The sequence below is a fragment of the Nansenia antarctica genome (assembly GCF_963989245.1).
Source record: "Nansenia antarctica genome assembly, chromosome: 12".
In the NCBI taxonomy this organism is placed as follows: Eukaryota; Metazoa; Chordata; class Actinopteri; order Argentiniformes; family Microstomatidae; genus Nansenia; species Nansenia antarctica.
Window position 1 is genome coordinate 4,800,306 of NC_137682.1, and position 62,830 is coordinate 4,863,135.

Genomic DNA, 62,830 nt, shown 5'->3' on the forward strand with positions numbered 1-62,830 from the left:
CTTAAAATATGTAACGTTAGATAGATAACGGTTGTTTTGGTTTAATAAGTGCCGCTATACAGCTCAACGGAGGGAAATGCGACATGAATTATGTCAAAATGCAGCACTATGGACTTCCGGTGGGCGGGCAATGGAGTAGAACGTGTTTCGCTTGAGCTCCCGTCGGACTTTTGTTTTATTTAATTTAATAAGCTTTCTACATTACAAAATACTGGGAAACCTGTCTCTAACATATTCCTAAAATCAAAAGTCTGTGTATTTAGGGGTCAATGGCTGCAAATCTGCGCAAATATAAGTACACTCCGTCCACTACTAGGCCAAAAGCCACCGCGACGCCGAGTCCCACAGCTACCCCGGCTCAGACGGTTCCGCCCCGGACAGACAGCCCAGTGATGGACGCTGTTGCGCTGAAAACAGAGATCCTCCTCTCGCTGAAATCCGACATTGCCGAGGTGATAAAGACAGAGATTAAAAATGCACTAGCCGAAGATTTCAACTATATTAAAAGTGAACTTCAAGCAGTAAAATTGGAAATCATTAACAATACTGCGGCGGTTAAGTCTGAGATTGACCAAATAAAGGCTACAATCACGGAGGTGGAGGGCGGCCTGTCAACGTGGTCGGACGAGGTGGTGGACCTGCGGACTACGGTGACGGGCTTGAAAGCAGAGGTAACCGGGCTCAGAGAGAGATGCGACGACATGGAGGGAAGAATGAGGAGATGCAACATCAGAATACTAGGGGTGGCCGAGACGAATGGATCATGCTCTACTGCATCGGTCTCGAAACTACTGAAGGAAGTGCTACAACTGGATAGAGATGTGCTTGTAGATCGTTCACACAGAACCCTGGCTCCGAGGAGACCGGAGGGGAAACCACGCGCCATCATTGCTAAACTCCATTACTACCAGGACTGCGTCGAGGTGCTGAGCTGTGCGCGCACTCGAGCTCCTCTCCGGGTCAACGGGCAGACCATCGCCATCTTTCCGGATTATGCTGCCAACGTCGCCAGGGCCAGGGCTGCGTTCACGGAGGTCAGGAAGCTGCTGCGCAACCGTCAGGGCATTCGGTATGGTATACTGTTTCCAGCCCGACTCCGCATCACACACAACGGAGAAGAAAAGGAATTCACAGATGCAGACAAAGCGATGGACTACGTTAAGAAGAACGTCATGCCGGCAACAGGTTCAGGGTAGGTCTCCCCCAGCCACAGACCAGTGGGTCTCAGTGGCATTACAAGACCAACTTTGACGGGACGATATCTGCTTAAATATATTACCATCGTCAATGCCACCCCTTTGTTGTTATTGTAGTTCTTCACAGCAGTTTATATGCAAGTGTTGAAGGAGACTGGACATATGTTAGTTCAATTTAAAACTTACCCCAAGGGGGAAATAATCTATCTGTTTATTCATAAGGGGCAGGGAAGTTAAAATTACCTGACCAGGAGACTGTTTCTATTTGTTTCTTAATTTCCACTGCGTTAATGCTTCTCTCCGATCCTTTTATTTATTTCTGCCTCTAGACATCATTATTATTACTCTTATTTCTTTATATACACATATACAATGTAAAATATATTCGACAATGTCGAAATTAAGGTTAATTTGTTTTACCTCAAGGTTCGACGGGAGCCTGAAATGTTAACAAGCTACTCCTAGCTATTCTGTTTGGTACTATAACCAAGCAAAGGCGAACCCTCTTAAAGGTCGTTCGCACAGCTGCCTGTTCAGACTCGCAGCCTGGGACCATGTCCCAAAAGTCTGTCCAGACACTCATGTCGGTTGAGTGTCCGGATTTTTCATTTTTATTTCTATGTTCAGATCCCACTGTTCCACAGGGATCATACCGGAAGAATAAGAGCAACGTGTATGTTTATGTATTTTGTTTTCTCTTGCATTATTTTGTTTTTTTCCCTTATATGTACTCCCCAACTCCCCCACACCTCCTACCCATACCCACCCCTCATATATCCACACACCCACACTCACACAATCACACACATAGACACTGTACTACATGCAGTTCACAATCTTCTCCTATTCATGTGCCTATCCTTGCCATCACCATGCCTACAGGTAAAATTAAGATCCTCCCTAATTCTTACTCTGAACCATGGGATCACTTAAGGTCATAAGCTATAACGTTAAAGGCCTTCACAATCCTATAAAACGAAAGAAAATCCTTAATCAGCTAAAAAGAGCCAACTGTCAGATAGCATTCCTACAGGAGACCCACCTGTCGGATATGGAACATGAGAAACTAAAGAAATCCTGGGCAGACAGCGTGTTCTACTCATCACATCAGTCAGGTAGAAAGAGAGGAGTGGCTATATTGATACATAGGCAGGTTAACTTTACACCAACAACGGTCCACAAGGACATTGAGGGAAGATTCATTTTAGTGAATGGATCTATAGATGGGATACATGTATCCCTCATGAACATATATGCTCCAAATGAGGATGAGCCTGGCTTCATTAGCACAGTCATTAACACAGCAATACAACACAGCTCCGGTATCCTACTGTTGGGAGGAGACTTCAACTGTGTTATGTCCAGTGTTGCCACAGTTACTTTGAAAAAGTATTCTGATTACTGATTACTGATTACTCCTTTAAAAAGTAATCTAGTTACTTTACTGATTACTTGATTTAAAAAGTAACTAAGTTAGATTACTAGTTACTTTTTTAGTTACTATTGGCAGCTGCCTAGGCACCCGACCCCCCCCCCCCCCCCCCCCCGCAACATAAAAATGAAAACTGGTTTTGCCAAAACTCACTTTATTTTAACAGTAACTTAAATTACATAATTAAACTTTAAACAATAACTTAAAACAACAAAATAAAGAGTCTTTCTTTGCCTCACCCAACATAAATACTTGTTTTTAAACAATAAAATAAATATAATCTTTATTTAACACAGTAACTAGCAAGGAGTGGTTTCACAAAACCTAAAACCTACCCTGACCATTCAGATATGATCCTAATATAATCCTAATCCTAAACTGGGTGAGTCTGAGTTTATCAATGAAGAGTGAACTCAGCTGTCAAGACTGGAAGGAGGCCATGAACACGCTATGGAGGCCATGAACACGCTATGGAGGCCATGAACACGCTATGGAGGCCATGAACACACTATGAGTGAAACAGTGGAAAGGGGCGAGTAAACCAGTGGTTGTATCTCATTAACAGAAGCTTCTCAAACCTCTTGTCAGAAAGTCTGTTCCTTCTAGGCGTGAGCACCAAACCTCCCAGACTAAAGAGCCGCTCTACAGGAGCGCTAGATGGGGTTGGAGTGTTATACTTCAAGAAAATGTTCTTAATGTTTGGATACTGATTCAGAATCTGAAGCTCATGCCCTGACCTCAAGTAGTCCATGACTTCCTTTTCTGCCGAGTAGGTCTCCTCTGGCTCCGCCTCAAAAGCAAAAAAGTCCATCTCGCCTTGGTTGGCAGTCGTGGTGGGTACACTGGCAGGGCTCTGTGCTGCAGGAGCAGTTTTGCGACATTCTGCTGTGAGAAGCTCCTTTACTTGCTCCCTCCTACCTTCATCTCTCAGCCATCGGAGTTTGAATTTTGGACAACTAGCAGCTGCGAGAAGGGCATCTTTGTTGTCCAGCACACTGGCAAAACGAGTCTGGATAGCCTGAAAGATATAATTTGATATGTTTATTATTATCTAGTTGTAGCCTATAAGGTCTATTATTTATACCTTTATTTACTAATTATGTATGCAATTAGTTTGTGCAACTGACAACCTACATACTGCAGTATGGTGTGACTCTGCTCCATGTTCATGAATAGTGCAATGAAAATGTATTTATTTATCTTTAAGATGGAACAACATAGCATACCTGCACTATGGCATCTGGAAGGCCTGCAGTCATCTTGGATAGGGTGTCTTTCACAGCAAGGGTCTTCTGCATCAGGACTTCAAGTGTGGGCAGTAAAGTCCCATACGGACAGTCACCTTGTAGGATATCCAGTGCTATAGTTAGAGGCTTCATGACGGTACAGTACTCATGCAGGTACTGGTACTCCTGGTCTTTGAAGCACTTCACTCCCAGCTTGTTGCACAGAGTAGTCAGCTCATTCATGGGGATTTCTGCGATTCTCTTTATGGCTTCGTAAAAGGAATTCCACCTTGTGGATGTCGGTACCAGGAGCTTTCTTTTGTTAACCTCCTCCACCGTTTCTGACGCAACGGTAGATCGGCTTGCTTTCGTCCAGAGAGCTGTGCATTTTGCTGTGCTGCTCCTATACACAGCCTTGCTCTCTGGTTTGGAAGTGATGTACTTATCCACATCACTTGTAGAAATAAGGTTGAGGGTATGTGAAGCACACCTTTGGTGCGGGGGAAGAATCAGCTGGCCATCACTATCATCCTCAGCTGATAGGATTTCTGACACATCTAAAAAAGTGACATCATCCGTGGCCTCCTCCACCGTCTCATCATCGGACTCTGTGACAGCAGGCTGATAGACTTGAAATGCCTTGACAAAGTTAGATCCATTATCTGTCACTGTTGCTACTACTTTGTTGATTAGTCCATATGAAGAGTGAATGTTTTCGATTTCTGCACCAATAACATCATACGTGTGTCTACCGCGGATTCTCCTACACGCCAATGCAGCCTTGTTGCGGTCTAATGTGGATCTACTAATCCAGTGGAGCGTTACTCCCATATAGCTCCTATTGTTAGCTGTCCAAATGTCCGCTGTAGTTGACACATAGTCGACCTCGTTCAGCGCAGCCTTCAGATGTTTTTCCATCTCTGCATACTCCTTCTCCAAGTACGAAGAAAAAGATGTTCTGTGAGGTAGCTCGGCATTGGTAGTAGTGGGGATCTTGTTAATGATGGCACGGAAAGAGGGCGAGTCAACTGTGTTTATGGGCAGCATTTCCTCTACAACATACCGCCCGACCAATTTATTCAACTCTCCCACACTTACAGGTTGTGATTTTGTAGGCCTACTGAAGTCCAGCTTTTGTTGCTTGAGCGGTGTGGGACCTCCCGCAGAAGTCGAGGCCGCGGTCTCTGGGACTTTCTCCGCGAGCTTGACTGTGCTGTGCAGAGATTCCAAATGTTTCTTTAAATTTGATGTTGTGGTTTTACCACAGGACAATATTTTCTTTCCAGCACAGAGTGTACAACGAACATTTATGTTCTTGTCATCCTTTGCTGACACAAACTCAAAATAATCCCTATATTTCCAGCTATTTAACGCATATCTCTGTTCTCGCTCCATTATACGCTTCTGTTTACACTGTGCAATCAGCGTGGTGATACACGTGAGCGATTCTGCTGCACCTCGTGTTGAAAACGTGATCACTGACGTCACTCCCCAAGACGCGAGAAAAGCAATAAATGTTTGTTTACTATCGAACATTACAAAGAAATACTGCATTTAGCCTAAGTTATGAGGTAGTAACGCAATAGTAACGCACAGTCACTCGAATAAGTAACTTTAATCAGATTACTGATTTGGAAATAGTATCGCGATAGAATACTCGTTACTGGGAAAAGTAATCAGATTAGAGTATCGCGATACTTAGTATCGCGTTACCGGCATCACTGGTTATGTCCCAGCTAATGGATAGACAACCTACCTCCAAAACTCCCACTTCTAGAATGAGTAGAATGCTTAAACACTTGTCGATAGAATCAGGCCTAGTGGACGTTTGGAGAAGCAGATTCCCTAAAGGAAGAGATTTTACTTTCTACTCGCACAGACATTCATCTTATTCGAGAATTGATTATTTCTTTACACCCAAAGCAGAACTACACAGGATAGAAGACATAAAGATCTTACCAATTACTCTATCTGATCATGCACCTCTTGCATTATCATGGAACATAGGTCACAGGCCAAAAACCAAACAATGGAGATTAAATACATCACTTCTAAATGATGAGGAATTTATCACATTTGTAACAACTGAACTAAAGTATTACCTAGAAACTAACGACTCACCTGAAATATCACCTCTCATCCTATGGGACTGTGCTAAGGCATACATTAGAGGTCGCATTATCTCATACGCGAGCGCGAAAAAAAAGAATAGAGAAGCAAAACAAGGAGAATTAGAGGATAAAATAAGGCTGCTTGAACAACAGCATAAAAGAACACCAACCTCCAATCTACTTAATGCTCTCAAACAAGCACGCAGGGATCTAAATAGCCTAATCACTGAAAAGATTGAGGGCAATTTAAGGTTTACCAACCAAAAATATTATGAAAATGGAAACAGAGCAAGTAGATTATTAGCACTAAGACTAAAAAAACAACAATCATCGAATATAGTACAGAAATTAAAAACTCATAACTCGACTCTCACAAAACCTGATGAAATCTCAAGGTCTTTTGCAGAATTTTATAAATCTCTTTACAAAAATACGGACACCTGCACAGATGATAATGAATTGACAGCATTTCTGAAAGACATCAAACTAAAAGAGCTATCTGAACCTATGGCAAAAGAACTAGATGAACCAATTGAAGAATGGGAAATACAAGAAGTGATCTCTACACTAAAAAACAATAAAAGTCCTGGACCGGATGGGTTTAGTAATGAATTCTATAAAACATTTAAAGAGACAGTATGTCCCTTATTGCTAAAAGCATACCACCATACATTGCAATCTGGAACCACGGCCCCCTCATGGAGGGACGCAACAATAGTTGTAATACATAAAGAGGGCAAGGACCCCACCCAATGCCAATCATACAGACCCATCTCACTTTTATGCACCGACCTACGTATATTAACAGCCATCCTAGCAAGACGCGTCAATAAAATTATCACACAAGTTATCCACCCCGATCAGACCGGGTTTATAAAGGGAAGATACTACGGGGACAACATAAGAAGATTACTAAATATTATGACTCACCCTAAAGTTAAGGAGGAAGAAGCAATGATATTATCCCTCGATGCCCAGAAGGCATTCGATCGAGTATCTTGGCAATACCTATTTCAAACTCTAAAACGACTCAAATTTGGCCCCAATTTTATAAAATGGATTCAAACACTATATTCAAATCCACAAGCTGCTGTAAAAGTGAATGGATTTCTGTCGGACCGATTTACTCTAGAACGGGGTTGCAGGCAGGGGTGCTCTTTGTCGCCCCTGCTGTTTGATATCAGTATTGAACCACTGGCACAGCTCATTAGAGACGACGACAACATAAAGGGACTGACAATAAATGAGGAACAACATAAATTATCATTGTATGCAGATGACGTGCTTCTTTATCTAACTGAACCTGCAACAACAATCCCACGCCTAAAAGATCTTATTTCCAACTATGGATACTTCTCGGGTTATAAAGTAAATGTTGATAAAACAATGGCTATGGACATAGGAGGTAGAATTCCACAAACTATCAAAATCCAGAGTGAGTTTAAATGGCCCAAGGATGGTATTAAATATCTTGGCATTCAAATCCCCTCACTGTTAGAAAACCTAAGTGATGCAAATTACAAAAGCATAATCCAAAATATCAGTAAAGATCTAGACCGCTGGTCAACACTTCCCCTGTCTCTATTGGGCCGTATTGAGAGTGTACGCATGAATGTGCTGCCTAGGCTTCTATACCTGTTCCAGATGCTACCCATTGATATCCCCAAATCCACATTTGATAAGTGGGATAGACTCATCTCCAAATTCATATGGCAAGGAAGGCGCCCAAGAATCAGACTTAAAACACTACAACTATCTAAACCATATGGTGGGCTGAAACTCCCAAACCTAAGATACTACTTCTGGGCGGCCCAGCTAAAGCCTCTAACAGCATGGATCCAAGACTCTTCATATACACGATGGCTCAACATTGAAAAAAGTTTATGTTCGATGCCCTTACAGACCTTGCCTTTCATAGATGTCCCTCTAAAGGAAACTCAACTAGGTGAATGGACCAGAGTCACACTAAAGATTTGGAGGAAAATAAAACTGTCATTTGGCTTACCTAAAGCAATCTCAGCATTATCCAATATTGGTCTTATGAAAAATTTCGAACCCTCCAATACAGATATAGGGTTTAGAAATTGGTCGGATCATGGACTTACTAACTTGCACCAACTCCATAAAGACGGTAGCCTTAAATCATTTGAACAGTTAAGAGAGGAATTTAGGCTCCCTAACACAGACTTTTTCAGATATCTACAATTAAGAAGCTTCCTAACAAAACATAGAGAATGGAATAAAGTCTTGGAGCCCACTGAAATCGAAGAGTTCTTGATAAAGCTGCAAAAAGGAAACGAGAATAAGAAAATTATAGGTGACCTTTACCAAAGGTTTCTATCCATGGATTTGAATAATACACTACAGAGGAAAGAGAGATGGGAAACTGAAATGAATACTGACATATCACAGGACATATGGGAGGAAATATGCACTGAAGCACACTTAGTGACCAATTCAAATACATGGAGGGAATTCAAATGGAAAGTGGTTATGAGATTCTTTAGAACCCCAGAAATAATGGCTAAAATGGGCCCAACACACTCAAATAAATGTTGGAGAAATTGCAGTACGCAAATTGGCAACCACACCCACATATTCTGGTCATGCCCCAAATTAAGAACATTTTGGGAAGAGGTGTTTGAGGCCCTTGAAGCAGTATTCCACCAAAAATTTACCAAAGATCCAAAGATGGCACTACTGGGAGTTATACCTGAAGGCATTGATGGAAGGGCAAGAATATATCTCTTACAAATATTACTAACGGCAGCAATTAAATGCATTACAATTAAGTGGTTAAAACCAGACCCCCCTACATACAATATGTGGACAGAGAAAGTATGGGAAATCTACCAGATGGAACAAATAACATACACTCTGAGACTCCAGAAACATCTATTTATTAAAAGATGGAGCCCGGTTATGTCCATATTAATACAGTGAACCCCTCCACACATCTCGACTCGTATATTTCTGTATTCTAGACTCACTTCATATCACTACACATAGATATATGCCTGCATTGCATTCACACACACACATACACACACACACACACACACACACACACACACACACACACATACACAACCCCCACCTGACCCAACCCCCCCCGACCCTACCCTTTTTCTTTCTTTCTTTTCAAAATCTTTAATTTTATTCCGTCATTGACATCTCAATGTTTTTTTGATCGCTCTTTTTTGCTTTGTGTGTCATGCTTTGAACCACATCCATGGACCATATGTGTACAGCTATAAGAATGGAAAGAATTGTAGACAAAACATGACATGATTGTACAAGTTGTTGAAACTGAAATAAAAACTAAGTTCCAAAAAAAAAAAAATGCAGCACTATCATGCACAGATCACCCTTAAAACGTGTAACGTTAGAAATATAACGTTAGACAGGGAGCGCAGATTTATTTTTTATAAATAAATATTATCTCACAGGAAACTCAATTTCACATTTCAACAACAACATATGGTGCCCTGCTTAAATAATGGGACAGTAAAGCATTTTTTTTACACTCGACGCAACCTATTTACGCCGGGTATCTTCTCGGATGATGCACTGCCAGGCCTGTAGTGCAGCGATCTTAAGTCGTTTTTTTTTGGGGGGGGGGGGTTAGGTCTTTTGCCTAAAATGTTATCATCAGGATTTAAATCTGAGGATTGACTTGGGCAGTCAAGACCTTTTCCCTTTTTGGCCCTGAAAAACTTCCTAGTTGCTATAGCAGTATGTTTCTGGTCACTGTTTTAATGCATCATGTAGCCTAGCATTTAGATGAATTTAGAAACATTTGCTTGCACTCGAGCAGACAAGATGTTTCTGTACACTTCAGAATACTTTCTGCTGCTGCCTTCAGCAGTTCCAATCATCAATTAAAACAAGTTAGCCAGTTCTAGTGGCAGCTACCGGTATTCGGTTGTTACATCTGACGTCAAACGTGACGTTTAGCAATTTCCGTGTCCAAACCAGAAATTCCCTGCACCAGAGTACCAGTGTACTACAGCGGTAGAATGACAGTTCAATCATTTTTTAGACTGGGATCTATTCATACAACAAGGGACACAGCACTTTCCTGTTTTCCCATATTTGTCAGCGTCTTTGAGCCTCGGAAAAACGCTATACAAATATAATGAATTATTATTATTACTGAGGCATTTCGAAGACAGCGACTCAGCCAACGTTGGACCCGGAAACACGTCACGACTTAACAACTGAATACATGCCCAAACCGAACACCCCCTGCATCATGTTTCACAGATGCTGTAAAACTTGGTCAAACACTTTTTTGACAACCGCGACACAATTTGACACAATTCACATGGATGTCCTATTTTGAGGTAAAAACTGAGAATTTCAACATGTTTGCACCCCTGAATATATATGTACACGAATACCATCAAATATAAGTTTAAAATCACAAAATCATATTTATTTTTTTCAGATTTTATCCCTTTTTCACCCAATTTGGTATCCAATTGAACCCAACCTAGCATCCAATTATCCCCTGCCTATTGCGTAGGATCCGCCGCACGACCCCGTGGCCGGCAGCCCCAGAGGAGACCGCCAGGCAGACTAGCTGACTGGCTCCTCGAGCCCAGCACCGTTATTCCGGCACCCCGGGGGCACTGTTGCGCGACGGATCCTTGTCCGGAAATAGTCCTATACCGCCCTCTGGAGCGGCCGCTCAATATGCCGCTCCCTGTGTGCCTCGGCCATATCCGGGTCTGGCGAGACCGGGATTCGATCCCAGTCCCCGGTGGGCAGCTTGCACTAGTGGCTAGTGCTTAGACCGCTACGCCACCGCGGGGCACTAAAATCACTACTTTAACCTCATAGTAATTGTTCGATTAAAAAAAAAAATCCACATTTTTAGAGTGGAGAGCCAAAAGAAGAAACAATGCTTCACTATCCCGTTACTTACACTGGGCACTGTATCTCGGCACAGCCACAAGTCCATTTGAAATGCAGGACAAGCAAGTCCATTTAGCAGCATTATGTTCCATAAGAACCTCTCAGAGTTTGGTTACTGTACCTCTTTGTAATGTTTGAGTTAAAACAATTCAACAAGTTATGCAGCATGACCAAAATCAGTGCTGGGATACTTGGGAACAAACTTGTGCAATACAGTTGTAGGCATCTTCCCCCTTTCTTTAGAGTCGAGTTGAAAGGAGGATCAAGGCAAAATATGAGAAACTGGAGTAAACCTGACCAATAGAGTCAGGTCAGTAACTGGATCAGGTTCAAATGAGAATTTTCTTAGTTGTATTTTGAATGAGAGAGGGGCTTATGACAGCTCGTGACGTTAGAATTATAAGGTTCTATCTCCATGAGTTTTTTACATAATCTGATCCATTAGGTGTTTATTAATGCCTGTGTGGTGTTATTTTTTAAATGTTGACATTTCTTTGTCGGTAATTAATAAAATACAAAGGTTCCATCTCACAAAACATAATGGAATGTAAAAACGTTGACGCTCAATATCTCTGAACTACCCTAAACAGAGATAGAACCTTATAATTCTAAACTCACGAGTTGCTGAGGATAGATTAGAGGGGTCACACTATGGACAGAGGAAAACGTGAAAGCCTTATTAAACTCCAAATATGATAAATAAGGAGCACAGTAAAACAGCACTTAATCTCTGACAAACGATGGTCTGGAATACTAACATTTACTCAAAAATAACCTTTCAATGCTTTAGGTGCTGGCCACCTAATTAAATCAGAAAACTGACAAAAACATATGTTACGGTACATGTGGGAAAACTAGGGTTAGGGTTAGGTGCTACGTCGACTTGGTACATGCTGGCATGTCTAACCCTAACCGTAATCCTAACCCTAACCCTAACCCTACCCCTAACCCTAACCTTAACCCTAGCACCGTAGCACCTAACCCTAGTTTTCCCACATGTACCGCATTCCCACATGTACCGTAACATATACACCATAGAGCCACCATCTGATTTTATCCATGGAATTCAGGCGTAACACAGGAACGTCTGATTCCTTATTTCTAATTGGCTAAAAAGGACAAGACGAATAGTGCTGTCTGTGTGGAAAATGAACGGACAAACAGTATGAAAATAAGCACCGACAGACAGAGCCTCGTCATCGCTGTTGTCCTTCAACGGACGACTGCCATAGAGAAACCATTATTAATTTACAGACATGCTCTCGACGTTGCAAACATTGTGCTGTAGTTTGCTATGAAGTATGAAAAACAGAAAGGCTTGTGGTTGATTTCAAGGATAATATGCAACTCTCCTCAAAATTGAAGGCAAACTTTCTGTAAAATTCCCCTTTGATAAGTCAAAATCATGAGAAGGCACCAGAGTATAAACATAAAATAAATAGCTAAACATTGTATTTTCTGCCATGGGAATTTTTTTAGACATACCGTACTTGCATATCTGCACCTGGCATTTCATTGCAAAAAAAAAACATGAGAAAAGTGGAAAATATTGATTATCAGACTCTTACCTTGCTGTGGCTCTGGTCTGGGGGCCACTGGGAGGGGTCTTTGGGAGCGAGGCTGGCTGCTAGGCTGCGACATCTTCACAGGTCCCACATACTGTACGTACGTCCCCGGGAAGTCCCCTCTCTGTTTAGTGCGCTCGTTGAAGCCCAACAGCCAGCCCAAACGCTCGGGGTGCTCCTCGTCCCCCTCCTTGAAGTCCAGGGAGAGCAAGGAGGCCTTGCTGACGGTAAGAATGTCCCCAGACTGCATGTTGATGTCCTCCTCTAAATCCTTGGTGTAGTTGTAGAGAGCACAGTACTGTAAACCTTCTGTCGCCATTTTGAGAAACGGGAGCAGGCTATCTAAGATGCTACGTTAATGTGAGAGACCGGCCCAGCCTGATGCTAGGGTAACCCAGAAATACAGACGGGGCTGTAAGGGTGATTTCAATTTGAGTAGTGGTAAGGCCTAAAGAGCTATCAACCAAAACTTAGAAGCATTGCTAAAATGGCAGAGTTTATGCAGGAGGGGTAGGCAGGGTGCTGCCTCAGAGCTGGCCGGTGTTGGCGGAGTGGAGCACTTTCCTCAGTTTGATACCCCGGTTCAACCAAATGATGGAGCAGAGAGACAGCATCGGCAACATGCTCCTTCAAAGCAGCAACAAACTTGCTGAATGGTTCTCTAAAACTAACCACAGCTCTGCTTTGGTCTCTCTGGTCAACCTGCGTTGTCTGAGGGGGTGAGCGAGGCAGGGTTGGAGGGTCTAATTGTCCTTGGTTCTTTCAGGTTCCCCGCGTTCTGGACAGCGACACAACCTACAGAGCCAAATGGACAAGAAACAGAGGCTTAAGTCGGTCTTTCAAATAAAAATAAAAACGTAATGTATAGGCCTAACACACACAATCATATAGAATACAATTTATTTGAATACATTGTCCTATATGTATTCTAAAGATTCCCTTACAATAAGGGAAGCTTCTCTGTGTCACCGCAAAGCACAAAATGCAAACAGCATTAAAATGACGAGCTGCGACAGCGATATGCGCTTGTGCAATTCTTCGTTGGAATGGATGGATCGAATGATGCTACTGCGTCATAACCTACAACAGACTCCCCAAATTTGGAGTTTGTTTCATTATTTTTCACATGCATCTCCATTTTGACAAAAAATAAACTTCAACATCTTAATAAAATTCACATCATTACTGCAGCATTCTCAACAGTTCCCAGAAGCAAAGATAATGCAGATTAATGTGTGTAATATCACTGAAAGATGACCAGAAGATGACCAGTTCTACAACATCCAAATAAAAAAAGGCAAATCAATAGCAAAGTTTATCTAAAAAGGACACTAGGTATTATTTCACGCATACTGTAACACAGAATTCTTTTCAGCAACATTCTCCAAGAGTAGTCTGATCATGACAAAACTATTCAATGCAACATTACTGAATCAAATAGCCTACCTTTTGATGAAAGACGCAGCCTGCTGATATAAATGATCTAATACTATTAATTGTTGGAAAAATAAATGTTTCTTTCCCATGCATTCTTTCACGTTTACACCAACTTGCTGCGTACATTTCCATCAATAAGGTAAAAGATGTTGTCTCGGGGTATGTACACCCATTCTCTCATTGTTTGTCAATACCACCTCGGCCTAACAAATCATTTGAGATCTAGACTACTCTCATCAACATGTTTGTCTCGTTAATCAATTCCACCCGATACAACAGATGCACTATTAGAAAAGTCCTATCTCAAAGTACAAAAACCTAGACTATACACAAAGTAAAAGACAGATTGTGAGAGAGAGAGAGAGAGAGAGAGAGAGAGAGAGAGAGAGAGAGAGAGAGAGAGAGAGAGAGAGAGAGAGAGAGAGAGAGAGAGAGAGAGAGAGAGAGAGAGAGAGAGAGAGAGAGAGAGAGAGAGAGAGAGAGCGAGCGAGCGAGCGAGAGATTATGATTTCAGATTAAGTCTTTGGTCCTATAAAGTAAGACAGGACGAAGGTTTCTTTTCCCCCCCTCTGTGGACAAAGTGATGACCAAGAGAAAGAGAGAGAGGAGGGGGACATAATGGAGGGGGTGGGCTTTTGAGACAGGGAAAGAAGAGCAGCCCCCAGAGTTTTTTGGGGCATTTCTGGAAACGTCTAAACCCAAATAATTACTCCTTGTGAAGCCCCGTTTCAAGCAATCGTGTACGACGAAGGTCTTCCATTACATGTTTTTAGTGGACATGGAATGTTGCTACAAAAAAATTATGAAAATTGTGCAGCTTTCTGTGGCGCATCTTCGAGTTCTTCGAATCCAGGGGTACGTACGTGCACTCATACCTAATACCCTACATGCGAAAAGCAAGCAAACATTCCCACGAATCTCCGAGTCATAATATCACCACTGTATACGTTAATAGTCATCATGATTACAGGATGTATCGTTGGGCAACACTCACCCCACTTTTTGGGCACAGAGAAACTGGACAGACTCACCAAGGCTCTTAGGTTCGACATCCTCCGCGTTGAGGAAAAGAGGTGCCAGGGCAGACACGTGGCACTGGCATACCCAACCACAGCCCGCAATCCTCACACCACCATAACCCCCCCCCCCCCGCCCGCCCGCCTGCCCTCCTCTCCCTCCCTCTGCACTCTAGCCTACCTCCCCCCTCCCTCACAAAAGCAAAAAAAAAGTCCAGTCTCTTTTCCGCTTGCCATTTTTTGTTTGTTTATATTCACAGAGGAGTTTCAGAGGATAATTGCAATCGTGGTGCCGTACTCTGTGGTAGTAGTAGTAGTCCACTTGGATATTTTGCTGCTCCAGAAAAGCTGAAAAAGTGCTGCAACTACTAGTACGAGCTGAAAGGAGAATCATCCCTGTTAAAGTCCTGCACAGGGAGCACAGCCAACATCTCAAGGCAGCAGCTGGCAAGCTCGTAGTCACTGGAGCCATCCCTTTTTTCCTCCACTTTTGTTCACCCTGAGACGGCGCACTTTGTTATCAGGAGAGCCCCAAACGGCGGAGGAGGAAGAGACCACGGAAAATAATTAATGAATAAGAGCAAGTAACTCACTGTTGCTAGAGAGAGGGAAAGCTCATCCTGGCCTCCCATTGGCTGTTGTTTGGCCATGTGCTCCGGATTCACCAGAGAGGCTCGAGCAAATCAAGGAAACGTTCTAATATTAGAAAATGTATCTAGGCAGTTGATCAAGCTCCTGACTCAAACAACTCCACCTTTTTTCGAACACTTGACTTTTTTGCATATACTCAAAGACTGAATGCTCTTTTGATGAGGACAATAAAAATGAAAGTGCATGCAGTCTATATAAAATCTATATATATAGATTATATACATTAAATGAATGTATGGTGCTTCAATAACTAGGTAAGATAAAAAAATAACTATTTTCAGGAGAAGATGATAACAATTATTAGGAAAATATGTTTTATGGGCAGCAGATTTTTTTTGTAAGAATACGACGGGCTACTTCATGGTACAGTATCAGAGCAGAGATTATATGCTATTCTCAAATAGGTCATTCAAAGTAGGACTCAGAAGGTGATACCAATATTACATTATTTCTCTGATCATGTGCCTATACCAATATGGTACTGTGGAAAAAAAATAAAAAGACAAAAAGCATATTTGATGAAAGAATAGGCAAAATAACAGCAATTGTATATGGTCATTCCATGTCAAATTAACAAGCCATGACACCCTCCGTCTCAGATTGTAGTTAGAAGCAGATATGTATTCCTGCATCATTATTTTGATGAAATATAGTTTCATCCATGAGAAAACATTTTTTTGGATTGTACACAAATTGTTTATTTAACAGTTTATTACAGTATGTTACTCATAAATACAACAGACTTTGGGCCAAATAGAATTTGCGGTTTGAATTTTGTTGAATATTATAGGAATCCCACAAAAATGAAAATGACCAATTTGGGTACAAACTATTATCTTATTTCTCAGGGATATAACTATATTTCTACAAAATAACGACATAGAAATACTTATCTTACACTGTACAGTATAGTGTTCATGTCTTAACTACAAAACATATTTTCAGAACAATCTGAGGCGGAGGGCGTCGAAATCCTCTTTTATCTATTGATTTGACATGGAATGACTCCTATCATTCAAACATAAAATAACTATATTTTATTTTTGCAAGACATTATCAATTATCATCAGCTAATAAACTCCAGAGGGTATAATTCTAGACACCTGGCTTTGCTGCTCACACGGACCAGGCTGACAATAACCAGTACCATCTGGGTGGGCAAATTCTAGTTGTGATTTTTAAATCCCTATACATCCCTAGATTATGTTTTGATATGATAGACCTTTCTGACTGGCAACTTATTACTGGTTATCCCAAAAAAGTATGGACTGCTGTCGTTCAAAACCAGGAATCCCTAGAAATCCCTAGAAATCATCTTTCTTTCATTATAACCTCTACCTGGTGTGTGTCTGAAGTACTGACTTTTTTTTTTACAGTATTATTAGTATTACATGTAGAAATAGAAACGTCTTTTGAACATGTCTAAATATACTATGACATAGTGTCTACTAAATTGAGACGTCTGTCAAAAGGTTTTCTTTGTGTTAATGTGTATATTAACACAAAGCATAGCATAGAGTACAGCTAGCATAGCATAGAGTACAGCACAGTGTTTTATTTGTATAGTATAGTATAGTGGATAGTGTATAATAGCCTTTATTTATGTAAACCAGCTCTTTTCCCTTCTTGTTTTTAGTATTCTTTTCCTAGCACCAGGGGAGCCCCCCCTCCCAAATTTCGTTGTATGGTACCTGTACTGTATTAATGACAATAAAGACCATTCATTCATTCATTCATTCATTCATTCATTCATTCATTCATTCATTCATATATGGACTCTTTCCGGCAACTTAACTGGCTTCCAGTTGAAAAGAGGGTCACTCACATCAGGTTAGGCCTGACACATAAGATAGTACTAAATACTGGCCCAACCTATTTGGCCGACTACTTTAGCCGGTTCAGTGATGGGCACAACTATGCAACCAGAAGAGGGAATACAGACTTTATTTTACTTAAATTCCGAACAGCAATGGGTACTAATACATTTTTATTTACAGCAGCTTCAGAATGGAACAAGCTTCCAGTGGCCCTAAAAAGCTTAGAGGGAGAGGTAAGCTTTAAACGTGCTGTAAAGAACTGGCTAGCCAGTGAAATGACAGAGTAGAAACACGTCATAGGTAGGGAGTGCAGGGAATTTGTGTAACTATCTATAGTTTGTTTTTTATGTTTTTTTATCATGTTCTGTAAATTTGTTTTATGGTAACTGTCTGTCCTGTCCTCAATCAGGGACCATGATGGAAATAAGCGCTTGCTCTTTATCATGTGTTTTTATCCCTTGGAAACTGTCTTTTTAATTCCACAATAAATCAAATCAAAAACCGCTGCATTAAAAATGTATCCAGTGTTTCTGCACAATACTATTAATAGTATTAGGACAATGCAATGAATCTACCCTTCCTGAGACACCATGCCACCCACGACTAGGTCAACATCATCATCCATGTCAGCTGTGCAACAGGCTCTTCCTCACTGCGTTGGCTGGCACAGGTTTGTACTTTGCAGAGGTTTGTGCACTTCAGGCCATTGTTGAGACATGTGCACACTGGTGGTTTGCACGACCTCACACAGTTGCACACAGGAGAGCAACTGTAAGACACATCTGGTGCTGAGGAACCGGCACATCCACTGGGTTTCCAGCTGCCCCTCATCGTCTGTGGTCCGTCCATGGTCCATGGGCTTGGTACAGATGGGTACAGATGGGTACAGATGGGTACAGATGGGTACAGATGGGTACAGATGGGCTGGGTTTGAAAAGACCACCTCCAGATTGCAGCCTGATAGTTGGCAGGAATGGAATGCATGAATAGGCAATCCTCACATGGCGGAAGCTAGCTGAAAAGTTGGTAGCGAAGAAGGTTGACATCTGTAGTGTGCGTAGAGAGGGTGCATACATGTAAGCATGTGATTTCCGGAAGCTTCTTGAAGAGCTCCTCTGAGACGTCCCAAGCACAGCCGAGCTCAAGGAAAGCTTCTTGGTATGTCCTGTCTGTCTTCAATTGTTTTTTGACTTCTTCAACTGTTTGGTGATGTCTTGGAACCTTGGCGTGTGGCGTGTGCCACATTTCTGGTAAATGGTAAATGGACTGCACTTATATAGCGCCTTTTTTGCAGCTCCAAAGCGCTTTACAACGGCCTCTCATTCACCCATTCACACACACATTCACACACCAATGGCGGCAAGCTGCCATGCAAGGCGCCGGCCCGCTCACTGGGAGCAATTTGGGGTTCAGTGTCTTGCCCAAGGACACTTCGGCATGTGGCCAGCCGGGGCTTGAACCGCCGATCTGCCAACCTTGCGATCATTAGACGCCGGCTCTACCTCCTGAGCCAAAGCCTCCCCCATGGTACACTGGGCATGGGCATGAGCATGCCCTTGCTCAAACCCAGAGTCAGCACCAGGAGATCTGCGTCATCAGCTAGCTAACATTATCTCTGAATATGGATCTGGCTGGCTGGGAAGGACAGCGAAATATATCCAAGCCAGCACAGTACGGTTCAGGTCAGACCAAGTGATGTTACTGTCTGATGACAATAAATTATGTAAAGAAACTTGTCTTCAAAGGTAGACAGACATTCTTGGCCATACACTTTGACAGCAGCACCATTGATATTAGGGATGGGACAGAATAATCGATTAATTGTTCCAGAGGGTCAAAGTCGATTTTTAAACATTAGGGCCGTTTTTCTCCATGCAAATGAACGGACATAACTAATGTCGGGTCTGTAGCTCTATTAGTTGTTGTTTTTGCATTAATCAGGCACAGGAAAACAATATACACAATACACAAGCATAATATTAACTCATTATTATTATTACTATATAGTTCAGTAAATGTTACTACTTATTATTATTAATATTGAGTGGGGAACAGGACGAGAGTCTGACATCATTCAACTGCAGTTAGTTTACAGTTGGGCTACTAGGCTACTTGTTTTAGCCTAACCTAGCCTTGCGAGGGCTACATTGCTTGTGTAGGAAAGCGTGTTTTTTGTTTTGTTGGTTTCTTTGTAATAATGGCAGTGTTTACATCTCCTGACTCTATGGTAGATCCCATGCTGAAAGTGCGTTTCATCTCGTCTTCAGCTGGAGGCGCAGGAAAGAGAAACAGAGTGAGAGTTTCAGTTGAAGCTGAAGAGATTGGAGGCAGACATGGCTATTAAGAGGCGTCAGTTACTGCAGAATTTCGTTGTTTGGTACCTGTACTGTAGCAATGACAAATAAAGTCCATTCCATTCCATTCCAGAAAGGTGAAATAGCGATGGGATCTAGGCTAATGCTGGTTGGCAGTGTTCCTCAGGTTTTGATGTGAGTAAAAACATTTCATTGGACCCTGTTTTCCGAGAGTCGCTTACTTCGGTGCGTTTGAGTGCATTGCCACTGCACTGCATTGGCCAAAATATGTATGGGCCATACATACAGTGCCTTTTGCACTATAAGCTGACTGGTAAGGCTCAGGAAATGTGGTCTTCCGCCTCTCCCTATGGAAGACAGCCTCGACACGTTCACTTGCAAGTGTGACCGAAGAACCTGCAGCTAAAAAACGACTGCCCTAATTGCGAACACTAAAGATATTGCCTATTAGTACAGTAGAGGGGAGCTATTACCCAGACAAATTCAATTAAATGTAATCTTTTTTTTTGGGGGGGGGGGTATTTAGCCGTTTTGATTTCGGGCAGGCTATAGCTAAGACTATTGGTAAACATTGTAATTAGAAATGGCTGGACAGCTATACAAAATGCGTGCATCGCTCTAATACTGCACAGGGTATTAGCGGCATGCCTTTTCTTTCTGTTCTGCATTATTGTTATGCTAGCCTAACCCTAATTTAAGTATTCAGAAGGAGAAATTCATGAGGATTAATACCAGAATATATAGGCTAAACATTTTCACTGTGAAAGTTTTTTTTGGGGGGGGGCATTTAAGATATCAGGCCTAGGCTAAGTGATTCTTGACGATTATCCATGGCTGTCTTTGTGAATGTCAGCACACATCGATTAATCGATTAATCGTTCATATACCACCAACTGAGTGGGTCGATTAATCGTTCATACCACCCACTGATTAATCGACCATGACGATTTTGAGTTCTGCACCCTAATTGATATACAACAGAAGCAAGTATGTAAATAAAGAGTTTTCATTGTATGATACTGTAGGTAGATAGACATTATAGCCCATTCACTAAACAGCAGTACTAGGCCTATACGTTGCTCTCACCATTGTATTGCCCATTGGAGTGGACAACAAAATATGTATTATGAACACAAGAACGCACAGTGTTGCTAAATATATCTCCACCCACATAACCCTCGTTCAGTTATGTGTGTCGACTATGTAGCCGGCATAATACTGACTAAAGTAGGAACATATGAACTCTGTTTCACGCCCATCTTACAACCGTCAACTTTTACACACCTGATGTAGCCTAGCCTAGCAGCCCCATTAAGTGATCCTGAACATAGGAAATAGGAAAAGATTCTAAATCACCTTTAAACTTACAATAAAGGTAGCCGAATAAATGGGTTAGAATGTTGATTGCACATACTTAGGCTAGGCTACACGTTTCATAAGATGCAAACACCCATTAGGCCCACTGGTTAAAGCTCTGACTGTATACAGCACATCCTTTCTCCTATGTTTAACCATAAGGTTACCTTGTCTTGTCACTCATCCTGTTGGACTATTCTGGGGGTGAACAATGTGGCTAATTACCCAGGTCCCTCCATTTCAGAAATGACATACAATTGGGTAATAATGTTAAATTTTAAAATGGACACTTCAAATATGGAAAGATAATGTCTGACAGTCAGATTTCTCTTGGTAAAGTATCAAACAAACAAAATAAGGCCTAACGATTTGACACGCAAGGGCATTCGATTTTCTATCTGCAGTGCAGACTCCCCAAGTCATGGATTTTAAATTGTTTAATTCACTTATTATTAGTGGGATAATAACCATTGCTCATACTCCAATTTATAATCACACAAATACTTCTGTCCTCCTCAAAATTGTTGAACTTCAGAACAGTACTGTGCAATCTTGAAGGACAACAATCACCTTCAGGTGGAAAACAATATGTCTTTTCACCTGAGAGATCTGCAGGATATGTATCTATGTATAGAAAGATTGTATGTGCACATCCCAAAAAACGTGGGCCAAGTGCAGCCTTTTTGCATCACAATTCTAATATGCAGAAGTCTCATCCAACTACAGTATGAATGCAAGAAACAAGTTCTGTTTCTCAAACGTGTGGGTATGCATGCTCAACTTTTTGGGCATTAACCAAATTCTTAGTCCTTTTTAGAGACAGCAAACTAATATTAAAGTGAAGGTCTGAACTCGAGGGGCTAGTAGCTAGCCTATGCATTATGCCTCTTCTGTCTACGTGAATCTGTCTACGTGAATCTCAACAGTCCATATCACAGATTTGTACATAATAGGCCTAGGTAGAGCCATGTTCACAGAGTCCAATCCGTGTTCTACTGATGCAAGTCGGCGTGGAAAAGTGTTCCAAATCCAGAATAAGCATTATGGCCAAATGCAAGAAAATAATAGGCTTGGCTCTGCAAATGCCACGATGGGCCTTAACAGAGTATGGAGGTGCTTAGAGACAGTTGCCCTGAGGTGCAAAAGTGATCAGCTTACCCTAACCCAGTTCTGACTGAAGGTAAATGACTAAATAATCTTTATTTATTAATACATAATTAGGGGGAGGACTTTAAGGTAGTTTTAACAAATCTTTCCAGTAAAAAATGAAACAGGAACAAACACCCAACCATTACAGTTCAAAGAAAGTGAATTTCCATAGATTTTTCAATAGCAAAGTCCAGAGAGCTCCATTGAATTGGAAAAAAGATGGGCATACATGCATGTCATCCCTACTACACAAACCTCAAGATATTCAACATGCCCTATCACTTAAAAAACAACTCTGTATGTGTTGTTTTTGCCTCAAATCGCTGTCATTTGTAAAAGTCTCAATTTCCATTTAGTACTTCCAAAACTTCCAGCAGGCATTATTGGCACGGACATGATTGCATGATTTCAAATTTGCAGAATCAGTGAATCACCAATCAAAAATAAATCAGTGTGATATCACTTTGAGTAAAAAAAAAAAAAGAATAAAAAGCCAAAACAGCAATAAAGCTACTACACAGTGGGTTATGTGAGAATGGGAATAGTTCGACATTGGGAGTGCTCAGTGCTGTGCTGTGGATACAGTAGCTTCTTTCGCAAAATGTTGCTAAGACAAATCACACATCATGAAACAGTTCAGCTCCAAAATGTAGCTTTTGGATTTCTCCATGATGAGCTGCTATATACATGCATGAAAACGGACAAATGCTATATCCACGCGCCATATGGCACAACTCTAATATAATAACTCCATATAGCAGAAGTATTGGTTAGTTAGTAGTCTAACTTGATGAGACGTCAACACGCCTGTGTGGCGCACGTTACTGGCTGAGTGAACTGACATTATGCAACTTATGTTATGCTTGTGCAAAATGCAATGTAAGTAAACGTTGGGAAAACTTACTTTTCGTCATGTTTTCAACAACTTTATAAACTGCGCAAGTTTTCTAAGTGCACTGGTTTGCTCTGCTCTTCCACCATTTTCCAGTTCAGGACAGGAGGCTAAGCTGTAAGCTACTGTAAATGTGGAAGAACTTAGAAGAATAACTCACCCGCATTTAGTTTCTTCCAAATAATCTCCCTGTTTGTGCAGTCGCCGTGAATTGTAGGACAGTGAATTCGGTTATCTTTCACCCTGTTCTTCCAATCCTCAATGCTTTCAATTCTTTCTCTCTATCACTGATCATTTCAGAATGCGCCTCTTTCTTTCTCTCTTTCTTTCTTTTGCCGCACATAACTCTTCTCTCAGCTCCCTACACACACAGCCATTTTCCAACACAGCACACGGCGCAGGAAAGGAGAGTGCGTGGGAACTAATATGACCCGAGCGGAAAAGAACGAACGCAGACGGAAAAGAACGAATGGCTGCAGGGCCTCCAGGAGCTTTCCTTTCCAGAGTCTTTGGCTGCAGCTTATGAATATTTCACTTCAATGCTCTCTTACTTCACTTGACTTAATGATCAACTGCAGCTGGCTGACGTTATGTTATCTGATTATTCCATAAACCTTGAACTCTCAGAAGAAACATACTAACTTGAATTTAGTAGCCTACTTTTGCCTACTCTGTCACAATATGATAATATATAGCAGTGCTGTCTGTTTGGCATTGGGTTTAATGCAGCCAGATTCCAATCAGAAGGTTTCTGTAATAAATAAGCTAAAAATGAGCTAAAAAGCAGAAATGTCATTAACAAATCACTCAATAAGTTGAATTGAGTTCACCTTAATACAAGAATAATAGTTTATGTAATTTTGGAATCAATATCTTTGTTTTTATAGGGTCTCTGATTTGCATAGGAATCAATTACACACTTAGGATGTCACTACCAACTCAACTCAACAAATGTAATAATTTTCTCTTGATCCTGACAAACTCCTCAGTCCCTGCCAGTGACGAATATATCCATAACTTGATGCTGCTACCACTATTCTTCATAGGAGAGATGGTGCAGAAACTGCATTGCATGTGCTCGATTATTTTTGGCCACTTGGTTAAAGACCAATTTTGTAGAGTGACTGAGATGATGTTGTCCCATCGACTGTGCTTTTTCCTCTCCACCATTCAACTTTGTAGGTGTGTGTAAGTCTCCCCAGGCCTCAGGGTCGCATTCGTGGGCAGTTTTGTTCCTCTCCATTTGCTCAATTTATAATGACAACCTGGTTCACACAGTGTGTAATTGATTCCTATGCAAATCAGAGACCCAAAGATATTGATTCCAAAATTACATTAACTATTATCCTTGCATTAAGATGGACTCAATTCAACTTTATTGAGTGATTTGTTGATGACATTTGTGCTTTTTAGCTTATTGTAAGAGTGTCATAGCAAAGGGTGTGAAGACTTATGCACATGAGGTATTTCTGTGTTTAAATGTTAATACATTTCTAAAAACTTGTTTTCACTTTGTCATTATGGGGTATTGTGTGTGGATTGATGGCAATTCTATTGAGTCTATAGCACACATCAAAATGTGGAAAAAGTGAAAGGGTGTGTTTCTATAGGCTTTCTATAGCCACTGTAGTTTCAGAAAATAATTGAAGACACTTCACATTAGTCTTCTGCCATTCATTTATTTCAAATACAGTTAGACAATAGAAAAAACAGACAATTTCACACACCATCCTTCACCAGAGACAAGTTAGGGAAATACACAATGACAGACGGTCATTTCAGGGCCATCAAGGTAAAACTGAACACTGTATGAATTAAGCAAAACTGGATGGATTACAATTGGCCACCAAAGCGTCCCCTTGATGATGGTGGTGTCCAAAAAACATATAGTACATATTTAAGCAGTAATTAGTTGGCTGTATGCAAATGTACCTTATGCTCCATGTTGTGGCTTGAAGTCCCCAGAGTGAATTTATTCCAGTGGTTCAAATCTCATTTGGGTGCAACTTAGAGCTGGTGTCCCTTCCCTTCTGTGTTGTGTTACATCAAACAGTGTAACAGTGCAGAATGTGTCAGGTGTTTGCAATCAGGGTCTCCATTAAGCATGCTGTAAGAATCAAGCAAATTCTATAGCAAGCATGACAATGAAAACAACCTTTGACCAATAACAAAGTCTCAGTGAACAATGTTTATGATGATGATAGTGGGAAGATGCAGTGCATCACACAATACAGGGACCACATTCTAACAACAACAAATTATGTGATTTTGAGTGAGTACAAAATCCTATTGTCACTAAAGCACACATACAGTATTTGCTCCAAGTACTCTTATCAAGCAAACAAAGTTGGGTAATAAAACAATTGAGTACAATTAGATAAGAACTTCAGACATCTAACTTCACTGTCCATTCTCATTCCATTTGTCAAGTATTGTATTAGTTGGTCCTAAATTATTAATTAGTATTTTAAAATTCAGTTTAAATTTAGTTCCCATCTTTCCAAAAATGTGTGAGACACCTGTTCCTGTCCCCATCCTCACATTCCACAACTCATCTGAAATAACAGAGGGGAAGCTATTTGTAGTCCCCAATAAAAAGGAAAATTGTTTCAATTATCATAGGCTACTAAGTTGACAGCCAAACCAAGCATCCTAAATTCTCTTACCAAACCTATGCTTTCTTGACCTACGACTATCCTCAAAAGGTCACTTTTCAATCATTTACCAGCAGATGTTTAGTTAGGTTATGATGATGCATATCAACAGCATATCAAAATATACAAAAAGATCAAATTCCTTTGTCCATAAGGGTTTCTGGTGGAATCCTACCAGTCCCAGTCATTCTTTTTCAGAATAATTTAACAGCAAAGATATTCTAAAATGTAAACATTTATTCATATTACATGGTTTAAAAACAGCAAAGGGAGCCAGATCCAACATACACTACATTTGAATAATAATCATTAAAAAAGGCTCCACCTAACCTGTGCAAATATATAGTTCTGTTAGATTATATATATGTTACGGTACATGTGGGAATACGGTACATGTTTTCCCACATGTACCGTAACATATATATAATCATATTGCTTCAACAAGCATTGCAGGATAGTCAACAACCTAGAATCCAAAAAGGTATTAATGGTGCTTTATTTCTTTGTATTTTAATCAACCATTCAAAGATTCCAAACAATTCGGTGGTTGACAACACTTAATGACTGATAACCCATTCCTGATTCCAGATTCCTATGTGCAGGACCTCAAATGATTCCTATGACAAATCCATGCTTTGGCACTCGGGACACTATTTCAAAGCATACGTTTAGCATAAGTTTTGATGTATTTCATACTATGATGTGCTATGTGTAGCCTACATATGTGCTATGATCTTTTTACCAATATCCAGTCTGAATATGGCTACAAACCATTACAACCACAGTCGTTTCTTTGTGTGTGAAAGATGGCACTGAATTACTATGGGTTTGGACATATTACCACAATTACATTAACATTCAAATTCTATTTGAAAGGCCAAGTTTTATGAGACAAAACAGCAGCCAGGTCCTGAAACATGTGTGTGATTAATAAGATCTATTAAGATCTGTACGAATTGAACATATATTGAAATAGAAATTGCGATACACTTAGTCTCGACCTTGTTCTCCGATGTAGTCAGTACACATCACGTAACAGAGTTTTTTCCCCCCCCAGATCCCAGTCAATTCATACAACAGAATGGCACCATCAAATGTGTGCAATTTCACAAATAATGGACCCAAAAAATATGCCATCACTTTAAGCCTTAACAAAAAAAAAATCGAATGAGGAAAAAAAAGAAGTCATAAATAGGTTTCTTCATAAAAGGTATTTACATGATACAAACGTTACAGGTGCTACAGAGATCCCCAAACCCCAAAGGAATCGAAACAAATAACCAAGATGTAAAACAATTTAGGTCCCCAACATTTGTTTACAGAGTGGTAGGATGAATACTGTAACTTGACGTGACGACATGATGACATTTTTTTTGTTCCTCTATCCCTCTGATGGCCTCTAATGGGGTTGGGACAAACATGCAAGCCCTTAACACAGTAGCTGGTCAGAGAGGTTGACCTTAGTCTGGGTGTCTTTTAGAAAGTGTCAACCATGATCATTGGTAGTTGCCCCTTAGTGGCAACCTTAAAACCCCTCCCTCTCTTTTGGCTTGGACTTCAGTGTTGTACCCTTCACTCCTCCTCTCCCAACCTGCTCCAAGCTTGACTCCAATTGAGCGGAGTTGATCCACGAGGCCTTGAACCGGGACTGCCTGACAGGCAGCGAGGGACTCTGCGCCTCCTTCTCCTCCGGGTCGTCGAAGCTCACCTCCTGCACGGCCTCCTGCTTCTGAAAGGAGTCCCTCCGCTCGGAATGAGCTAGCTTCCTCATCACGACTACCTCTTTAGAACGGTGGTGGTCGCCGCCGGTCGACGGATCGCTATGACTATGACCTCTCTGCCCGCCCAGGTAACGCCCCTGGCGACCACCGTGCTCCCCAACGCAGACGAACCCTGTGGCTGTGTCCCCCACCAGGTCCTCCAACCCTTCCCCCTCAGACAGCGGCACCTCCATGGTGTGCCTGCGGGTGGCGAAGGCTTTCTTGTCACGGTCGTGGTAGGCGCCGGAGAGCTTCTCGGCCGACTGGACCCTCTTGAGGAGAGGGGAGCGCGGTGGCTCGGCGCTGCGCGGGCGGACAGAGTGGCGGGCGATGGTGGGGGGGGACAGGGTCTTGCCGTGGAAGCCGCCGTGGAGAGTCTTGGGGATGGCGGGAAGGGAGGACGGGGAGTACTGAGGGGAGACGGGCTGCGGAGGCGGGATGCAGGCCAGCGGGGAAGGGGGGATGCTGCTGGTGGACTTGCAGCGGCCGGCCTTGGTGTAGCGGCCGAGGACGTGGAGGGAGCTGGGCCGCGGCTGGGGGACCGGGGAGTTGGGAGAGCTGGAGCAGGGGGAGGAGCTCTGAGGAGAGTTGGAGTCTGAGAGCGAGAGAGAGAGAGAGAGAGGACATTTTAGTGTTTGACCGCTTTGTATGGTCAAAATGAAAAATACAAGACATCACCGTGGAGCCCGGGCCTTAACCTACAGTAGTCAACCTTTTCAGATCTACACAAGTGTCTAGGAAAGTATGGGCAACATTCTGTCATGAACATTCTGAGCACACACCTCCAGACTGGTCAGGGGCGGGGGAGCGGCAGGGAGTGGAGGGCCCAGGCGAGAGGCTCTGCGTGGGGGAGCCAGAGAGGCTGTCACTGGAGGACACAGACTGCTGGAAGCCTGAGGAGAAGCTGCGGCTGCTCTGCATGGGAGGCGGGGGGTGCTTGGACAGCTTCTTCCAGATGTTTCGCCTCCGGCTATGGGACAGAAATAGGGTTCCATTACCACAAAGCATCGGAATGTTTTTATTGATCTGATTATTACACAATGCTACAATGAAGAATGCTGTTCTTACAAAATCGTGAGCTTAGAATGATATGGTTCTATCTCCGTTTCGGGTAGTTCAGAGATATTGAGCGTCAAAGTTTTTACATTCCATTATGTTTTGTGAGATGGAACCTTTGTATTTGATGAATTACTAACTAAAACAATTTCAACATTTTAAAAATAACACCACACAGGCATTAATAAACACCTAATGGATCAGATTATGTAAAAAAACTCAATTTTGACCAAAAATGGAGATAGAACCTTCTAATAATTCTAACGTCACGAAATGTGCTTACCTCTCCTGGCCGTCCTTCCTCCTACTCTTCTTGCTGCGGCGCACCATCTTGCCCTTGTAGCTGGTCTTTCTAGCCGGGCCCACCTTGATGGAGGTGTTCTCCAGGGCGGTGGTCTGCAGGGTCACCTTGTTGCCACTCTGCAAACATAGGGTACATATACAGGAATCTTGAGGTTAATTTCAATACCTTTCTAAGACTTTTTAAAGACCATGTCAATATTTTTCCAGACCTCGCCGCCACTTCGAGCTGTAACCGTGTACATGAGTGACACCTTTAACTTAACAGTTTTAGTTTGCAATAGACTAGACCACTATCAAACAACAGAATTTCGCATGTACGTGGTCTAGAGCAGTGTTCCGCATCCTCGTTCCGCATTCTCTCTCTCCAAAACTTGGAGAATTGTTTTACCACTGGGAGGGTATGCTGGATTTGTCCTGCCTGCCTAAAGGAATCACTCATCTTATAGGATTAGTCAGGTGAAGGTAAATGGTAAATAGACTGCACTTACAGGTGCAACTCAAAAAATTTGAATATCGTGCAAAAGTCCATTCATTTCAGAAATTCAACTTAAAGGGTTAAACTTAAATATTATATAGACTCATTGCATTGTACATATGCATGATTATACTTGTCAGAGGGCTGACATTTCTGTATTTAAAATCCTTTTCTTATTGATTTCATGTAATATTAAACATTTCTGAGATATTTAATTTGGGGTTTTCATAAGCTGTAAGCCATAATCACCAAATTTATAACAAATAAAGGCTTTAAATATCTCGCTTTGCATGTAATGAGTCAATATAATATCTAAGTTTAACCCTTTAAGTTGAATTACTGAAATAAATGAACTTTTGCACGATATTCACATTTTTTGAGTTGCACCTGTATATAGCGCCGTTTTTGCTGCTCCAAAGCGCTTTACAACGGCCTCTCATTCACCCATTCACACACACATTCACACACCAATGGCGGCAAGCTGCCATGCAAGGCGCCGGCCCGCTCACTGGGAGCAATTTTTGCGGTTCAGTGTCTCGCCCGAGGACACTTCGACATGTGGCCAGCCGGGGCTCGAACCGCCGATCTGCCAACCTTGTGATCATTAGGCGGCGAGTCTACCTCCTGCGCCACAGCCGCCACCTGGTCTTACCTTGAGCAGCAGCTCCACCACCTCTGTGTGCACCAGCCCTTGGACCGTCTCTCCGTTCACATGTGTGATGAGGTCACCGGCCCTCAGACCGGCCTCGTGAGCAGGGCTTCCGTCCTCGACACACTACAAGAAAAAAAGAAAGAATCAATCAGAATCCCACGGTGTGTAATATTAAATATAAAGTGTGTCGGGGGGGGGGGGCAACATATTGAATGTTGCAGATAGAACTACACTAGTACTTCCCGTCTCATGCGTTTAACAGCATGGATTAGTATGGGCTAGAGGGAGTCCTGCCAGTTCTACTATATATGTTACGGTACATGTGGGAATACGGTACGTGGGAAAACTAGGGTTAGGGTTAGGTGCTAGGGTGCTACGGTTAGGGTTAGTCTTAGGGGTAGGGTTAGGGTTAGGGTTAGGATTAGGATTAGGGTTAGACATTCCAGCATGTACCAAGTCACCCTAGCACCTAACCCTAACCCTAGTTTTCCCACATGTACCGTATTCCCACATGTACCGTAACATATACACTATATAAACCAAACAAACCGAAGGAGTGCACACTCCATTGGGTAGAGAATCATCACAGTGTCTTAGTATGACATTTTGGTCACTAACCCAGACCATGTGGTGCACGGTGTAGACATCGCTGTCTCCCATGTAGACGCGGATGGCTCGCAGGGCGAAGCCAAACCTCTTCCCCGAACTGTGGATAACCACAGGGGGGCGCAGGCTGCTGATGCTGAGGGACAGGTCCACCCGGCTGGGGGAGGAGTCACGTGACGAGGGGTTCGAGGAGAGGGACAGGGAGGACTTAGGGCTGGTCGGAGGGCCTGCCGTGTCATCTGCATGGGAGAAATGACGAGAGGTGATACGTTAGTGATGATATACTGTATATCGTGTCCCGGGTTGGGATGGTGTGAATCCGGTTGTTAAGTCGTGACGTGTTTCCGGGTCCAACGTTGGCTGAGGCGCTCTCTTCGAAATGCCTCAGTAATGATAATAATTCATTATATTTATATAGCGCTTTTCCGAGGCTCAAAGACGCTGACAAATATGGGAAAAACGGGAAAGTGCTGCGTCCCTTGTTGTATGAATAGATCAGAGTAAAAAAAAACGATTGAACTGTCATTCTACCGCTGTAGTACACTGGTACTCTGGTGCAGGGAATTTCTGGTTTGGACCCGAAAATTGCTAAACGGCACGATTGACGTCAGACTTAACAACCGAATTGTTCACAGTATGACACCAGAAAGAATAGAATTGTAATTCGTCCATCTGTGATAATGCGAAATCACTTTCAGATACTTTCATCAGCTACTTGTGTGTTTCTCTACCTGGAGTGATGATGAGGGACAAGCCAGAGACCGAGGCAGATTTGGGGACCTTGCAGCCTGCAGGGGGTCTAGGCTTCTCCGTGGTGTCCAGCTGGTGCCCGATGCGACGGGACGCCCCTCTCCTGTACGCTGGCCTGGTGCCCGTGCTGTTGCTGCGCAGACGGATACGCCGCAGGTTCGAGACCACTCCGTCTGAGGAGGGAAGGAAGAGAACCAGAGTATGAAATGTGTGTGTGTGTGTGTGTGTGTGTGTGTGTGTGTGTGTGTGTGTGTGTGTGTGTGTGTGTGTGTAGGAGCCAGTAAAGTGCAGATGTGAGTTAATTAAATATCAGTACAAGATTTGCACTTGATTTAGTTTGTTGGTACAATGGAATCAATGGAATGGTTGCAGAAGTGCAAATTCAAAGCTAAATCAAGCCCCATCTTAAATACGTTAAAGCTTTTTAACATTATGTATTTGAATTGTATGCGTGTGTATGTGTTACGGTACATGTGGGATAACGGTACATGTGGGAAAACTAGGGTTAGGGTTAGGTAATAGGGTGCTAGGGTTAAGGTTAGGTTTAGGGTTAGGAGTAGGGTTAGGGTTAGGATTAGGATTAGGGTTAGACATGCCAGCATGTACCAAGTCGACGTAGCACCTAACCCTAACCCTAGTTTTCCCACATGTACCGTATTCCCACATGTACCGTAACATATACACTATAGTACAAAGTAAACGGGTCTCTCACCCTCTTCCTCCGCAGAGATGGCGAAGCGAGGCATGGTGTCCAGGCTCTGGGTGCTGTTCATCACCAACAGACTGGCACTCCTCTCGGACTGGGAGGAGGTGGAGGAGGTCCGTGGACGCAGGCTGGACAGACGGAAGAAAATAAGATGATCGTGACGTTAGAATTATAAGGTTCTATCTCAATTTTTGTAAAAATTTAGTTTTTTTTTTACATAATCTGATCTATTAGGTGTTTATTAATGCCTGTGTGGTGTTATTTTTAAAATGTTGACATTTTTGAGCTAGTAATTCATAAAATACAAAGGTTCCATCTCACAAAACATAATGGAATGTAAAAACTTTGACGCTCAATATCTCTGAACTACCCTAAACGGAGATAGAACCGTATAATTCTAAGCTCACGTGATGGAGTTAATACTGGTAGGGTACTCTCACCAAATGATAGCTGATTTATAGTTTCCATGCCTACATATCCACCACACACACACACACACACACACACACACACACACACACACACACACACACACACACACACACATAATCATGAGAGCAAAGGAGAGAAGTCTAGAATCTCTAGAATTCTAGAATCCAAGTCTAGAATCTCTCTCTTGCTATTTCTCACCTTCCTCTATGTCCATCTGTCCTGCTCTCCCCTCCGCTAGCCCCCCCCTGCTTGTGTCCGTCCCCGGGGGAGACCACGCCCCGCCCCTCCCACCTCTCCTCCTTCTCCTCACTGTGGCTGCGCTCGGACGATGAGAGGCTCTGATTGGACGGGGTGGATGTGGAAAGGTGTTCCGTGCTGCTGTACACCTGGGAGGGGGGGAGGGGCCAAATAAGTCAGGGGTCAAGCAGAAGTTTCCACCAAAGTCATGAGCTTCAAATCAACCTGAGATTGAATCAGAGCATTTTGCTTGAAGGAATGCAGTTTTTTCACAAATCCAGTTTTCTCAATTATTTAATTTGTTTGATAAATGTGCTATCTAATGAAAGTGTTTTGTATGGTGATGCGCACCATACAAAACAACTGATTCGCATGCCCAACAGTTTGTGAGCTTAGAATGATAAGGTTCTATCTCCGTTCAGGGCAGTTCAGAGATATTGAGCGTCAAAGTTTTTACATTCCATTATGTTTTGTGAGATGGAACCTTTGTATTTGATGAATTACTAACTCAAAAATGTCAACATTTAAAAAAATAACACCACACAGGCATTAACAAACACCTAATGGATCAGATTATGTAAAAAAAACTCAATTTTGACCAAAAATGGAGATAGAACCTTATAATTCTAACGTCACGACTTGTCATATTTACAGACCTTGCTAAAGCGGTGGGCAACAGAGGAGAACTGTCTGAGCTCCAGGGATGTATCTTCGTCATTTGTCTCATCATCATCGTCATCATCAGAGTCCAGGTGGCAGTATCTCTCAGACCGTGCTGGAGTGCAGAGAAGACAAAACACCACGTCAAGAGAGACAGCAGACATTTGGACAAACACACTCATTTTGTGTTTGGAAACATTTCACATAGGCTGTACTCATACAGTATTCTCTCTCTCTCTCTCTCTCTCTCTCTCTCTCTCTCTCTCTCTCTCTCTCTCTCTCTCTCTCTCTCTCTCTCTCTCTCTCTCTCTCTCTCTCTCTCTCTCTCTCTCTCTCTCTCTCTCTCTCTCTCTCTCTCTCTCTCTCTCTCTCTCTCTCTCTCTCTCTCTCTCTCTCTCTCTCTCTCTCTCTCTCTCTCTCTCTCTCTCTATATATATATATATGTTACGGTACATGTGGGAAAACTAGGGTTAGGGTTAGGATTAGGGGTAGGGTTAGGGTTAGGGTTAGACATGCCAGCATGTACCACGTCACCCTAGCACCTAACCCTAACCCTAGTTTTCCCACATGTACCGTAACATATACATAGGCTGTACTCAACAGTATTCTCTCTAACCTCCTCTCCATGCACTACGGGTAACACTTTACATTAAGGCACCCTTTGTAAAGGGTTTATAAATGGTTTATCATAAAACCAGTTTATTATTCAATTATAAACTATTTACAAACACCATTGGTGTTGAATGAGTTGGTAAAATGGTTTAGAATTGAATCCACTGGTTATAAATTATGTTTTAACTATTTATAAACCATTTATAAATGCCACCTTAATGTAAAGTGTTACCACTCTATGTATTCACCCCCCCCCCCCCCCTCATGCATCTAAATGCATTGGATTTGTAACCCTAAAGCTACGACATATTTAACATACAGTACATTGTTTAACAACAGGGTTCTGGCCAGACTCCAATAATGAAAACATAAAAAAATAAAAAGCCACAATCTTTCAAACATTTTTTTTTCTCATAATCTTGTATAACAACAGAAAATGATTTGTTCTGCCAACACAATGTTCTATGTTTTTAACATTTTACACTTGTTACTAGCTTAAAAATATAAGATAAAACCAATGGGAGCTAAATATTTCACATGCCCCAAATATTTAAAATCACTTAAAACCTTTTTTTATGATGCAGGCAAGTTGTACATCGGCTGAATGGATACTGAATAGATATTTGTCACTAAATACAATGGATCAGAGTTGTTGGGGATGTTTTTTTGTTTTTTTTACAAATTCATGAAGAATTGGAAGCTACTAAACTACAATTTAGTATCATCTGGGTAGTTTAAGGGTTAAGCATGGGCAATAGGGATAGATCCTTATTTTTTTAATCCACGAGGGGGAGTAAAACTGTACACACTTTGGGGAGAAAGACTTGTTCCTTGGTAGAGAGAGTGATGTAGGTTGCCACCTACTGTCAAAGTAGCTGGTGTCGTCCTCAGTCTCGAGTTGAGGAATGAATTCGGCTTTCTGGCGCAACAGTCCGTTCCAGTCCAGACCAAAGAAGAACATGTGCATTTTCACCTCAGTTGTTCCTCCTAGTTATGTCAAATAAAAAAACATAGTCATAGAAAATAACAAATTATATTTCAAATTGACATAGTTCGATGTACTGTGTGCATTCGTAATGTGCTGTGAGAATCATATTAGTCGTGCCATTGAGTAATTGTCTTGTGATTCTTAAATACTATCATAACAGAACTGTACTGAGAATGTAAATGGTTTCATCAACATTGTACATACAATTTATTTTAGAACAGTGAATATAAAATAACTCCTGATCATTGCACCTTGCACTTTACATGTTCTTGCACTTAGTTGTACAGTATATTTATTCATAATATCCACTCATATTGGTACTGTATATTTTGTCTTGAGTATTGTCGTGTTGTCGTCTTGTTGTATGTACTGCAGCTTGTTCAGCATGGTAGAATACCAAATCATGTTCCTAGTGCACTGCACATGGTGAATTAAGTTGAATTGAATTGAATATAAAAGCACCCACCAGTCCCTAGTCTCTCCAGCGGGCTTTGCTTCAGCAGCCTGGTGATGAGGTCCTGGGCATCCGCAGGCAGGGCGTCCTCCCCCTCAGGCCAGATGATGTCATCTGGGTTTAACACAAAGAAGAAGGCAGGACTGAGGGGGTGATATTGTATTTGATAGTAGACTTTGGTCAAATAATTTCAAATACTTCCTCTCCAAAAGTCCTCTCCAGTTAGTTTAATTGACATTTTGTGGCATTCTTGGGCATCTCATTAACTAATGTGGGCTTTTTGTTTTGAAGAAAGCAGGTTAATAACTATTTATAATTCTTTATTTTCCGGAGCCTCTTTTCCTCTTGGAAATCTGCTGCTGTAGGTGTTTTCATAAATATTAATTTTAAACATTAATATTCGTGTTTCACAACACTGATTGGCTGAGAGTACAGTCACAGCCTCAGCTCTTCGCGAGAACCAAAACAAATACTAAAATAAGTTTTTACGGTACTCAAGTATTTGACAATGTATTTGACCAAGCCAAGGTCTGTTTGACAACAGTGCTATAATACAATCTGCTGTTACATGAGCAACGAGTAAGACAATATCAAGACGGGAACACATGTAACACAAATTAAACTCCAGTTATAATATATTCCAGTTTGGTCATTTGCATGAATATTCCTTAACATTCCATCAGTCGTTTGTATGTTACCCCGTTCAGGGCCGGTCCTAGGCATTTAGGTGCCCTAGGCGAGAGTATGATTTGATGCCCCCCCCCCCACACACACACAACTTTTCGGGGCGCCACCACCACCACATTAAGCCACCAGTACTGCCTCATCACCACCCACACATTCAACAGTAAAAATATGGACAACAATGGTTTCAAGACAAAAATAGACAGTAGGCTGAGACATATTTTCATAGAGACATGACATTTTTTGGGCATTTGGCGCCCTAGGCGACCGCCTAGTTCGCCTATGCCTAGGACCGGCCCTGACCCCGTTCCAGAGAAGCAATAAAATGATTCTCACCATTGACGACTTGTCCAAAGAGCTGCTCAGGTGTTTCCCCAAAGAAAGGAACGCAGCCCACCAGGAACTCATAGAGGATGATGCCCAAGGCCCACCAGTCTACAGGCTTCCCATAGCCCTGTCTGAGGATCACCTCTGGAGCGATGTACTCTGGAGTACCACACACCTGAGGGAGGCAGCAGAGGAGAGGAAAAAAAGAACATAGGTTTAGAAGAAGGTGATAGGAGAAGGTTTTTCCTTCTATCAATGGCCCCAGGCCTGAGCTGGATTACTCTTCCTGCTACGACTGGTGGACTGCTGATTCACATGCTTAGTATTCAAATGTATTGATTGTAAGTCGCTTTGGAATAAGGCATCTGCTAAATGCCAAAAATGTAAATGTAAAATGAGAGGAGAACACAAGTGGAATTGGGGGGAGTGAATGTGTGGGAACACAGTTCACCAAAATGAAAATGTTTGTTTCCACTTATAAATGTTTGTTTTACAGGGATGAGCTCCCAGATTATTATGGAATGGGCTTATTCTCAGGGGTTAAATCGGGAGGTAGAAACACCTAATTAAAGAAAACAAACATATATATATATATTTGCTGTAAGTTAAGTAATTGAGAACACTCACTGGCCAATTTGGGTTTCATTTCATTGGTAAACTATTTAAACACAACTGAACAACTTAGTTATTTAGAGCGTTTCCCCCATTTCACTGATGGAACGGCGTGATTTGATTGGATGTTACATCACAAGACTCCTCCCACCCAGGACACGCCCATAGAACGGCTGCTTGTTGTTATGGGCGCCATCTTTTCCGATCAGGTAAAACTACTTTGCAGAGTTGTTGTCTTTGAGGGCTGCGCCCGACACTATAATAGCAGACTGGCACAGGGAAGTTTGCATGAGCCGCTCATCGATACAAAGTAAACAAGAATGATGTATTCTCAGAGCCACCTCCCACCTCCCAATGCAACACAACTGTGAAAATTTCAAACCTGCAAACTGCGACACTTTAAATGAATGTGCAATAACACTATGTGCAATATGACAACCCTCGGCTACATAAGGTTCAGAGATAGGAAATGTTAGAATAGGTATAGCATAGCATAGAGTACAGCACAGTGTTTTATTTGTATAGTATAGTATAGTGGATAGTGTACATAGCCTTTATTTATGTAAACCAGCTCTTTTCCCTTCTTGTTTTTTGTTTTTTTTCCTAGCACCAGGGGAGCCCCCCTCCCAAATTTCGTTATTTGGTACCTGTACTATATCAATGACAATAAAGACCATTCATTCATTCATTCATTCAATGTTTCAATATACCCAATTTAACCACTGCTTATACTATATAATGCATATTAATGTAGGTGAGAGAGACGTGGAGGTATCCACCTGTTTGTCTATGAACTCCCTTGTGTCCTTCTCAATGTGTCCCTCATACAGGTTGGTGGTCATGTTCATCAGACCGATCTTGGACAGGCCAAAGTCGGTCAGCTTGATGTGGCCCATTGATGTGATCAGCAAACTAAGAAAGGAAGGAAACGGGGTGCTTAGGTGGCGTAGCGGGTAAAGTGTTGACCATGTAACTTCAATTTATGTTGTCTTAAAAAAGAATACAAACAAATAAATAAGTAAGTAATAAGTAATAAAAAAGGAAAGATTCATTGTAAATGTTTGGAAGTGTTCTACTTACTCTATAGACATTAGTCTACTATTTAGACAAACGGCAGCGGTCAGATTTTGAGCATGACACCTGGACGTACAAGGTTTCATACTCACTTGTCAGGTTTCAGATCTCTGTGTACAATGCCATAGTTGTGGAGGTACTCCAGGGCCAGTACTGTCTCCGCAAAGTACATCCGGGTCATGTCCACGGGCAGCGGGCCGATGTTCTTCAGCAGGTTGGCACAGTCACCGCCTACAGAGGAAGACAGAACAGAGGAGGAGAAAAGCAACAATGGGTGTGACACATTTCAAGTTTTGTTGTGACTGGACTTTGCTGTGACTTGACCAACAAAGTGTGTGGATTTCTTGGCAGTTGAGAATGTTTGTGTGGGTTTTGAGGGCGTCTGTGTGTATTTTTGTTTGAATACAGCATAGAAGGGAAACCGCTCCCTTCCACATGTATGTCTACAGTGGGGAAAATATGTTTTTTGCCGCCTGCTGATTTTGTGAGTTTACCCCCTTACAAAGAAATGAACAGTCTATTTATACAGTCTTTTATACAGGTAACGGGTTGAGATTAGGAGTACTTTCTTAAAGTGAGAGGACTAATCTGTGTGCCTCGTGGTCACATAACCGGTCTGTGGGAGACAGAATTCTTGTTGGTTGGTAGGGGGTGAAATACTTATTTTACTGTTCATTTCTTTGTAAGGTGGGTAAACTCACAAAATACTTATTTTCCCCCACTGTATATGCATAGGTGTGTATTGTGACTTTGTTAAACACATCACTACAGCAGAACCCTACCTTCCACATACTCCATGACCATGCAGAGGTGTCTGCGTGTCTCGAAGGAGCAGAACATGGAGACCACGAAGGGGTTCTCAGCGAAGGTCAGGATGTCTCTCTCCATGAACACCTGCTGGATCTGGTTCCTCAGGATCAGGTTCTGCCGGTTGATCTTCTTCATGGCAAAGCGCTGCCGGGTCTCCCTGTGTCTCACCAGGAACACAGCACTGGACCGGAGGAAGGGACGGGAGCGAGAGGGTCAGCTAATTTGGAAGCAGTGTATAACAACAGTCAATCCCGTCCCCTAGGACAGTGGTTCTCAACCCTCTCCTCGGGGCGTCCCAGCCACTCCACATATTTGATCTGTTCCACCACCAGCACACCTGATTCAACTAATCAAGTGCAAAGCAATTATGGTTTGTACTTGATCAGTTGAATCAGGTGAGCTGGTGGTGGAACAGATCAAATATGTGGAGTGGCTGGGACGCCCCGAGGAGAGGGTTGAGAACCACTGCCCTAGGACTCAGCCTCACAGCCATTAAACATACTTGCTTGATTTTAGCACAAGTGTACATGATAGTATTAGAAGGCTAATCATCAAAACCATGACTAGTTGATGCTCCTTATGCTGATTGATTAATCACAGCATAGCACTCAGAAAAAGTTCTTGTTTCTGGGTTCATTGCTTGAGTCAAGAACTACTGCCCAACTGTGTGGCATCACACGCATTTGAGACAGTCTTTCAGTTTCACTTCTGCTTCTTGCATGCCGAAGTTCCCTAAAAAACAGAGACGGAAAAAAACAAGCACTCACCCGTAGGCGCCATTGCTGATGAGCTTGATGGTCTCAAAGTCACTCTCCAGTGGTTTCCTACGATGAGGGGTGCAGTGTCGATTCTGACACAACCATTGAAAAACAAGTTAAGAGTTTAATTCCCAAACGCTATATACTATCAATTTGTTGATTTTTTACATTTCTGTTGACATTTATCATGATTAAAATCACAACTTCCAGAATATGTAAGCAAATAACTTAACAAAGCTACTGTACTTTCAAATGTGACATTTTGTTGAATAGTGGAAAGTACATTTTTGAAAATGGTGGATATACAGTAGTGTTTTAAAAGCGTTTTAAAATTAAACTCTTCGAGGTGTTTCTCTTGAACATAATACATTTCCAAGTCCAACCACAAAGCGAGCTCTATTTTAATATTTAAATATGTGACTGTACACACCTAGAGAAATACACTTCCTGTACTTTTGTTCTTACAAATCGCTCAAACTTCAAAAGTAACTAAATCTAAAAACATGGCAACTAAATGCTATACTAGGGCAATTCAAACGGAGAAGGGCCTGAAGATAATCTTTCTCCCTATAGTTAATTTTTTGATTTATGTCATTGATAGGCCAGAGAGCTTACTCTGGGAAGGAGACCAAAAAAAGAGTTGCAGACCTTGATTTGATGTTATTCTCTGCAATATAAACCAACGCAATGCTTATGCTTACTATGCGGTTGTTAAGTCGTGACGTGTTTCCGGGTCCAACGTTGGCTGAGGCGCTGTCTTCAAAATGCCTCAGTAATAATAATAATTCATTATATTTATATAGCACTTTTCCGAGGCTCAAAGACGCTGACAATATGTGGAAACCGGGAAAGTGCTGTGTCCCTTGTTGTATTAATAGATCAGAGTCTAAAACTGAACTGTCATTCTACCGCTGTAGTACATTGGTACTCTGGTGCGGGGAATTTCTGGTTTGGACCCGGAAATTGCTAAACGTCACGTTTGACGTCAGACTTAACAACCGAATACTAAATGCACTGCTACGCTCTAAACCTCTTTCCATTTCCCTCCCAGTGGTAGCGTCTCTCCCTGCCTACCTCCAGAGTGCCGTCACAGTCTCTGCAGTCTGCTCCATGTCCCGGGCTGCTCTGCTCCAGCTGGACCATTTCTACAACGGGAAAGAAAACACCTCAGACTCAGTCAAACGTCTTCAACCGGATCCAAGGAGGCATGGCGTTGTCTTCCAACAGGGGGCATCAATCCGATGCGACGGTAGTCCCTCAACCAACCAACCAACTGGTGGCATGGACATCACTGGGTACCAACTCTCCATAATGAGAACCCTTTAAGGATCATTTGACACACTTACCCCTAGACATACTAGACATACTGTACTAGACATACTAGACATACTGTACTAGACATACTAGACATACTGTACTAGACATACTAGACATACTGTACATCAAACTGAATTCCTAAAAGTAGCTTAAAGATAGCTTTTGGTTGGAAATTAAAAATTAGGTATTGGTACATTTAAAGGAATCATTCCTCCTTTAATCTACCAGGATGAATTGTATTGGATGTAAGTACCTTGCAGTGGGTCCCTGGTGAGGCCCAGCTGGCTGATGATGTAGCGGGGGAGGTCCGTCTTGATGCCCTGGCCCACCTTGGCGTGGCCCTCTGCAGCTTCTAGGCGATGGTAGAACTCCTCTGGGTCAAACTCCTGTGGTTTGCAATCAAGAGCACAACAAAAAGGTATACGGTATGTCTTCAACATCTTGTTGGTCAAACCTTTGCCACGGTCACCCAAAGCTAAACAGACATTAATAAATCAGTGTGACTCTGACGTCTTACCAGACATTCCAGCAGCCTGGCTGGCCTGGATATGATGATGAGAATCTTCTTCACCAGTTTAATGATGACCGTCACCTCCGAACTTTCTGATCGCTCGTATGCCTGAGAAGTAATTAAGTAAGTAAAATCGTGACGTTAGAATTATAAGGTTCTGTGCCCCGCGGTGGTGTAGCGGTCTAAGCACTGGCCACTAGTGCAAGCTGCCCACCGGGGACTGGGATCGAATCCCAGCTCGCCAGATCCGGATATGGCCGGGCACACACGGGGAGCGGCATATTGGGCGGCCGCTGCCGAGGGCGGTAGCAACAGCGCCCCCGGGGTGCCGGAATAACGGTGCTGGGCTCGAGGAGCCAGTCAGCTAGTCTGCCTGGCGGCCTCCTCTGGGGCTGCCGGCCACGGGGTCGTGCGGCGGATCCTATGCAATAGGCAGGGGATAATTGGATGCTAGGTTGGGTTCAATTGGCTACCAAATTGGGTGAAAAAGAGATAAAATCTGAAAAAAACAAATTTAAAAAATAAATAAAAGATTATAAGGTTCTATCTCCATTTTTGTCAAAATTTCGTTTTCTACATAATCTGATCCATTAGGTGTTTATTAATGCCTGTGTGGTGTTATTTTTAAAATGTTGACATTTTTGAGTTAGTAATAAATAAAATACAAAGGTTCCATCTCACAAAACATAATGAAATGTAAAAACTTTGACGCTCAATATCTCTGAACTACCTGAAACGGAGATAGAACCTTATAATTCTAAGCTCACGAAATGTATTTCTATAGCACCTATCCCAGACCAGGGGTCACAAAGTGCTTGACATATACAAGAACATAATAAAAGAGCGAAAGTCATAGCAGGTTAAAATAGACAAACAAGCGAAAATAAGAAACCGGTAACAAACAACAAGTGTACAACAATATGACACAGAAAGACAGGAGGCTTTTGGGGCTAGCCAAAAGCCTGTCTATACAAGACAGTCTTTAGCTGTTTTTTTAAAAAGTCTCGACCGAGCCCGCTGATCTAAGATCCAGATGATAACAGAAGATATTACAAATACAGAAAGAGACATTTTATTAACTTGATGTATTATACTGTACCACAGTTGGCATGACAGCTCTGTACTACACTCAAGGCATTATTACACAATCATCCATATCTAGTGTGGAAAGTGAAAGTGGTTTCATCTGTAGGCAATGAAATGTTCCTTTGTCAATATTGCCTGTCTACGATACTGTCTGTGTCTATATGTATTTCACACTTTGTTATTTACCTTATACAGAATTGTGTGCTTTGTAATCAAATAAATAAAACTAAACTACTGGCCTAGAATTGCTCTTCCACATTAAACTAGACATCAGTGACTGACTATTCCTTACTTGCTTAAAGAGCACTTGAAATGTGCTGCTCACTTTAAATGATGTTTAAAACGGTCTATACTGAGCCAGACTACAGCATGACAACATTTGTTACATGACGTATCAGAGTTATTGCATATAGTAATACTATTGCAATCACAAGCAACTCTTACTAATTTTGCTTAAAATATCACAGGATATCCATAAGCGACAAGAAAACTATTATAATACGGTCTATTCCATAAAGTTAGAACACTTTGGGCCGGTTTCACAGACAAGGCTTAAGCCTAATCCTAGACTAAAAAACATCTTCAATGGAGATTTTACATTGAAAGTGTGATTTAGTCCAGGACTAGGCTTAAGCCTTGTCTCTGAAACCGGCCCTTTGACTAGTGGTGACTGTGACAGGGATTAACTGAGTGCTGATGAGCCTGTGCTACATTACACCGTGTCCTGCTCAAGACAAATCTTACGTACAACGACAAGATTACATAATACTTGGGTGCCTAGGATGAGGTAGTCTTGAAAGAGAGGTCTAGGGTCTTAAATCAACTGACCATTAAAAGAAAATTCAATGTTTGATTCTCAGATGTATGTTCTATTTTGCAGCACTAACGATAATACTTCCATGCTCACAAACAAACAAATGTTCCTGTGGGATTAACTGTACAGCAAATTAAGATAATCTTTTGTATGGAAAAGGATTGTTCCTATGGACAGTTACGCAACGAATCATCATGCAATCACATGCAAGACAGGAGAAAGCAATGTAATGTGAAATGACAACTGAACCACAAACTAATGGGAAAGAATCTGATCACTACAAGGACCAATGAAACCAAATCCAATCCACATCAATTACAATCCAATGTTCTCAATATGACGCAAAGCAGAGAGGATATTTGAAGCGATCAAAAGCACAATTAATGCAACATTTCCCTTTGAAAGGAAACACATTAAAGTTAGCTTTGACGTTTGTCTTGTGTCCCAATTAATAACACATTTATAAATGACCCATGCAATGTAGGGCTTCCTGCCTGAGTGTGTGTGTGTGTGTGTGTGTGTGTGTGTGTGTGTGTGTGTGTGTGTGTGTGTGTGTGTGTGTGTGGGCGGGGGGGGGGGTGAGGGTATGGATTCAAGGAAATCTTGTAATGCAAACCATTTACTGAATGTTGACAAACATTTCAAGATGTTTGTACCACTCATATCTTTCATTTTACTTGACAGAGATAGTGAAGACAGGCAGGAAAGTAAGGAGAAGTAGGGAGAGAGGACATGTCAGCAGGGCATGGGCCGGATTCGAACCCATGCCGACATGGGCATATGTGTGCACTGTAGACCGCGGTGCTAGACCACTGGACCACCCCAGGCCACATCTTTCTAACATTTCTAATATGTTCATCAGCTACTGCAGATGAAGAAGAATAAATAAGAGTGATACAATCTATCTAATACACTTGGAGGATAAATACCCCATGCAACATTATGCAAGAGGAGGAAATATCACTTGAAACAATAATATTAGTTACGTCTTGCAAAATCACAACACTTTGTGACGTTAGAATTATAAGGTTCTATCTACATTTTTGTCCAAATTGAGTTTTTTTACATAATCTGATCCATTAGGTGTTTATTAATGCCTGTGTGGTGTTATTTTTTAAAATGTTGACATTTATTAGTTAGTAATTAATAAAATACAAAGATTCCATCTCACAAAACATAATGGAATGTAAAAACTTTGACGCTCAATATCTCTGAACTGCCCTAAACAGAGATGGAACCATATCATTCTAAGCTCACGATTTCTAATAATTATGTTCATCAGCTACTTCAGATGAAGAAGAAGAAATACAGAGTGATACAATCTATCTAATACACTTGGAGGATAAATACCCCCATGCAACATTATGCAAGAGGAAGAAATATCACTTGAAACAATAATATTAGTTAAGTCTTGCAAAATCACAACACTTCTTTACTTCCATGTAAGTCTAAAGGCCAATGCACACGGCGTGCGATTTTGTCGCACGACAACATTCGATTCTCAATTCACACCAATGAATGAATGAATGTGAATGGAGAATCGAATGTTGTCGTGTGACAATATCGCATCGCACGCCGTGTGCATTGTCTCATTCAAAACAATGGAATCGAATTCGGCGGTGCGACGAAGTAATTTGTGTGCATTGGCCTTAAGTCAGATAGTCACCTCATGCAGCAGCTTCTCCAGCTTCTCCTGAAGCTCCTGGAAGTAGCGGGATGTGACCAGGCCGTTCTGGGACTTGTCCAGACAGTCTCTGGCCAGCTCCACTAGCTGGTGCTGGATGAAGCCCAGCACGCCGTCGGCCAGCGGCAGGGCGCTGCCCGGGGAGCAGTCTGCTATGATGTCCAGCAGGTGCCCCTCCATCTGGGCCGTGGCCTGCAAACACAAAATGTTCTTAAATGGGCCTTGGGATGCAAGATGATATACATACAAGTAGGTACATAAAGAAGAAGTGGAGGAAATTAAATATAAAAAGTGGGCTGGATTTGTGCTAGGAAGTGTACTAGGGAGTGTGCTAGGAAGTGTGCTAGGAAGTGTACTAGGGAGTGTACTAGGGAGTGTACTGGGGAGTGTGCTAGGGAGTGTACTAGGGAGTGTGCTAGGGAGTGTACTGGAGAGTATGCTAGGAAGTGTGCTAGGTAAGTGGGCTGAAGAAGAAGTGAGTACGTATATAACTGGCCTAATGGGTTTACCTCCTAACAGGTAAAATGTGATGAGTCCCGGAAAAACCACCTACCTTGGGGAAGCGTTCCTTGTAAACATGATTCATCATCACAATCTCGTTATCAAACGTGCCGCATGTCCGACCGGGGCTGGAGGAGGAGAGAAAACAAAAGAAGAAGTGATGATTCAAGACTCTATGTTCTTTCTGTACAGTTTAGGTCAATCAGTCAGTCAGAGGACACATTATGTAATAGGTTAAAGTTGCCATGTTCAAATTCACATTTTGAAGCAGCAGAAAACAGCTGAATTTCCACGATGTAGTCATGACCCCCGACCCCGACCACACTAGGACCCTACACTGGGGCCTGGAGGTTTTCATGATCAAGTCATCTGCACCGAAAAAACTCTTAAGGCTCTAGTGACTAACACATTTGTTATCTCTAGCAGGGTTTGGTTACATGGCTGCCCAGCTGGGCTCTGGGCCTACTATCATAAATCAGGGCACTCCCATCCCGTCTCTGTTAAAATAGTAACAGGGTGCAGAGGGCACCCCCCTGTAAGCATTACAAATATAAACATTGGTCCAGTACACTATTAGGGGCAGCCCCCAAGAGTCAACGTATAGAGTCATTCAACCAGGGGCTGTTTGAAGGGCAGGGGGGGTGAAAAGAAAAAAGGGCACCTACTGCACAACATGGGACCCCATCAGTGCACATGGTCAAGTTTAGACCATTGGAAGGGCAGCCAATATGGCACATCCTCTAATTTTGCCACTCAAAGGGGCACTTTAGTGCGACGTTTTTCAACTGTGGGGGCACATGGTCAAGTTTAGACCATTGGAGGGGCACCGATAGGGCACGTCCTCTCATTTTCGCCACTCAAAAGGGCACTTAAGACAGACGTTTTTCAACCGTGGGGGCACCAGGAGGGGCGGTCGCCCCCCCTGCCCCCCCCCTGAGTCCGCCAGTGAATTCAACAGCTGGTTATTGCATCACAAAATGTTCCTGATGACGTTGCTCTTTTCCCCCCTCTCATAAGTCAACCACAATTGCAGCTGGCAGCTACAAGAACTAGGCCTACAGAGTTCAGAACATTAGGTTTGAGATGCAGAGTTTCATTAGCCGCTGTGTCGGTGATGAAACACTTTCAGGATATTGTGAGATGTGTTGACTTCATGTGATGCAAATGTCCCTTTTCTGTTTGGTTTTACCCCCACTAGATTGTTGTTGCCTTTCATGTTTGTCGTGACATAATATATAATATGCAAATCACAAGAAAACCATGAGTCACTCCTCCTGCACATTGCATTGTAGAATCAATTGTGTATTACACTGTAGAATCCATGTACATCTATCAGCCACAACCCAGTCTTAGCAGCTCTGTGTCTCACTGCCCCTCACGGTGCACATCACAGGAAAACCAACCAACCAATCAAAACACTGCAAGGCTGCAGTATTAGAAGCCTCCTAACCACGGCTGAATCCATTAAGGGACCAAATATGTGAGGTGTTTCTCACTAAGGGGGCGCCGCCATATGACAAGCAGCTATTGAATGGCTTAGATGTATCCACCAATTATTAACAAGCTGTGTTGAGTAAATACAAAATCTTTTAATCTCTTTTGAGAACCAACCAAATGTATGGACAAGGCCTATTAGTGTAAACAATTGCAAGTGAGCAAATGAGCCACTAGGGAGTACAATCCAAAAATAAATATGGGACCATGTTACACATCACATAAATCCTTACAAAATAGATTTGCCTGCCTCCGTGTTCCATGTTCTATATAAAGGACATTGGTGGCACAGGATTTGTGCTGGCCGTGCAAATCTGGAATTCCCATGTGGCCCTACTGTTGTGGTGCTGCTATATGTAGAACACTGTGTTGTGTGTTTTTATACTGAAGGCCACACCTGATGTCCGTCTTGGGGGAAATAGAAATTGATTGAGTGAGTCATTGAATCAGCTCCAAAGGTGTACTAATAAACTGCAATTTAAAAGAATGTATAATAATGATATCCTTTCTAGATACAACATGGAAGAGACAGGACATGCCATTTGCTAAAAATTAGCGTATGATAGTTTGTATCCTGTATTGTGTGTATTTGAATTTGAATGACAACATTTAGCCTGATTGTTTTTTTTGTTTGTTGTTTGTTTCTGTTGTAAACCTACGCTGCTGTAACTGTAGTGTGTGAATGGGGACAAATACGCTTTGCTTCCTCCTATTCCCTTTCGGACAGCTTAACCATGTGGGTTTTTCTTTAATTTTTTATTTTTTTTAAATCATTTGTATTCCAATGTACTTGGACTGCTGTTCGAAATTAACTTTAACTATCACTATCACACTGTATTGTGTGTTTTTATACTGAAGGCCACACCTGAAGTCTGTCTTGGGGACAATAGAAAGTGATTGAGTGAGTCATTGAAGTACTAAGTACCTGAGACTGCGGGAGCGGAGCCTCGCAGGGGGCGCAGGCTGCCCCTCCTCATCAGCAACACTCTCTGTGCTCCGGAAGTGTTTGAACAGGAAGTGCAGCTCGTCTGGCGTGGGCTGGAAGGGCAGCTGGTGTAACAGCTCCTGGGAGGAGGACGAGGACTGGAGGAGAAAAGAGTTTTTATTATTAGGATAAAACCCCTTGAGATGTGCCATCTCGTTTTCGAGGGGGTCCTAACAACACTGCATAATACATAATAATGTATATGAACAACACATATTACATAATAACAGGAGAAACAATAAAAGACACAACCATGACAGAACACAGACAAACAACAACACACATTGCCAGTTGAAAACATTGAGAACATCACAACCATAACAACACCAAAATGGATAACAGAACAAGGGAAGGCGGATCTACATACCACTATATACATACTACACTTTACAATAAACTTAATATCTTGGTGATGTGATATACATTGTTTCTACCACTGCAGTTGTTCTGATTCTGAAGCCTTGATACAAAAGGCAGATCAATCCCTGATATTTAAATTTATTATTTATTTATATATTTATTGATATTTAATATTAAATATTTGAAGCAATATCAGGGGTTTGCAGTTTTTTTTCATTAGCTAATAATCTATATTGATTTGACAAAGTGCTACGAAAACATTTCACAAAAACGACTTCAGGTTAAATCTTACAGCCTTGAAGATACAAACATCCTGGCTGCCTCTGTGATAAGAATCACACTGATTTCTCACATTCAATAATCAGAATGCATAAACTGACTACTAAACTGAAACATGACTGTAGAATCCGTGGGACGGTGCAATAAGGTGCAACATAAACCCATCAATTTCTTCAGTGAGATTCTTTCTGAGTCTCCCAGAATCAGAAGTTCTCTCTACAGTCCACTGAGGCGCTGTTGACTTGTGTATTTTCATCTCAACTGAACGTGTGACAAGCAGAATGGAATTTATGAGTCCTAAGCTACGTAGTGTCTCGTGTTTCACTGAAGTAAGAAGAGAAGAGGCGAAGAGGCTCGTTTGACCGGAGAAGCACTCGGAGGAAGAAACCGGAGAGGAGTCTGTGCCTAGCCAGTGCTTAGGGCCTACATAAAGACCTCACTGACACTGGCTGAATGAGGCATTGTGTGGAGGAGACTGAACTCCCTGCCTAAGCCCATGCATTTAGCCATAGAAAATTGTGGCCCAGACATAGCCTTGTTTTGCAGCCGGCTGGGAGTTTTGACGCCTTGGGGGGGGGGAATCCCACCAGACCCACATGCAGTTTATGAGTTTAGTTGCCCTTCCTTTGACTTCCTGGATAGAGTGATGTCAACAAGGGAAAAATAACATTTCCACAGGTCTAGATTTATGTCATCAATAACCAGTGTTTAACAGTTATTATTATTATTATTATTAATAATAATACATTTTATTTGTAATGCATTTTACATAAATACATCTCAAAGTGCTAGTGCTATTAAGCCATTGAAGATTTTTTGAGCTCCCACCAGCACCCAAAGTTTAAAATCTACGGTAGATTCAGCAACATGACGACATCATCATACACAATGGTGCAACTAAAAGACAACAAGGTTCAAATTTGCTAAGACTGCCATCATTGGCTCTTCTTAATGATATAGCCACAATGGAGGACGTAAATAATATTAAAAGATGGCAAAACCAGAAAAGGAAAGACCATTTTAGGTGAGGGGGGGGAACAGCTAGTCAAGATGGCCCACACAGGTGTTAATTAATTAATTAATTTACAATTAATTGTAAAATTTTATCAAAAAAACTACTGTAAAGAAAAAAACAACTTGGAGGCTATTGAATAAATGATCATGACAAACTATGGAGAATATTCTCTTATTCAGTTCTACTATTCAGTTTATCCTTGCAAGCTGTTTCATCAGTATTACTGTTATCTACAGTATGAGATGACTCGTGTAATGTTTTCTGTTTTTGTTACTGTCAACGTGCCAAAGCTGTCTTACATAATTCACAGGTGCTGAAGGGACACTGAGAAGGACTAATTTATTTAACAATTACCAGAAAATAACGAGTTCTGAGAATTCTGAGTTCTGAGAATTCTGAGTGTTGAGGTGAACCGTTACTTTGTTGTATCCATTCTGTATTCATCCAGTTGAGTTCCAGATCTCTTTAATAGGGGGGAATCTTCTAGAACCTCTCTGCTACTATAACATGTTGTCTCAGGACTTACTTCTTATCTTACTGTTTTCCCCTGCTTTTATATTCATTCTATGCATGTATATGTTTTTATATATGTTTTTTATTCACTTGATGTTCTTATTCTATATGTTGTAAAGCACTTTGAGCTGCATTTCTTGTATGAAAGGTGCTATATAAATAAAGCTTTACTTACTTACTTACTTACTTACTTACTTACTTATCATTAATCTTGGACTTAAACAGTTAAATTGCCATTGGTTTAACAAGCTGTTTTGGCTGCAATGGACATTTGACTTAGACAAACGCTCCCTAGGTGGTGTTTAAGGAAGTTAGTAAATATTGCATGAGGGGGTAGAGGGAGCACTTACAGACACAGAGGAGCTGGGGGGGTTGGTGCCATAGCCAGACGAGGGTACGGAGGCCACAGACCATCTTCTCCCATCCGCTCTGGAGAACCAACCGGAACAAACAAGATATTGGTTTAGATAGGCTTTCAATCTCAGTAATGAAACCAGTGATTGAATCACAAAAAGTCAAATGTCTAAAGGAGGTATAATTTAAAAATGTGCAACAACAGAAAAAAGCAGAATTGTCCTTACCTCTCAGTGCGGGCCAGGTGACTGATTCATCACATTAGGGGAGGGAGCGAGAGAAAGAAAGAGAGAGAAAGAGAGAGAGAGAGAGAGAGCAAGCGAGAGAAAGAAAGAAAGAGAGAAATGTGATAAATGATACAGTAAACTTGGCTGTCACAATTCTGTGACATCTGTGACAGCTCACAGTGTGGGGTTAAGGTGCTGAACACCTGCCAAGCTGTCTGCAATCATATCATTATGTCATGACCCAGTATCATCTACTCGATGAGTCATAACACCCACCCAATCACCCTTTTATTTAATCTTTATTTTGGCAGGGAATCCCATTGAGACCAATATCTGGTTTACAAGGGAGCCCTGCATACAACCCCTTGTTCTGTGGGTATCAGAGTGAAGATTAATAAAAATAAAAATAAATTATCTTTCATGCACAAAAACACGTACCGAAACCGAACCGAAGCCGTGACCCAAAAACTGAGGTTCATACCGAAACTGTGAGCCAACTGAACCATTGCACCCCTAGTGGTGGTAATAGGGATTGTTATTGTGTAAGTATGTCATTGTTTACATCAGTGGTTCCCAACCTTTTTTGTCTTGTGTACCCCTTGAGCTGTTTTGCCATGCCAGAAGTACCCCCTCACTCATGCGTGTTGATTATTTCCCAAAAAAATCAATTAAACTCTAACTTGCAAATATAACATTTATTACTGACACACAGAGAGCAAAACCTCTTCTCATGTCTCCAAAACTCTAAACACATTTTCTGCTTTACACACATTTTGCTTTTCAAAATGGCACTTTTTAAATGCACTGAACACGGTTTTCTGCACACAACAATCTGACATAAAGTCACATGTTTGCCATTTCAAAACATTGCCATTCAAAATTAGACTACATGAGCTAATTGGCCAATACATGTGCCACCTGGCCACCTCAATGGTTAATTGTTACCACATGCCCACACACTCACTGAAAATAGAAAAATAAATAATAAATAATAATGAATTTGATTTGATATCTGTTTCTTTTCCCTTTCTCCTGCTCCTCTTTGGCTTCTGTCTGAGGTGCAGTGATGTCATCATTTTCTCATCCCAGAGTCTTGACTGATGGGGAGAGGAAACAGACAAGATGAGACAGGATAAAACTTATCACACACACACACACACACACACACACACACACACACACACACACACACTTAAACTTCTTATCTAACTCTACTGATTATTAATGAAATCATTTGAACCACTCCCCTTTAATACATAGATATTTACACCATTGTGAAAAATAGACTCACCCAGTAGCAGTTGCAATTCTTTTTTTCATCAGTTGAGCTTTAATGAGACACTTGAGGTTGCTTCTCTTTTATAAGCTTTGACAGTTCTGGAGGCAGTGTGGCAACAGCAGTCACCAGGCTGCTCTCCACACTCAGTCTGTTCCTTGGCTTGGTTTTGATGTGGGTCAAAGCTGAGAAGGTCACTTCACACATATATGTAGATCCAAAAGGCAAAAGTTCATTCAATGCACACTTTCCCAGCACTGGATATTCCTTTTCAACATCACACCAAAACTCTGTCAATGACTTGTCAGCATGTGCCATCTTCAACCCACGATCAGAGGACATGTCCATCAGATTTTCCTGCAGGCTTGCAGGAAGGCTGCTGCTGCTCCTGTCATTCACTCTGAATGGGTTCCTCACCCAGTCCAGTTTTTCTGACTTTGTTTCAATATCATGAAAGTACTGGTTGAAGTCAGTGTCAAGTTTGGACAGATGTGCTTTAACTATTTTCACCACAGGACCTCTGTCAGCATCAGTGGTGGCGAGATGGCCATCAAGCAGTGGGAAACAGCTCACATCTCCATCCTTACATTTCCTCTCCCATAATTTAACCTTCTTTATGAATCCATTCACTTTGTCATACATGTTAAGGATGTGTGAGTACTTGCCCTGAAGTGAAAGGTTGAGCTCATTCAGCTTAGTGAAGACATCAGCAAGATATGCCAGCTGCGCAACCCACACTGCATCCTCAAACAGGGCTGCAAGAGGGTGGTCGTTTTCTGTCAGGAAAGCAAACACCTCGATGCGCAATTCATAGAGCCGCAGCAGCGTTTTGCCACGAGACAGCCAGCGAACGTCTGTGTGAAGCAGTAGCTGCTCATGCTCTGACCCGCTGTCATGACAAAGAGTTTGAAACAGTCTGTGGTTCATTGGCCGGGACTGAATGAAGTTAATCACCTTAACTGCGTCATCCATAACTGCACTTAACTCGGGGCTCATCCTTTTGCTGGCGAGTGCCTCCCGGTGAATAATACAGTGCATCCACTTAATTTCAGGGTTCACCTTCATCACACGCCCAAGCAGCCCACGCACCTTGCCCGTCATTGCTGCCGCTCCATCGGTACAGATGTGACTGCAGGATTTCCACTCCAGATCGTTGTCTTTGAAGAAGCTGTCAATAATCAGAAATATTTCCTCGCCAGTTGTCTTTCCTGGCAGCGTCTTGCAAAACAAGATATGCTCATTTATGTCCGACTCTTCTTTATAACGCACAAAAGCCAGCAGCTGAGCCTCCCCACTAACGTCGGTCATTTCATCTAATTGCAAAGCGAACTGACCTGCTTGCTTCATTTTATCCACCACTTGTCCGACAATATTTATGGACATATCATCAATCCGACGGGAGACGGTATTGTTAGATAATGGTACCAACTTGAGCGTGTCAGCTGCTTTCTTGTCCAGCATAGTTTGAGCCAAAATCATAGCGGCAGGCAAAATCAGATCTTCGGCGATTGAATGTGGGGTTTTTGACTTAGCCACTAGTAATGAAACAGCATAGGACGCCTCCAGTGCTTTGCTTGACACACTTGCCGCTTTTTTCAGTGTAGCCTGACTTGACTTGAACTCTGACAGTTTTCGCTTGAAAAAGTCGTCAGTTTTACCAACAGTTGCTTGGTGTTTGGTGCTCTGGTGTCGCTGTAAATGGGCTGGCTTCATTGAATTATTAGCCAGGACTTCGCCGCAGAAAAAGCACTGTGGCTGTGGTGGATCAGCCGATGTACATGTAAATCCCCACAAAACATATGTTTCCAAATAATAGCGGGGTCCTTTTTTTCTTTTTTTCTCTGATCTGACCGTCTGATCTTCCTCTGATCTGACCGTCTGATCTGCCTCTGATCTGACCGTTACTGTAGCTGGTCGTTTTAGCCATCTGTCCATCTTTGCGGTATACTGACAGGCCTAGCTGACGTGCGCGCGTAAATGAACGTAAATGAACGTGATTTAAATGTGACGTGACTACCGCTTGTGTTACAGTCATTACCTGTCGGGGAGGAACTTAAGTTGCAGCGTACCATTTTAACAACAGGTTTATGAAACGACTATATTTAATTATTTTTTGGGAAAGGGAAATAAATTATAATTCCAAATCTTTCCACGTACCCCCTGCAATCCCCTCACGTACCCCTAGGGGTCCGCGTACCCCCGGTTGGGAACCACTGGTTTACATGCCCAAATAATTGCACACAATTAAGAACAGCCAGTGAGAAATAAATATCAATAAATATAAATATCATTACAAACTGCAGTCACAGCTTCTGTCTACACTGGCACTCCAGTACTGTCCATGCTGATGACTCACACAACCTTGTGCCTGGCTTATTTTTTTCCATCTGATTTCCCCCTACTTCTGTCTCTGGGGCTTATAGTGTGGTACACTATACCATACAAGGCATTGCTGCTTCTCTGTTGTCAAACCAGACTGGGTTTGCAGTGTTTTAACACTGAAGGGAATGCCTGTGTCCCACTAGTGTGCTTCAAGTACAGTACTGTACATGTGAAATGTGATAGGCTTGGGATAAGCTCTGTATCTCATAATCACGACAGCACCCAGTAATCGGTGTGCAGCACACTGACTTCCCCTTTAATTGCTCTGACAAATGCCAAGTCCCATGTCCCATGTCCCACGAGTGGCCCTGGAGCTATTCTGCTGGCGAAAGCCCTCAGTTACAGTAGAGAGGTTTCTGATGTACATTTGTTGTCGTCACGAAAGTGCAATGAAGGCTATCAGGTTCAAATGGATTTCTAGGGGATTTATCCTTACCCGCCATCATTTTAGATAACATTCACTTACCTACAGTATAGTGGGTAAAATAAATCCTGTAGAATGGTTGCTTGTTGTTAAGTGTGTCGTATTTTCTGATCAGATCGGACTATTACAGAGAGTTGTCTAAGCTAGCTTGTCACATTGATTGATGGAAATAGAAATCTTTAAAATAATTTGGTATTTGAGTTTCGCCCCCAGGCAAGGTATTTGATTGGTTTGACGTGGCGCGAGACATCATTCATTTAAAATGGGTTTCCACGCCTTTCTAGCTACTTGGGCCAACTGAACCAAGGATTTGCCCAGGCTTTCCGAACTAGGAACAAGGTTACACCTTTCATTATGCAACCCAACTTTAAAAGGAATGCAGTTATAAAGATACATAAGATTATTCTCAACTCAAAGGCCCAATCCCCTTGCCTCCACCACTTAGCCCTACCCATCCGTTTTGCGTGTTCATGCGTAGGGGTAGGGTGTCCCGATTCTTGTTGGGATAGAGAGATAGGGCGAAGTGGTAGGGCTTCATGGCTCTCCAAACAGAGTTTTTTCAGAGGTACACTCAAAACCAAGTGTTATAAGAAATCTCCCAGAATGCCTTGTGAATCATCGTCATCAATCATCATTTAAGAATTATTATCTTAGTTTAATGCTGTTTCAATGTATTATCGACCTCTTCTTTATAACATGCATAACAAAAAAATTGCTAGTATGCTGATGTCTCTAGCTAGCTAACGTTACAACATAGTTTTAAGTTGTGAACGGATCGCGAGCGTCCATGCTTTTCTATGATACTACTGATGATGTAGCAATCTTGAAGGGTTGTCCCATTTCAACCGCTTCCCCTTGTAACTCTGTTCCCAGTGGCAAATCCCAAAAAAGTGTGGGGCACTCAATGCAGGGGTAAGATAAGAAAATAAGAAATGGGATTGGGCCAAAGAACAATTGACATTTTCTTACCTGCGAGCAAACTGGAAATTGGCAGAGGCACTGGCAGAGACATTTCTGGGACTGTCCGAAGGACTATTTCCAGCTGAAAATGACAATGAAGACCAGCGTTACTTTTTCTTCATGATAATAACGATAATAAGGCGGATTTAGACATTACTGATTCAATCATAGAAATCAAGTGGCCCTCAGTGCAAATCAGCAATCAGTCAAGGTGGAACTGAACACATCAGGGTAATAATATTCACAAGCATGGACTGAACAGGGCTTTGTGATAATAACACACTCTCCCTTAAACTCTTCTTGACCACAGACTGCATTCAATATTTACAACGGATGCAAAGATATGTCACATTATACAACAGTTAGTTCCGACCAAGTAATTTGATTGGACAAGAGTCATTCCATGAGTGCTGATATACAGTATAACAGCACTGGGACTTTTAACTATTATGTATCGCTCCGAAATGACCGTTAATACAAAGTAGCTCGCCTGCAGGTATTTGTGTTCAGGTTACTAGACAACAGTCCAGTTGCAGAACAATTTTTTGTTGACGGAGCCAAAATAAATGATTAAATAAACAAACAAATCATAATCTGTTGTCACTTATTACTGTTAACTAATAAATTGCGCTGTAGAACTGTTGTATAAAAGCTATATCACACTCGAGGTCGTGCTGTTATACTGAATATCACCACAGCTGTGATTCGGTCGTAGGTATGAGGCCGCAGGCATATTAACCCTTTATTTATTTCTTGAGGTTTAATATTTATGATATTACATATGAATTAGGGATGGACGGTTTTTCGGTTAAACCGAAAACCGGGGTTTATAAAAATAGAAACGGTTTTTTATCAAAACCGTCTGAAACCGTTTTTTTTTTTTTTTTAGAAGAATAAAATAGAATAAGAATAAAACTGGAACATGTCACATGTTTGTCGTGTGTGAAAATAACAATGATACAGTCTGAATCTGCCGCGCAATGAGTGAGAGGTTTGGTCAGTTGTGAAGAATAACTGAGGATTAATATCTAATTGGGATTATATTTAAGGGTAACGAATCACTCCATGGGAAAGATAGTTGCCTTCAGTTATTGGTAGATAGGAAAGTTTTTTTTTACAATTACTCGCTTACATTTAATAAGATCATTTTCGCTGCTCTCTGTAAAGCGCATTGGGTCACTTTTGTGAGAAATGCGCTATAGAAATAAAATGTGATTTGATTTGATATCAATCAATCAAACTTTATTTATGTTCTATAGCACAAATCATGCATTGAATGTAACTCCAAGTGCAGTATTTACTAAACCACAATATAATAAAACAAGAGCTAAATGGATCAAGAGTGTTTGTGCACAGCGCGTGTGTGAAGGCGCTACTGAAAGTGATGACAGAACGCATGTCTCAGAAGATACGCGGTCACTTAGTGACGCAAAGGTAGTTCTGTATTTATCTCTATCTGTATTAGTACATTTATTTTGAAAGCTCTATTTTGACAGCTCTACCATGGGCACTTTTATTTTGATGGGGCATTCTTTGTTGATTGACTTACGACAGTTCAGGACGAGTCAGTCTCGCGGCATGTGGTTTTTATGAAAAGCTTTAAGTATGTTCACTGCCTAATTCTAAGTCTAATATTTCAGTGATTATTGAGCAGTATTCAAATATTTAAATACATTGAGCAGCAGCTGAAACTTTGAAGACGCTGTTCCAAGAGATGATCTTCCGTGCAGGCGTGCACCCTGGATCAGCGGAGCTGGTGTGTTAAGTGTTCATGTGTTTTCATGTATGGTGTAGCTTACAAAAGTCTGCCTTTCCACTTATATTTGTGAAACTAAGTAGCCTAAATGTGTTGCGACTGTGCTTACGGTGTTGTAATGGTGTTCGACATGAGTGTATTGTAGCAGTAGGGCTCAATTACTTGAAATTGGCGCTCTTTTTTTTTTTTTTTTTTGTACTTTTTATTTTATTTTATTTTTTAATGTATTTTTCGGTTAACCGGAAAACCGCGGTTTTACTCTCTGACGGTTTTTCGGTTTCAATAATTGGAAACCGTCCATCCCTAATATGAATGCATCAGATTCTTACTTGCACACATTAGTCACACTATACCATGCTGCTTTAAGATTTGTCACAAATTCTGGATTCCTCATTGCATACTTTATCGCATCACTACATTCAGCAGGATGGCCATCTTTAACTGTAACCAAGACATGGGTCAGTACAAACTAAGATCACAGAACTATATATATATGTTATGGTACATGTGGGAATACGGTACATGTGGGAAAACTAGGGTTAGGGTTAGGTGCTAGGGTGACTTGGTACATGCTGGCATGTCTAACCCTAACCCTAACCTTAACCCTACCCCTACCCCTAACCCTAACCGTAGCACCTAACCCTAGTTTTCCCACATGTACCGTATTCCCACATGTACCATAACATATACAGTATATAAAATGTCCGAAACACACAAACTGAATTTGTTAAAACTGCTTTTTAGCTATGCTGCTTTTTTTAAAAAAAATCAAATATTGGAGGGCTGTTGACCATGGAGTACACATGTTTTTAACTCTTCATCCATAGGACGCCGGCTCTTTCAAGTTATTGTACGTGCATTGCACTGTTTTTACCAAGCAAATGCTATACTACATGTTACATACTGTGTTGTGTCTTTTGTGTCTGTGTAACTTTTGTCTATGCCTTCTTAGCCAGGGCTCACTTGAAAAAGAGATGAGAATCTCAATGTGACTATTTAATTCTGGTTAAATAAAGGATAAATAAATAAAAATATGTCCAAAAACAGAGCTTTCAGACAGCTGAATAATTAATAATGGTTAGCTGTGTTTGTGTGCATTAGATTGGCAAACGACTGCACTAGAAAGGTCTAATTGGTCTGCTTTCTCTCCATTAGCATAGCAGACAAACAACACGTACCTGTACGATAGCAGACAAACAACATGTAGCCTACCTGTGGCGTTTGGGAGAGGTGACAGTGGTCGCGAGAGTGTGGGTGAGGGGGTCCCAACCGCTAGACTCCTTCTCTTGTTGTTACGGCAACTGTGTGAAAGTACAGATGAGTACAGATGAAGTACAGAGAACATTTGCTAAGAAACATAGGAATCATCATGACAAAACAGAGACCTCAAACTGTCAGTATTAATTTCACAAAACATTCAGGGAACTAGCCTCCATATATAGTATAGATCTACAGAAGGACTACACTAGATTTTGAAATAATTCATTACATAATTGGAATCATTTTGCCCTCATGTGTTTGGCTTTTGTGGCTCTACTTCCCAATATAGGTAATTGACAGTCAATTACCATAGCCAACAATTTGGTTGAATTGGACAACTTTATTTAACCCAAATTAGCAGGTAAGTAGACCATTGGTTCAGAACTACCTGTCCTGATTGAAGGCCAGTGTCTGAGGGTTATTTTGGCCACACCAGGCTCTCTTTGGGTAGCAGGGGTAGATTTCCAGAGTTGGAATGAACTAATTTTCTGTTTGTTTTCCGGGGGGAAATGGCTGACCCATCCCCATTGTTGACATTTCACGCAACTGTAATATTGATGCTCTTTGGGAGTGACCTAAAATAATTGAGAGGCTCGACCCTTTGGGCTCCAAAGGATCCAAATATTTCATTTGCATCAATCCATGTATTCATAAGTTAAGCTAAAGGAGAGAAAATAATAGAAATGTAGCCTATTCATAACCAGAAAGTAGGCCTATGATTTCCTTAGTCTAAGCTAATCAGGCATATGCAGTGATAAGGCTATATTTGCGCATAGGAAATTATTATTTCTCATAAACAAATATAATGCTGAACGTGTGCTGTTGACACTGCTTGCTGGGGCACCATTTCATTTTTTCCACATTCAAAACCCCTGATTCTAAAAAGTAATATTGTGTGCAGGCCTAGGCCCTTAAACTATAGAAACTGATGGATACATTAATTGCAAATACAAATTTTTTTTTTTACATGGTTTTTCCAGGGGGGGGGGGTAGCTAGTGATCTCATAGCTACAGATTCACTGGTTCATGTGTGTTTCATGTTTCAATCCCTGCGTGTTTTTCTACGTTTCACAATGGATACGTTGCGATTATAATAACCCCATACTGTAGTAGCATAACCTGTATTGCATACGAGCAAACTAAACATGCCATTTCTGCATGAAGGACAGAGTGTCCCTGTAGGACAGCTGGCACTACCAAGACAATACACACACAACAATAACCCAAGTCTGCTACGATGGCCACGTTTCTCTGTCGGAAACACAAACTAGGGCGGATGTAATCGTACTATATCTAAGTTATTCAGTTTCTATCCAAACTGAATACTAATATGAAAAATATGCAACAACAATACTGTGAATGAGCAAGTCACACTGCTGTTTATGTGAACATTCAACAATTAGCAAGCCTATTCAGGCTGTCATTTGTCCTGCAAAGCAAGCAAGGACCCTACATGTAGTCAACCAGAACTGCTCGATTCTGAAGAAAACAACTGATAAGCACAATCTGGGTTAGGGTTAGTAATCCTTCTATCGCTGAGAACAATTCTAAAGAGAGAATAAAACCCGATTTACCTTTTTGATCTTTTCATCATAGCCCCAGTTACAAAACTAGTCTTGTAGCTCGGCAGGACGGTCCAGTAGTAATTTTGATCAGACATGATGGAACTAGTAATGTGTTCAAAAACTATGCAAAATAACACGTTTTAATCCAACATCTCTTGAGCAACATTGTAATTATTTCCTTCGGAGCGTCTGAGGATAGTAGTACTCGGAGGACACCAGAAACTCCGACAAGGGTTGGCATGAGCTGGCCCCATACCCGTGGCAGTCTAGGATAGACCGTAGATGCCATGATCGATGATCGTCGCTTTATTTCTTCCCGATCACAACAAGCAACATTTTGGGGATCGGTAGGTGCGCCTTTCCACGCGCCAGCCTACATTATGGATCGTCTCTATTATCACCAAAACAAATAGCTGAGCGCAAGTTTCCAGGAACAGAGTTTGAGCGCAGTCCGATGGGAGGAGATTGAGAGATCTGTGTTCCTTGAACGATCGTAGTGGAACTCCACCCACCTAGGACTGTATGGAAATGTGAATTTCTTCATAATAAAAGCGCTCACGTTAAACTTGTTGTTTAAGCATTTAGAAATAGTAAATATGAACAAAGCCAAGGAACGACGAATTATATATAACGTATCTCTGGAATAAAAGAATAATAATAAAATAAAACATTTGATCCTCTCAGTGTATCATTTGTTTTTTTTACAGGTTTGTAATTCTTCCAATATATGTTAATATAGGCCGACTCAATTGCAGAGGGCACATACAAAATGCTGAAGAGTTTTTACTGTGGCGCAAAAGTCCCAAATCTGGACTGCATAGGGCTCATAATGGACTGTAATTGTAACTGTTGATATTTCAAACTCTTCATTATTTTCTAAATAAAACATATTAAAAACAAATATTAAAAATATTCTAAATAAAATAAGTTATCTTATATTTAGTCTCCTGTTTTAGTAATCTAATATTCAGTCATTGTTTATCTGGACTTACTTACTAGAATAGTATGTGTTGATTACATAAGGGAAATTATTTCAGGACCGTGGAAACACCTCAAAATACATTTTGCAGTAGGCCTACAGCTGGAAAAAGCCATCAACATTTTGTATGACAATGACACAGCTCATGGTTGAATCTCACTTGATTCATATTCTAGAAGTTGTTGAGTAGACAGACACTAAATATCAAGTTTAGTTTATGTACATAGGGCAAGACGTCAATTTGTTGTTGGCGTGTTAGGTCACATTTTCTGCATCCATGGTGGCAGTTTGCTGACGGTGTCCACAGTAAAAAGCCAGCAACACTTTGTATGACGCTCCTCAAGGTTGAGATTCATTTGATCCATATTCTAGAAGTGTTGCTGAGTAGATTGGTAGTCAATTTCAAATGTATATTAAACATGCCCTGTGTTAAAGTACATTTACAATTATGGAAATATGGAGTTTATAATGATAAAAAAATAACTTTTTTGAAATTGCATATACTTTCTGTGATGTAATATTTCCTTATTTCATTACAAATATGAGAAAATATTGCGATCATCACTTGTCATTGATTTCTTACTTCGAGCTTTAATTTTGAAGTCTCATTGCCAGAATCTTATTGTGAGTCTTATTGTTTATCGTCGTTCAACGGAATCCATAGGAGAGAATGCCACTTGGGTGAGGAAGTTGTCAGTCAAAGGATTGTAATTATTGCGCCTATGTAAAATTATTGTCATGGGTTTACATCGATTTGAATGCCGCTCTCAGTATGGGCATAGGTCTACCTAGCTAGGTCTGATTGTTTCAGTATTTTACCAAGTCAGTCAGATAGGTAACAAAGGCACCCTAATGGAACCAAAATGGCAATTGGAATCAAGATGTTCCAATTCCAATTCCATTCTTGATTCCAATTCCAAAATGGAATCAAGATGTTCCAAAGAGAGCCACAAAAATATGCTTTTAAATAATAAATGATGAACTGGATTCTGTATTCTGGTAAAGACAACATATTGAAATGTTAAGAGTCTCTCTCTCTCTCTTTCTCACAGCTACCACAGACTGAATTATAACCAGTAACCAAATTAAACATCAGCTGTAGGTCTAACCTTGGCCTTGATATCAAATGAAACTATACATTTGCCTTGCACTTATAATATAACTGAACAAATTTACAAGCCAGATTTCTCAAATCAGAACCATGTACTGTATGTCCTATTTTGTCTCACACTTTATTGATTGAGAGACTACCGGTGTGTCCAGAAACTCCAGTCAACATCCATGATAACATCTACAGTAGCCCTTCCTGTCATCTTCCTGACCCATAGACTGAAAGTCCACTACTTAACGGTTAAAGTTGTAGACGATGCGGATAGTTTCCTGCTATGCCTGCCG

At 41.5% G+C, this 62,830-nt stretch overlaps 2 protein-coding genes across 3 annotated transcripts in view; both read right to left on the bottom strand.

Annotated features, from left to right (window-relative positions):
- The window catches only part of pik3r2 (phosphoinositide-3-kinase, regulatory subunit 2 (beta)), a gene marked incomplete at its 5' end in the record, with an annotated part of 47,903 nt that extends 35,134 nt beyond the window's left edge, over positions 1-12,769 (bottom strand). For both annotated transcript variants that reach the window (XM_080543361.1, XM_080543360.1), the window contains one exon: positions 12,454-12,769. In XM_080543361.1, coding sequence (XP_080399487.1) covers positions 12,454-12,769 — 316 coding nt within the window. The remainder of the gene's footprint in view (positions 1-12,453) is intronic.
- A 14,466-nt stretch (positions 12,770-27,235) lies between these two features.
- Positions 27,236-60,561, bottom strand: mast3a (microtubule associated serine/threonine kinase 3a). Its single transcript, XM_080543355.1, has 27 exons — positions 60,466-60,561; positions 58,844-58,932; positions 55,885-55,957; positions 50,834-50,854; positions 50,603-50,681; positions 48,026-48,183; positions 45,659-45,734; positions 45,088-45,297; positions 41,528-41,629; positions 41,264-41,396; positions 40,768-40,838; positions 39,703-39,785; positions 38,908-39,116; positions 38,218-38,356; positions 37,831-37,963; positions 36,449-36,614; positions 35,441-35,542; positions 34,851-34,973; positions 33,371-33,489; positions 32,676-32,863; positions 32,052-32,173; positions 31,321-31,512; positions 30,602-30,828; positions 29,984-30,106; positions 28,837-28,973; positions 28,280-28,467; positions 27,236-28,092 (listed from the first exon to the last, which is right to left on the bottom strand). The coding sequence occupies exons 1-27, from the start codon at positions 60,549-60,551 to the stop codon at positions 27,263-27,265; spliced, it is 4,179 nt and encodes a 1,392-aa protein (XP_080399481.1). The 5' UTR covers positions 60,552-60,561; the 3' UTR covers positions 27,236-27,262.
- Between the last annotated feature and the right edge of the window lie 2,269 nt (positions 60,562-62,830).

Coding starts and splice junctions, on each gene's coding strand:
- mast3a (XM_080543355.1), bottom strand. CDS start 60,551: ATGTCTGATCAAAATTACTACTGGACCGTCCTGCCGAGCTACAAGACT. Junction 45,735..48,025: donor CTCCGCTCCCGCAGTCTCAG/GTACTTAGTACT, acceptor CTCCTCCTCCAG/CCCCGGTCGGACATGCGGCA. Junction 41,630..45,087: donor TGGAGAAGCTGCTGCATGAG/GTGACTATCTGA, acceptor ATTACTTCTCAG/GCATACGAGCGATCAGAAAG.